This window comes from Rattus norvegicus, chromosome 4 (genome assembly GCF_021556685.1).
Source record: "Rattus norvegicus strain SHRSP/BbbUtx chromosome 4, alternate assembly SHRSP_T2T, whole genome shotgun sequence".
In the NCBI taxonomy this organism is placed as follows: domain Eukaryota; kingdom Metazoa; phylum Chordata; class Mammalia; order Rodentia; family Muridae; genus Rattus; species Rattus norvegicus.
In genome coordinates, this window is record NC_141537.1 from 168,450,957 (window position 1) to 168,523,045 (window position 72,089).

Consider the following 72,089-nt stretch of genomic DNA (forward strand, 5'->3'; position numbering starts at 1 on the left):
TAATCTTTAATACAGTCAACAGAAAAATCCAAGAGTACATATCTTAAAATATTACATGATCTGCTGAACATTATATATGGAGACTGAGTAAAATATAGAGAGCTGGTCTGATAATTGTATGTCAGTGTCTAGAGCATTAAATTTATTCTACATTTCTGTGCTTTAAATTAATTCGGACGTGTTGTTCTGCATGATGGTTCTGGTACCCACTATGTAGTAAAGCTGGCTGCTCCCAATTGCTTTATTTGCGTTGATTATGAGAAAATATTCTCAAATCTGTCCTTTTTGCCATGTTTCATTACAGTGTAAAGATAATTTTCCTAAAAACAAAACAGGCCATCTTGTTCCTCTCTTCGAGTATTTCATGGATTTCAGATAGAATATTATGGAAAAAAATTCATGTTACATGGTAAAGACATAACTATTCCAACCTTTATGACAGAAACTCTATGGATTTGTCTTTCCTCTCACCCATGTCTATCACTTGTCCCTTCCTTTTTACCTCTCCCTTCCCTCTCCTTTTCCCCCTCCTTTTTTCATCTCTTTTCCTTGAATATCTCCAGATCCCATCCTCTATTTCTTGGTACCTTCATCTGTGCTCTGAGCGGAGCTCAGGGCTAGCGAGGCTGCTGTGAACAGGACCACAAGCATCTTAATGTAGGCTCTGGACTTTCTCCCAATAGTGTGCTGACACATGCATGCCCATACTCTATAAAAGGAAGACAAACAATGGTGTCTCTGAGAATCAATTAGGTGAACTTGCTCCATTATTTCTCTTTGGGACTGTAGCCCAGCAGGGTGGAGGGTGGGAGATTGTCAACTTACCTTATCTAGAAGAGCAACATCTAATGCAGCGATGGTATTGAAGGACAACTTTCTCTTCACAGCCAGGTATTATTACACTTTTTATATGTACCACAATCTCAATCCACTCAGCAGATGTAGGAAATGTATGTTGTTTCCTCTTCCTACCTATTATGAATAGAATGACAGTGTGCATGAGCAAGTATCAGAAGAGTGGGATTTTGAGTCCTTTTGAATATGCCAATAAGTGGTGAAGCAGGGTCCTGTGGTAAATTTAGTTCAGATTTTCAGAATTAACACCATTATTTCCGTGCTAATTGTCCTACTTTTACTCCCACCAAAACTGAATGGGGGTTCACCTTTTCAACATCTCGTGCAGAATATATCATCAGCTCTTTTCTTTATCCTCACAAATCTGACTGGTATAACATGAAATCTCAAAAGACTTTTAATAAGAAATTCTCTAACTTCTAAGAATTTCGAAAACATTCTTCAATGTCTGTTTCCCATTTTTACTTCTTCCTTTTGAATCCTCTCTGTAGCTCCCTTGTCAAAGATTTAGTAGGTAAATAAACGGACCTGGAAAACGTTATTATGAGTGAAATTATCCACACACACAAAGCCAAATGTTCTGTGTTCTCTTTTGTCTGTGGATCACGACTGTGAATCTTTAGATTTTGGTATAGAACATGGAGTAAAAAGTGGAAGTAAAAAGAACCAAGCATTTGGTGAAGGGATAGAAGCTCTCGAGAAGACCATGGTGAAATAGAGATTATGAGAAAAGATGGAGAAAAACGAGAAAAATATTAGCTGGTAAGAAGGACCATTCAGTGGTAGAGGAAAAAATGAAGGGTAAATAACACTATGCTTAAAAACAGTAAGGAAACGTATATTTTAATTTTACTTAAAAACAGATAGAATACATAAATGTTGTCTTAAAAGGGAAGGTAGAGCAAAACAACATAAGATGAATCAGGCTGTGTGTCTCATACTCCTGGAGGCAGAAGTCCTGTAGAAAACCAGTCTTGACCTTGACTATGTGTCCTATAACACAGTGGAAGCTTCTGCTAAATGTCATTCAATTCAGATCTGTTTTCTGACTTCCTTTAGTGTCAACAATGAGTGAAGGATGCTATGTATCATGAAAGAAAAATATCAACTCTGATCTCAATGGAAACAGAAATCAAATTACGGAAGAGTTGATAAGCAAAGGTATTAGGGAGAAAAATGGGGATGAAGAATGGGCAAGTATCAGTTTGAGGTTTTAAACATCTTAAATATTTTGTTTCTTTAATATTATAGCATTTAATGCAATTGTTTGTTTATAGGGTGTTTATTTTTATTGTTCAAGAAGTCCGCACATGTGCATAATAAAGCTTGGTTAAGTCTACCTTTTATCCCTCCTCCATTACCATACTATCCACCCAACTGGAGAACATTTTCTTAATTTTGAGGGTTCTTTCTTTGAAAATCACTGGGTCCCCCTGCATGCGCACTGCTGTAAAGCTAGATAATTTAGCTTAGATTGGTGATGTCCCATTTCTATTCCTGAATACAACAAAATTTTATTCTCCTTCATTATGCTCTTTACTTATTAGTATTTATTCATACCAAATATATTCTTGTGATACCTTCATGCATACATATTACTATTATTTCTCATAAGCACCCCTGGAACTACTTTCTTCTATTTTTTCTAATACCAACCATCCCTTTCCTATGTTTGCATTACACAATTCTCTCTCTCTCTCTCTCTCTCTCTCTCTCTCTCTCTCTCTCTCTCTCTCTGTGTGTGTGTGTGTGTGTGTGTGTGTGTGTGTGTGTGTGTGTGTGTAGGGGTATGTGAGTGTGGGGGTGTGACTGTGCGTGTATGTTTGTATGTGATCAAGGCAACTGTGTACTGCCAAAAGGACCTCAGATGTAACCTTAATGTTGCCCCAATTGATTTGTGTACAGTTTGGAACACTAGTTTTCTGAATCCCAGCACTTGAAAATTGTTCTTTAGATTAAGGGAAATTTAAATATGTAAGTTCATGGACAATATTCTGAAGTATTTCTAGGTTTTCTGTCTGGCTGTTCAGTTAGTTTTAAGTGAAAAATTTAAATACTCAAGAAAGAAGATTCAGTTGCCAGTGCCTGCCCATAATTTTACCGAACTAACATTGCCTACTCTGCTGCTGCAAAGCTCAGCAATTGGCTGCCCTGCATCTTGTTTGTCCAGTTGGATAGCATTATCTGCCATTACAGTAAGGGCCTTTTCTTGTCCAGTGGCTATTTCACCTTATATGAAACAAACGCCACGAGGAAGTTCTCTGATGCTCATCGTCTTCCTTGAAGTGGAATAAGGGTACTGCCAAGAGCAGACTTGTCACCATGACAAAAAAGTTCTTTTAATAATAAAACATTTTATATACTTTATTCTGCTTATCTCTGAGAGCTTTGAAAACTAGCAATCTCTTTAATATTCATTTTTTTAAAAAAAGTATTTCTGTAGTAAACTAGACTAATATCTAACTAACATGAACACGAGTTTGACTATTAACTTGCATTTCTTCTCCTAAAACGTTTATAATAGCAGATTTCAAATGGACTAGAATTTAACGTTGCTTTTTAAGAATTATGTAGGTATAATGCCTTAAACAGAGTTGATAATTAGTACATTTTAACCAAATATAACCTTGATTTCACATCAATATATAAAGATCTATACCAATGTAATATTTTTTGCCTTGTTAATACTCTGTTCTAAGAGCAGATCCAATAATGTTCTTTTTCCTATTATTGCTTTATCCACCACCGATTTTCTTTTCATCTCTTCTCTCCATTTTCTCCCTATTACTAGATAGCAGAGAAAGAATATTGGGAAGGAAAAGGGAGAAATTTCTGATTCTAGCTTCTATAATTTTGTTTCCTCCCTGATCCAAGCCCACTACATTCTTTTTCCACCCCCCCCCAAATGATGACAAACACCTCATCATCCTATCACTTCAGAAAGGGGCAGAGTTTACTTATAGTTAGTTGCTTTCTGTTGATTTTGAGGGCTAGAAAATTGGGATACCTGTAGCAGTTATTGTTCAGTCTCTGCCTACTAAGAAAGTTCAGGCTTAAGTAAAGTGCTGACTGGATCAGTATGAAAGACTAGATATACTGCATAAGTGTGGTCAATAACTGTCTTTGAAGATATCCTAGAAACAAGTTCTAACGAAACAGTAATTAAGGCAGTCAGAGGTAGGATCAGGCATGGTGCTGGAATAATATGTGTCTTAGCATTTCAACATCACTAAGAGAGGATCTTGTCAGGGATGCTTTTGTTTTTGTTGTTGATATTTTATTTTCTGTCAACATATAAGCTTTTAGAGTTAATACACATTTCTTCATTAACGTATGCATGGAATACGCAATGTTCACATTTTAGCAATAGATGAATTTTTGTTCTCTGAGTAGGAAAGTTATCTGTCTTTTATATAAGTTATTTTTATGTTACTTATTTAGCTAAATATAATTTAGTATAATCAAATTGTAATTTAAATTTCTAGCTCTGCCATTTGAAATGATGGCATGAAAAGTCTTGAGGATTCTATAGCTAAGAAGATTTATTTGCTCTGCTTACCTGAAGTATTGGTCTGGAGACATTTTTATATCTCAACAAGTCTCAAAACTATTCTTGTGTATGGAGATCAGTATATAACTTCTTTTGCCTAATTTTTCCTTTATTTATTCCTTTCTGCAGCAGAGAACTTTAAAGGGTTTTCCCCTGTCATACATGATTTTTATTATTTTGGATAGAATCCATAATTGTTCTTTTTCTGTGGAAATAAACACATATTCTCTCCCACAATGCAATAGTTTTCATTTGTATCTGGGAGATTTCTTATCCCTTTTTGTTTATTTAGCATCTCTTTCTTACATCTACTCTTATATCTATCAAGCCTTTTGTGTCTGCTGAGTTATTTATTGAAGCTTCCAGGTATTGGTATCTGAGTTATTAAGGTTATATCCAGAGTAGAGTTGTTTAATTGTATAGGAGATAAGTTTTTCTGACCTTGAATTGAGATGGCAAATTTGAATTTGATATTAAGGCTTCTAGGGGGCATTTCTTGACAAAGTGTTACCTTGTTTGTCCATTGTTGTTAGTTTACATGCATTAGTCCACTGGCAGCCTTTGCTCTGCCTTTTGTATATTCCAGAAGGCTGGCCTTCTTTTTTAATTATTTCAAGAAAGAAAAACATTGATTTAAGGAAGGACTTGTTTACAAACCCTCTTTAAATGACCATGCTTAGCATGATTTAAATTTTTGACAGTTTGGTTTTTGTCAAACCTTTTTGACAAAGGGAATTATTTTTCCTATAAAAGTAGCATTCTTATAATTTTATAATCTAGCCTTTCTATTGGACACACCATCTCAATTCTTTCTGAGAGTGGTTACTGTCTGGTGGCACTTGTTCTACATGAACAGGATAAGTTAAAGTTGGTTTTCTACCAAACAGCTTTACATTTTTTTCTTTTATCTCTCAGTATCTTTCTTACTTTTTCATTAATTTTTATTAGATATTTTTTACTTACACTTCAAATGTTATTCCCCTTCCTGGTTTCCTGTCCATAAGTCCCCTCTACCCTCCCCCTCCCCCCTCTTCTATGAAGGTGTTCCTTCTCTGCAACCACTCCAGCCCTAACATTCCCCTCTACTGGGGTGTCCAGCCTTAGCAGGACCAAAGGCTTCTCCTCCTATTGGTACCCAACAAAGCCATATTAAGCTGGAGCCATTTTTCTGTCCATGCATACATTTTGGGTAGTGGTTTAGTCACTGTGAGCTCTGGTTGGTTAGTATTGTTGTTCTTATGGGATTGCAAGCCCCTTCAACCCTTTAAAACCTTTCTCTATTTCTTCCAATTGGGACCCTGCTCTCAGTACAATGGTTTGCTGCTACCATTTGCCTCTGTATTTGTCATGTTCTGGTTGAGCCTCTCAGGAGTCAGGCTCCTGTCAGCAGGGAATTGTTGGCTTCATCAATATTGTCTAGTTTTCGTGTCTGCATATATATCGGCTGGATCCCCAGTGGGGTGACTCTGAATAACCATTCCTTCAGTTCTGCTCCAAACTTTGTCTCCACATCGCATGCTATGAATATTTTTATTCCCCAATTTAAGAACGACTGAAGCATTCATGTTTTTGTCTTCCTTCTTCATGAGCTTCATGTGGTCTGTGGATTGCATCTTGGATAATTTGAGCTTTTGAGCTAATATCCACTTATCAATGAGTGCATACCATGTGTGTGTTTTTGTTATGTTACCTCACTCAGGATGACTTTTCTAGTTCCATGCATTTGCCTATGAATTTCATGAAGTCATTGTTTTTAATAGTTGAGTGGTACTACATTGTATAGCTGTACCATCTTTTCTGTATCCATTCCTCTGTTGAAGGGCATTTAGGTTGTTTCTAGCTTCTGGCTACTATAAATCAGGATGCTGTGAGCATAGTGGAGCATGTGTTCTTGTTAAATGTTGGAACATCATTTGGGTGTATGCCCAGAAGTGGTATAGCTGGATCCTCAGGTAGTAGTATATACGATTTTATGAGGAATCTGCAAACTGATTTCCAGAGTGGTTGTACCAGTTTGTAATCCCACCAAGAATGGAGGAGCATTCCTCTTTCTCCACATCCTTGCCAACATCTGTTATCACCTGAATTTTTTATCTTAGCCATTCTGAATGTTCTGGAACAATCTCAGGGTTGTTTGGATTTGCATTTCCCTGATGACTAAGGATGTTGAAGATTTCTTTAGTACTTCTCAGCCATTCAATATTCCTCAGCTGAGAATTAATTGTTTAATTCTGAACCCCATTTTTTCATAGGGTTGATTGACTCTGTGGAGTCTAACTTCTTGAGTTCTTTGTATATATTGGATATTAGCCTTCTATCAGATGTAACATTGGTTAAGATCTTTTCCCAATCTGATGATTGCCGTTTTGTCCTAACAATAGTGTCCTTTGCCTTACAGAAGCTTTGCAATTTTATGAGGCCCCATTTGTCTATTCTTTATCTTAGAGAATAAGCCATTACAGTCTGATGTTGAGGTCCTTGTTCCATTCGGATTAAGTTTTGTATATGGTGATAAGAATTCCCACATAGCTTCTTTTATTGTTGCCAATAGGCTTCTCTATCCTGGGCTTTATGCTTTTCCAAATAAATTTGCAAATTGCTTTTTTGAACTCTGAAAAATTGAGTTGGAATATTGATGGGCATTGCATGGAATCTGTAGATTGATTGCTTTCAGCAAGATGGCCATTTTTCCTATAATAATGCTGCTAATCCATGAGCATGGAAGGTCTTTCCATTTTCTGAGATCTTCTTCAATTTCTTTCTTAAGATACTTGAAGTGTTTTCCATACTATATTTCACCAAGGTATTTTACATTATTTGTGGCTATTGTGAAGGATGACATTTCCTTAATTTCTTTCTTAGTCTGCTTATCCTTTGAGTAGAGGAAGGCTACTTACTTGTTTAAGTTAATTTTATATCCAGTCAGCTTGCTGAAGTTGTTTATCAGCTGTAGGAGCTTGCTGGTGGAATTTTCATTTAACTAGACTATCATATCATCTGCAAATAGGGATATTTTGACTTCATTCTTTCCAATTTGTATTTTTGACCTCCTTTTGTTGTCTAATTGTTCCAGCTTGGACTTCAAGTACTATATTGAGTAGGTAGGGAGAGAGTGGGCAACTTTGTTTAGTACCTAATTTTAGTTGGATTGCTTCACGTTTCTCTCCATTTAGTTTGATGTTAGCTACTGGTTTGCTGTATATTGCTTTTACTATGTGTAAATACGGGCTTGAATTACTGATATTTCTAAGATTTTTAAAATGAAGGGCTGCTGAATTTTGTCAAATTCTTTCTCAGCATCAAACCAGCTGTAGTAGCCATTCTAATACAGAATAATATCAACTTTCAACCAAAAGTTATCAAAAAAGTTAAGGAAGGACATTTCGTACATACCACAGAAAAAACTACCAAGATGAACTCTCAATTCCAGACATATATTCTCCAAATGCAAAGGCTCCCACATTCATAAAAGAAACTTTACTAAAGCTCACAGACTATGTGACACATAGTATTAGAAGGAAATTCAAGACCCCACTCTCATCAATAGACAGATGGAAACAGAAACTAAACAAAGACACAGTGAAACTAACAGAAAGTATGAACCAAATCAATTTAAGAGATATCCTTAAAACATTTCATCCTTAAAAAAAGAATGTACCTTCTCAGCACATCATAGTACTCTCCCCAAAATTGACTATATAATCAGTCATAAAACAGGCCTAAACAGATACAAGAAGATTGAAATAATCCCATGCATTCTAACAGATCACCATGGACTAAGACTGGTATTTAATAACCAAAAAATAAATGAAAGGCCACATGCACATGGAAGTTGGACAATGCTCTACTCAATGATAACTTCGTCAAGGAAGAAATAAAGAAAGAAATTAAAGACATTTTATAATTTAATGAAAATGAAGGCAAATATACCCAAACTTATGGGACACATTGAAAGCACTGCTAAGAGGACAACTCACAGCTCTGAGTGCCTCCAAAACAAAATGGGAGACAGCATATACTAGCAGCTTGACAGCACACCTAAAATCTCTAGAACAAAAAGAAGCAAATATACCCAAGAAGAGTAGACAGAAGGAAATAATCAAATTCAGGGCTGAAATCAACCAAATAGAAACAAGAACTATACAAAGAATCAACAAAACCAGGAGTTTTTTTTTTTTTTTGAGAAAATCAACAAGATAAATAAACCCTTAGCCAGACTAACCAGAGGGCACAGAAAGTATATCCAAATGAACAAAATAAGAAATGAAAAGGGAGACATAAGAGGCAAATCTGGGAAAATTAAAAAAATCATCAAAAGCCTATGTTCAACAAAACTGGAAAATTTGGATGAAATGGGCAATTTTCTAGACAGATACCAGGTACCAAAGTTAAATCAGGACAAGATAAACAATCTAAACAGTCCAAAACTCCTAAAATAATAGAAGCACATATAAAAAGTCTCCCAACCAAAAAAAGCTCAGGACCAGAGGGGTTTAGTGCAGAATTCTATCAGATCTTCATAGAATATCTAATACCAATACAGTCCAAACTACTCCATAAAATAGAAACAGAAGGAACACTACCCAATTTCTTTTATGAAATCATAATGACACTTAAACATAAACTACACAAAGACCCAACAAAGAAAAAACCTCAGATCAATTTGACAAAATTCAATGCCCTTTCATGTTAAAAGTCTTGCAAAGATCAGGAATTCAAGCCCATACCTAAACACAGTAAAAGGAATATACAGCAAACAAATAACCAACATCAAACTAAATGGAGGGAAACTTGAAGCAATCCCACTAAAATCTGGGACTAGACAAGGCTGCCCACTCTCCCTACTTATTCAACATAGTACTCGAAGTCCTAGCCAGAGCAATCAGAAAACAAAAGGAGGTCAAAGGAATGAAAATTTGAAAGGAAGAAGTCAAATTACTACTATTTGTAGATGATATCATGGTATATTTAAGTGACTCAAATAATCCACTAGAGATATATTAAGCCTGATAACCAACTTCAGCAAAGTGGCTGGATTTAAAATTAACTCAGACAAATCAGTAGCCTTCCTCTACTCAAAGGACCAACAGGATGAGAAAGAAATTAGGGAATCTTTACCCTTCATAATAGTTAAAAATAATATAAAATAACTTGGTGGGTCTCTGAGCAAACAAGTGAAAGATCTGTATGACAAGAACTTCAGTCTCTGAAGAAAGAAATTGTAGAAGATCTCAGAAAATGGAAATATCTACCATGCTAATGAATTGGCATATTGTCAAAAGGACATGTTGACAAAAGCAACTGACAGATTGAATGCAATCTCGATCAAAATTCTAACTCAATTCTTCAGAGAATTAGAAAGAGCAATTTGTAAATTCATTTGGATTACAAAAAAGGGAGGATAGGGAAAACTATCCTCAACAATAAAAGGACTTCTGTGAGAAATCACCGTCCCTGACATAAAGATATATTACAGAGCAATAGTGATAAAAACTGTATGGTATTGGTACAGAGACTGGCAGGTAGATCAATGGAATAGAATTAAAGACCTAGAAATGAAACCACACACCTATGGTCACTTTATCTTTGACAAAGGAGCTAAAACTATCCAGTGGTAAAAAGATAGCATTTTCAAAAAATGGTGCTGGTTCATCTGGAGGGAAGCATGTAGAAGAATACAAGTAAATCTATTCTTATCAGCCTGTACAAAGCTCAAGTCTAAGTGGAAACAAGGACTGATCCTTGTATCATAAAACAGATATACTCAAATTAATGAAGAAAAAATGGGGAAGAGCCTTGAACACATGAGCACTGGGGAAAATTTCCTGAACAAAACACAAATCGCTTGTGCTCTACAAATGGAACCTCATTAAATTGCAAAGCTTCTGTAAGCCAAAGGACACTGTCATTAATACAAAATGGCAACTGACAAATTGAGAAAAGACTTTTAGCAAACCTACATCCAATAGAGGGTTAATATATAATATATACAAAGAACTCAAGAAGTTAGTCTCCAGAGAATCTAATAACCCTCCTAAAACATGGGGTATAGATGTAAACAAAGAATTTTCAGCTGTGGAATATCGAATTTCTGAGAAGTACCTAAAAAATATTCAACATCCATAGGCATCAGGGAAATGCAGATCGAAACAGCCCTGAGATTCCACCTCACACTAGTCAGAATGGCTAAGATAAAAAACGCATACCATAGATGCCAGTGAGGATGTGGAGAAAGGGGAAGACTCCTCCATTGTTGGTAGGATTGCAAGGTGGTACAACCACTCTGGAAATCAGTCTGAAGGTTCCTCAGAAAACTGGACATAATACTACCTGAGGACCTAGCTATACCACTCATGCTCATATACCCAAAAGATGCTCCAACATATAACAAGGACACATTCTCCACTATGTTCATAGAAGCCTTATTTATAATAGCCAGAAACTGCAAAGAACCAAGATGTATTTCAACAGAGGAATGGATATAGAAAATATGGTACATCTATTAAAAACAATGACTTCATGAAATTAATAGGCAAATGGTTGGAACTAGAATATATCATCCTGTGTGAGGTAGCACAATCACAAAAAAAAGACATATGGCATACACTCACTGATAAGTGGATATTAGCCCCAAAGCTCTGATAACCCATGATACAATCTACAGACCAAATGTAGCTCAAGAAGAAGGATGACTAAAGTGCAGATGCTTCAGTCCTTCTTAGAAGGTAGAACAAAAATATTCTTAGGAAGAGATACATGGACAAAGTTTGGAGCAGAAACTGAAGGATTGACCATTCAGAGCTGCCTCACCTGGGGATCCAGCCCATATACATACAGCCACCAAACCCAGGCAATATTGCTGATGCTAAGAAGTGCCTGCTGACAGGAGCCTGATATGGATGTCTCCTGAGAGACTTTGCCAGAGCATGACAAATACAGAGGCAAATGCTTGCAGTCAACCATTGAGCCGAGAAGGAGTTTCCATTGGAGGACGCAGAGAAAGAGAAAGTATTGAAGGAGCTGAAGGGACTTGCAACTCCATAAGGACAACAATAACAACCAACCAGAGCTCCCAGGAACTAATCCACCATCCAAAGAGTACACACGGACAGGTCCACGACTCCAGCTGCATATATAGCAGAGGATGGCCTTGTTAGGCATCAGAGGGAGGGGAAGCCCTTGGTCCTGCCCAGGCTGGATCCCCCAACCCCGTGTAGGGGAATGTCTGGGTAGTGAGTAGGAAGGGGCGGATGGTTGAGTGGGGAAAGGGATTAACAACTGAAATATTACTATTAGTATTATTTATTTTCTCTCATATATTACTTCCTGACCAAATTTCCTCTTTTCTTCTCCCATTTTCTATACAAACACACACACACGCACACACACACACACACACACACACACACACACACAGAGAGAGAGAGAGAGAGAGAGAGAGAGAGAAACAGAGAGAAACAGAGACAAAGACAGAGACAGACGGAGACAGATAGAGACAGTGAGAGTAACAGAGAGAGGGGTGGGCAGAGGAAGAGGGTAGGGTGAAGGAGAGGGAGAGGAAGAGGGAGGGGAAGAAGAAGAGGGAGAGAGATGGAGAGAGACAGAGAGAGGGGTGGGCAGAGGGGGAGTGTACAGTGAGAGAGAGGGAGGGACAGGGAGAGGGAGGGAGGTAGAAAGGGAGAGGGAGAGAGAGGGAGAGAAAGGGAAAGAGAGAGATTTCTCCATATTTGAGTTCTACCCCTCTGTTTCTCTTCCAAAAAGAGCAGACTTACTAGGGATATCAAACTAGCATAGCATAACAAGTTATAATAAAACTAGACACAAAACCTTTTATCAAGATTGAGAACACATCAGTTGATCAGGGCCAGAGAAACGTGAGCCAACCAAATATCTATATCTCTCCCTCTTCCCTTCCAAGTACAACAACCCAGTCTCACCCACAGCGCTGTAATACAATACATTCTGTAGCCTTCCCCTCTGCCCACAATTTTTGTGAAATCTCATGGATATCCTCCTCTTACCCTTTTCCCCATTGCTTCTTTATACTAACCTACAACTCCTTCAAGTATTCCCCAACAATCCACAGACCACTTATGCCAAGAAGGCAAGCTGGCTGTCTATAGATCATTCCTTTTCTTTCTCTTCTCTAGGTCCAACCTCCAATCCCATACTCCTTGCTCTAGCAGATGCCCTTTGGAGAACTCACTTCACTGTCTTCCTCCATTCCATGAAGAACAATTAATCATAGCCTTGTTGAAACCCTACTCTACTCTCCTCCTCCCGTGTATTCCCTTAGACCCATAGCCTATAACGATTTTAATGTCAGCTCCCAATTCCCAGAGACACATTTCACCACAACTATTTGGTTCAAAGGAAATTTCATGCCAGGCAACATACAGGTACCATCCTCTCCAAAATTTCAGAGAGGAATGAACAGGATAATCCACAGCAGTAACTACCAACAGAGGGGGTATAGCCTCAGCCATCCAGTCTGCATAACATCCGTCCATAGGTCCACGTCACATGGTCTGATCTATCGTCATAGTGCGCCTGCGCAGCTCTCACGATGGGGCGTGGCTTACTTTCAGGTGCTATTCGTAAGACTGGGCAGCAGTCCCGGGGGCCATCTTGGGATTGCCGCTACACCTGCTCCCCTCACATATCAAAGACCATATGAAGTTTAAGAAGAAGGAAGACAAAAATGTGGATGCCTCAGTCCTTCTTAGAGGGGGAAGCAAAATATTCATGGGAGGAAATACAGGCAAAACAGTGGAGCAGGGACTGAAGGAAAGGCCATTCAGAGACTTCTCCATCTGGGGATCCATCCCATATTCAGTCACCACACCCAGTCACTATTGCTGATGCCTAGAAATGCTTGCTGACTAGAACCTGATATGGATGTCTCCTGAGAAGCTCTGCAAGAGCCTTACTGATACAGATGATAGGATGGTTGCAGCTAACCATCTGGCTGAAAATGGGGACCCCAATGGAGGAGTTAGAGAAAGGACAGAAGGAGCTGAAAGGTTTTGCAACCCTGTAGGAATAACAACATATCAACTAACCAGATGCTCCAGAGCTCTCAGGAATGAAACCACCAACCAATGAATACACACGTGGGGTTCCATAGCTCCAGCTGCATATGTATTATCATACAGCATTATCTGGCATCAATAGGAGGAGAAGTCCTTGGTCCTGTGAAGGCTGGTTTCTCCAGTGTAGGGGAATGTCAGGGTGTTGAGGTCGTAGTGAGTGGGTGGGAGTGAGAGCATCTTTATAGTAGAAGGGTAAGGGAGAAGGGGCCATGGGAGAGGAGGGAAAGGGGATAACATTTTAAATGTAAATAGATAAAATATACAATTACAATTTTTATATAAAAATAATAGGGTTGTCTCACTATAATTGGGTGCAGCTAGGAAAGGGTGTCTTTACAAAGCAGCCAGAAAATTAAGCCCTTGCATGAAATAATTTAAGCACAAATTGAAAAGTATCTGTGCAAATAATTAAAGGGTTAAGATTTCACTGTGAAACTTGATTCTGGGTAGATTCATATGACAATGCTAATTCAATACATAGCAGCATTACAGGAGTAGAGATAATTTGTCATCATTCCCAGAGCTCGATTAACATGTCCCATAATTTGTAGTCATCAGAACAAGTGGGCATTTTCTCCCAATTTTGCAAATTAGCATGGGGACCCAGGAATTTAGTACCTCTAACAAATTTCCATTCCATTTCAGGAACCCCCTACATATAGATCAAGATACTATTGTGCTGATAATTTGGATAAAAGGCATATACTATTAAACCTGTTATATTTTTTCATCTCATTCTCTGTTATTCTCCCTCTCTTCCTCTATTATCCTTTGCTTGCCCTCCTTCCCACCTCATGCCTAATTCAGTTAAGGGGAAAAAAGCACTCTTCTGAACAGAATAATTCTCAGAACTGACTGCTTATCATTCCCCAAATCAATGACTTTGTTCTCAGCTGTGCACATAAGAAGTGGGAGCAATGGAGTGTAATGAATTACTCTATTCTGCAAACAGGGGCCAATAACTTCTCTTCACAACAAGTAGAGCAACAATGATAGCCGAGAACACACCTCACAGAATTTTTCTCACTTCATATACTTAGCACAGAGTTTGAGGTAAGGCCTCTGGCACATGAAACCGTGAGAGGAAAGTCCTAAGTCATCACAGTAAAGCAAAACTTCTCTTTAAGTTGTCACAATGGATCACAGGTGAAAAAGAGAAAGAAAGAAGAAAAGTTCTTAACTACAGTGGAGGCCATAGGTACAAACAAGATGTTTAGTGAAAATTTGGTTCTAGTTTTCAGGGGAAGCCCAGGATAGTCAATGTTCCACAGTTTAATTTGATGACATTAGCAGGTCCATCCTCCAAAATACATAAGACTGGGGAACAGGTGTCCTCTTTTCTTTGAGAAGTGATTATTATCAGTGCTGTAACCTTTCAATCATAATTATGGTCTAATGTCATGATCGCTTGATGAGTATATATCAGCATTAAACACACCACTCTCCTTAGAGCTGACTGCAATTATCATTGGCAAAATAAATCCCTTCCTCTTTTTCTTGGCAGATGCCAGTCATGAAGATCGGCAGTCTGCAAGTGAGGTCATTGGAGAAGCCCTCCTGTCTTGCTCAGCTACAATAGGTGTACTCTGGTTAGGCATTGACTCTGAGACCTCATCCCAGAATTACTTTTTGTTACCAATGTGCTTTCTCGTGTTTATCATTCCCATACTCCCCCTTTTATTTGGCTTGGTGTGATTGCACACTGGGAGAACCTCACTTTCTATAGCCTGGTGTGATGAATCCTGGGATTATGACCTACCCTATTAGGCAAATTTCCTGAAAATCAACATGAAGATGAACTTTCATGAATTAATTCTATTTAGAGAAATTAATGAATTTGTAGAATTCCTGATTTTACTCATATGATTTCAGATAGAAATTTTAAGGAGATTATTTTAGTCATTTTGTAAGAAAGATGTAATGAAGTTGGGATCAAGAATGTTCTCCCTCCTCATAGAATAGTAAGTTAAGGATGCATAATAACAAATACAGTGAGTTTTCATAAGTTGCACTGAGAAGAAAAATAGACTTTGAACAGATTTGTGATCAAGAGAAATGATGAATTCTAGGACAGGGCCAAGGGTGAAGCCACAGGTGTGCACTATGAAGAAGCAAGACCATGTGAAACTGTTGCTTTGAGTTTATAATGAGTTGATGGAATGAAACATTGCTTTGAACTTACGATCAACAAGCTTTAGTAAGTCCCTTCTTTTGTAACGTTTTATTTAAGGGCCAATTTTGTTTTCAGCAGTAAGCAACTAAAAGTAGAACATTTTTCCAATCCCTTAAATTTTGATAAACAGTTTTATTTGTTTTTATAAATTATAGACATGATGTCATCTTAAGGGATAATTTACAAATACTATGGTCTTGAACAGAGAAGTAACCTAATATGAAGCTTAGACTCTGGGATTTCTATTTTTCTGTTCCTCTTCTATACCGTCTCTCTTTCTCAGGCAAAGAAAAGAGGTTTAAAAGAAAAAAAAGTGGTTTAGAGTAATAGTATAAAAGATTAGAGAAATAGGAGTAACTTATTGAGTTCATGGCCACATTTTTACATTGTGAGAAGTCTTTATATTTTGATGCAAAATTGAAGTTATATTTTGTTACCTTGATACAGAATTACAGGTTTATGGTTTAATCAGTATAAATTTTCACACATTGATGAAAAATTTAAAATTAATTTTGTTACATTTAGATAGGCATCATGACTATGCAACTTATTTAAAAATACAAGGTTTAATCTCAGTCCTTTTAAGACCTGCCATTACAATCTGTGTAGGATAATTAAACAATGCATGTAACAGTTAATCAAGCTCATAATCATATTAGATACTAGTCTATAAGTTCTTCTAATAACAGATAATATAATCTGATTAGGATAATTAAGCAATGTAAATAACAATCAATCAAACTCATAATTATGTTAGATACTAGTCTGTATCATCAGAAAATACGCACTCTAGGTTATATAGATAATAAGTAGCTGTAGATAGTCTTTGCTTGTTCTGAGATGCTGTGAAGAGACATATGGTCTTTAAAAGAGTCAGCGATTCACAGAATATGGCACTTCCAGTTATTTCAATATTAAAAGGTCTTTTAACTAAGAGACATGTCTGTCCCTGACAGTACCTCTATTCTACTTCAAAGATGATAATGAGTATTGATAATCTCCATGTAGAGTTGTTTCAACTGTAGCAAGTAAGCCACTTGTCAAGAAATTCCCTAAGTTTATCTGCAGACAAAATGCTGTCCAAAAATAAAATGGAAACACAGGATAGTTGAGAGCTAAGTTCTGCTATATGAATATTTGCTTCACATAGGGTCAAGTCAGATTCTGGGTCAGAGTGCTGAAGGAATGTCCAACCAATATCTGGGCTAACTTGAGGCTGATCCCATTGGCAAGCACCAATCTCTGACACTGTAAATAATTGTCCTCTCACAGGATGTACCATACTTCTTAATGAAACAGATGCAGAAATCACAGCCCAACATTGGATAGGTGTCAAAAACTCTTATGGAAGTTTGATGGCAGGAGGATTATTGATTGGGATTTCTACCCCCACCATTGATCATTCCGTCCCCAGATAAAACACACACACACACACACACACACACACACACACACACACACACTTTATGTTTACGATAAGCATCAAACAACACAAGAGCTGGGCAAATATCTATCCTCCATGCTATAATGTCTATTTACCAAGCAATAATCTCAATAATTAAATTGCCCTGTTTTATCTGGGCTGTACTTCACTCCAATTAGTCAACCCACTTGGCCATATTTCATGACAGACCTAACCTCTGGTGGCTTCCTCTTCTACTCACTTTCTTCTCCTTGTCTCCCTCTACCCTCTCTCTTTGTCCCAATACGACTAAAATCCCACCAGCCTCTAATCCCTCTAATTGGCTGTAGCCAATTTTATTTAACCAATCATTTTAAATCAAGAAACAGGTTTCACAACAAAAGCATATAAGCATAAGAAAAATTCATAGGTTTAGATTCTTGGGTACAGAATTTAACATTATAGCATAACAAGAAACAATACCTTCAACAGTTGGAGGTGTCTCTAAGGTTTCACTTAGAGACAATGGATCTGAGTGTTCATCGCTTCTCGGCCTTTTGGCTAAGATCAAGTGGATCTGAGTGTTCTTAGTGGGAGTTTGGCAGCTTGTACACACTTGATATAAGAGGTCAGTGAGAGAACAGAGTAGACATCACACCAAAGGGAGGATACTTCTGCAGACAAATTCAATCTAAAGGCTAACCATTGGCTTTTTAAAAAGGATCTGTGGTACTATATTCCTCAGTGGCCCAGTACCTTGGAGATGTTGTTCAAGGTTGTCTTATAACATCAAAGTTATATCATCCGTTACCATCTGGATTCAAAGGTTTGAAATAGAGCTGAGGATAATATTATGTCAATATGCTGCCTGTTTACTAATTTTTACTCTATGGTCTGACCAAGGCAGAGGGAAGATCTTTATATTTATTGCATTTGACTCAAAAGCCATTGACATATAAATAGTTGGGATGCTTAGATTTAAAATCAGCTTACCTAAATAATTCAACACAGTCCTGAATAAATACAGAGTACAAGATTCATAGAATTCCTAATTTTCCTAATCCAAAGAAAGGATAATGTACTATTTGCCCTTTGTTGTCTCTATAAAAATCAACTCTTTCCTGAGAAGAGTGCTGCTGCTGGCTTCCTTGTTGGGCTGCTCCAGAGTTTTCAGGAGGAAAGGAATGTTGCCTTTGAACCCTTTTTACTTCTTCTTTTTGTTCATTTCTTTGTATATTCAGAGCAGTGTCAGAAGGCTCATGATTAGCTTCTGGTGGTGATGTAGGCTGTGTATCATTTTGTTCATTCATGTCAGGAGAAGACTCACTATCTGAGCTCTGACCGTGTTCCACATGATCTGCATAGAAAGGGGAAGAAGATATGAGCACATTGATAGACTTTCCTCTTATTTTCTTTCCCTAAATTGATCACACGGTCCTTCCTCTCAGGCACTGTCTGCCATGTGCTAACTCCCTCTTTAATAAATCCTCACAATTGTCTTTCCAATTATATATTCCAAGAAAACAGAGGTTTTTTTATTTGTAATCCTGGCACACTATGCCCCTTCATTTGTCAGACAAATATGGTTTGCCCTCTAATTTATGCAAGATATATCCAAAAACAGAAGAGAAATAATAGAAAGAAAGATGATATTCTCATCAGGAGTGTTGTTACCTGGAGTTCTGGCACTAAATGAACATAGGGTTCATAGGTGCATAGGGGGTTTTAGTCAGGGTTTTGAATCTCTAGAATGAAATATATGTTACCCATTTAATACTTTATATTAACATACTTAAATACTGAAAGAGAATAACAATAATGGTGTCCAACAAATTAACTAAATTTTTAGGGACAATTCATCATTTTTTAAATCAAAGACAATTACTTTGTAACTAGACAGGCAAAGAGAAAACTGGAAAATCCAAGTATTTCCCCATCTTCCTAACAAAGCTCTATAATTATATACTGGAACACCAAGGATGAATGAAACTATGAACTCTCTCACAAACAGAGGAGTCAGTATTAAAGCATATTGTCCTTCTTCATCTCCAAGTGGCGATTTTGGAAGAGAATAGACAAATTTGCTATTATGGAAGCTTGTTCTTCTTTATTTAGTTGGATAAACTCAATCATGTTCTCAGCATCAAGGTTGGGAAAGATTTATTTATCTTCATACAGAAAGTAATATTTATTCATTCTAATGACAAAAATAATGTTGCAACAACATACTATAACATGGACAATTATAGAACAAGCGAGGGTAATAGATTGGGCTTTACCTGCTTTGACAGCAGAAGGCTTACCATTATTGACATCCTGAAATAAAGCATAGGATAAAGAGAAAGTTCAGATAATGGTCATTCAGAGCTCACAGAGCTCCTACAAAACTATTTTATTAAGAGTAAAATTTCTATGCATGACTGAACTCAACAGCTAGTGTCTAAGTTGCTTTTCTAAAAGTACTGAGATGCAAGTGTATGTGGGATTTCCCTGTGCGCTTACCTCTCAGCTCAAAACATAAACATCTGTTTTATTTTCCTTGCATAATTTCAATCAAAGTACTCCCCATTTGTGATCATGCTACATTTTTCAAAATAATACTTCATAAATCAACCTGAGATTATGTTCCACTCTTTCTTTTCTTCTTTAATCCTTTGTACACTCAAGAGACAAAGTCAGAGTAAACATCTTACATGTTCAGCTTGACATTCTGAATGTGGGCTGAGTAAAATATATAGATTTGGCACTGATACTTGTAAGTCAATGTCTAGAGCTCTAAAATTATTCTGTATTTCAATGCCTTTGAATTAATCCATCTGTGTTTGTCTGTATTATGTTTCTTGCACCCACTATGCAGCAATACTGTGTTCCAAATTTTGTTCTGACTATGGGAATGTGCTCACAAATCATTCCTATTTACTTTGTTTCCTTACAGGGTTAAAAGCATATTTTAAACAAAAAACGGCCCATCTATTCCTCTGTTCTAGTATTTTTTATTCTATTTCAAAATATTAAGTGTTCTAAGAACATAACAATTGTAGCCCTTATGACGGAAATTCCATGGACCTGTCTTTCTTCTCAAAAATTTCTGTCCTTTCTCCACTTTTTTCATGAATCTCTCCAGACCTTACCATGTATTTCTTTGTATGTGCATCTGTGCTCTGCCCTAAGCTAAAGTCAGCAAGGTAGCTGTAAGTAGAACTACCAGCATCTTGACAGAGGCTCTGCAGTTTCTCACAACTGTGTGCATAGACAGGAATAACTATTCCCTTTATAAAAGGGAGACAAAAATGGCATCACCAAATGTCAGTAGGATGACCATGCTTCAGTATTTCTCTATGGGACTGTAGCCCGACGAGGTGGAGTGAAGAGATTGTTACACTCTATCCTCTACATGCTTTATGTACACGGAACAACATGGAAGTTAGCAATGTTATAGAAGGTAAATTATCTCTTTACAACCAAGTAGTATTACATTGTCTGTATGTACCATATTTTCCATCTACTCAGTAGATGTAGGATGTAGGTTGCTTCCTATTCTCGCTATTGTGACTAGAATGATAGTGAACATGAGCAAGTATCTAAAGAGTGGGCTGTTGAGTCTTTTGGTCATATGCTAAGGACTGTGATAGCTGGGTCATATGGTAAATTTCCCTTTAGTTTTTCAGAATTATCTACCCCTATTTCCATACAGATTGCTCTAACTTCTATGCCTACCAAAAGTGCATCTTCTGCAGCATGTGTTGTGAGCTCTTTTCTTCATCTTTCCCTTTCTGACTGCAGTAACATGAAATCTCCAAGAACTTTTAATTTGAAATTTTCTAACCTCTAACAATTTTGAATACTTACCTCAATATTTGTTAGACATTTTTATTTTCAACATTCTCTAAACATCCTTTTCCAGTTTTCATTTGAGACATTTGTCCCCTTTGTTGCTTCTATTTTGAGTTCTCTACTTATTCTATACATTAATCTATTATCAGAAGTATAGCTATCAATGCTTCTCTCCCACCCTGTGAGCTTTACTTTTCTTGATCTATTTCATTTGCTGTACAGATTTTTAGTTTTATGTGATCATTTTTAGGTCAGTTATCAGCTTTAAATTCTGTGTGAATGACATGTTATTCAGAAAGTCCTTGACTATGTATCTTAATCTGTACTGCATATTTTTTTCTTCTATTAGTTTCATAACTTCAGATTTCTCATTAAGATCTTTGAACCACTTGGATTTGGTATTCTGTGCAGTGTGGTGAATTTTCAGGTAACATCATTCCTTTACATGTGCACATTCACACTTTTCAGGACCATTTGTGAAGGTGCTGTCTTCCTTTCATTCTATATTTTTGGAATCTTAATCAATTATTAAATGAACTCTAGTTATGTACATTTATTTTGGGCCCCCTGTTCCATTAATCAGTATTTTGATTCATGCTAATACTATAAAATATAATACTATAACTGTAATATTGCTTCATATTTAATTTTATAATCTCCTCAGCAGTATTTTTCCTCTTTGAATAGTTTTGATGATTTAGAGTGTTTTGTGACTCTATATGAAACTGATGATTTTAGACAATATTCTGGAGGAGCTCATGGGTATTTTAGTTAGGCTTATATTGAATCTCTAAATCTTGTGAGAACAGGAGGCATTTGTATAAATTTAATTATACCAAAGCATGATCAGATGAGATAGTTCCTTATATTGCCTTCTGAAATATTTTATCTCAAGTGATCCGATATTTTCTTTTTTTAATTAACTTGAGTATTTCTTATATACATTTCAAGTGTTATTCCCTTTACAGGTTTGTAGAAAGTTTTCATATCTATAGTGATGTTTCCTCAGAGATAGATTTTGAGGCTGCTGTAACTGAGATTGTTCCTATATTTACTTTTTCAATGTAGTCTTTATTTTTATGTAGAAAGGGTACTGATTTTTTCCCAAGTTGCAGTTGTTTCTGCCACCATGATGAAATTGTAGATAATTTCTCAAATTATTAGCGGATAAACTAATGGACCTAGAAAGTATTAAACTAAATGATGTAACTGAGATCCACAGAGGCAATTGTTACATGTACTCTTTGTATGTGTATCATATCTATGAATCTTTAGATTTGAATACAAAGTCTTGAGAAACAAAAGTAACCAGGAAAGTAACAGATACTAACTGTGTGTTGGAGAAAAAGAATATCTAGGAAAGGTAATGATATAATAAAGGTGCTATGAAAAATTGAAATAAAATGAGAAGAAATTAACTGGTAAGGAGTGCCATAATAGGCAGAGGAAAGAAAGGATAAATAGCACTAACTATGTTTGTAAAACAATAAAGAAATATACACTATTCACTTCTTTAAGACATGTACAGAATACCAAAATGTGTATTGTCAAAATTGCTACAAGTATACATTAAATATAGTATATCACTTTCTCTATGAGATATAGACACTTAAAACAAAACAACAACAACAACAACAAAAAGTCACATATTGCCAGTTATGGACAACATCCCTTAAAGTTGGTGTTATAAGAGACACCAAGGGTTGGGGATTTAGCTCAGTGGTAGAGCGCTTGCCTAGCAACCGCAAGGCCCTGGGTTCGGTCCCCAGCTCTGAAAAAAAAAAAGAGACACCAAAAACTGTATCACCTATTGGTATTGGCTTTGTTTCTGATAAAGAACTGCAGTGTAAGACATTATTACAATGGCATTACATACTTGAGGCATAGGATTTGAAAAAATTAAGCTGGAATTGCTATGAAAAACTCATGCCTGAAAGTTAGCTCCCACAGCATCCCAAAGATTCTGAGAATGTTTAAGGAAGAAAAAAATCAAAAGTCTCTATAAAAAACCTACTTCAACTATCTTAAACCAGTATGATCTATAACTACATTCTAAACACCTTTTGTTTCCATATGCTATAATGAGTGTGTATTCTGAAGCAAAGATATTAGGACTTGGCCTATCTACTCCAAGTATAACTTTATAGTTCTCCCTCCACTTAAGGACTTGAAGGGAGATAGAGAAGGTGCTTATTCCGGTAGTCTCTCCTATTTGATGGAAGGGAAATGTCTCATTTCTCCAGAGAGTAAATGGAGAGAAATAATGACCTAAGAATAGTTTTGAATGGATAGTTTTGATAGCTTCAAGGGGAAAGCTAGAGAGAAACAATGTAACAAAGAAGGAGGCTGGAAGTATCATAATGTGTTCTTCTGGAAGCAGAAGACCTGGGAGGAAGCCAGTCTTCACTTTGACTACATGTCTTGCAACATAGTGGTAGCTTCTGCAAAATGTCATTCAGTTCAGATCCATTTCCTGATTACCTCCAGTATCAACAAAGACTGAGTAAAAGGTGTAATGTATCATGAAAGAAAAAATATCACCTCTGATCTCAATGGAAACAGATAAGTCAGATTATAAAAGTGTTGACAGGCAAACGTATTAGGGAAGTACATGGGGATGAAGAATGAACACGTATCAACTTGACATTCAACATCATAAATACTGTTTTATGCTTTAATTTTAGAATAGTTAATAAAATTATTTATTTATAGAATGTTCATTATATTTTTCAAGAATTCTATACCTGTGTATAATAAAATTTGATCAAATTATCCTCAGTTCCTTCCTCCAACTTCCTTACTATGCATCCAACTGGTACTATTTTCTAAATTTTATATGTTATTTCTTTGAATTTCACTGAATGCACCTGCATGTACACTGGTGTAGAGTTAAATTTTTTAAACTTACCAACCATTGTAATGAATGTAATATAATTTTATTCTCTTTTCTTAAGCATTTTATGTAGGACTATTTTATTCATACAAAAGAGTAGGCTTTTCTTGTGATATAGTCATACATACATATTACTGTACTTTTCTCATAAATACCTCTGTCATTATTTCCCTTCATGCTTTCTAATACCAGCCATCCATTACTGATACTTGAATAACTCTCTCTTTGTTTCTGTCTCTCTATCTCTCTGTGTGTGTCTCTGTGTATGTGTGTGCGTGTGTGTTTGTGTGCATACATGTGTGTGTGTGTGTGTGTGTGTGTGTGTGTGTGTGTGTGTGTGTGTGAGTGATCAAGCCAGATTTGTGCTGCCTAAATGTTTCCATATATGTAATCTTCAAAAAGATTCCAGGAGTTGAAACATTAGAGAAAACTAATAATTCCCCTAGTAGAAGTTAAAATTTTCCAATAGCTCTACAGATAGAGATAAAATTTAATGCCCACTTACCATGTTGTGGTATCATTCATTAAACCCATGATTTTCAATGGAACATGATATAGTGCCCTCTTTATTAATTTTTATTAACTCATGACTTTCTGTTTATTTTGATTTTTAGTTTCTTTTTTTTTTTCTTTTTTTTTTTTTCGGAGCTGGGGACTGAACCCCCTGGCCTTGCGCTTGCTAGGCAAGCGCTTGATTTTTAGTTTCTTGATTGATTCCTTTCTTTACTGATAAAAGGTTTTATATATTGTAGGTTTTCCTTAGACACACTCTGTATCCAAGTTTTACCTTGGACTTTTTCCTTTATTCCAACTCATCCCAACTGCTAAGATTATAGTTTAATTTAAAGGGATATTTGGTCTTTCTACTATTTTCTCCAAAATGCTTAGAATTGTCAGAAATGCTTGTGAGAAAAGTACAGTAATATCTATGCATGAATATAATCACAAAAACCCAATTTTTATATGAATAATATGTAAATAGCTATGTGACATGACTGAAAATGTGATGTCATAAAACATTGTTATTTTTTCTCAGAATTGCTTTGAATAGCCAGGCTGTTTTAAGTCCCCAAATTAGTTTTAGGTTTTTCTACTCTTTCTTAGAAGAATCTCATAGGTACTTTGGTTGGTATTATATTACATCTCTTTATGGGGGCATTTAAGTACTATGAATTTTTCTTTTAGCACCACTTTCATGGTGTCCCATAAGTTTGGGTATGATGTCTCATCATTTTCATTAAATTCCAGAAAGTCTTTAATTTTTTCTTTATTTCTTCCCTGACTAAGATATCAAGAGTAAAGAGCTGTTCATTTTCCATGGGTATGAGGATTTTCTGTTATTTTGATGTTATTGAAGTCTAGTCTTAGTCTATAGTGAACTGATATGATGCATGGGGTTATTTCTATCTTACTGTATCTGTTAAGTTTTGTTTTGTGTCTGATTATCTGGTTAATTTTTGGAAAAGTACCATGAGGTACTGATAAGAAGGTATATGCTCTTACTTTAGGGTGAAATTTTGTTACTATAGATATTTTATTATATGATATAATCTGCCTGTCTCTGTACCAATACCATGCAGTTTTTATCACCATTGCTCTATAGTACCGCTTGTGGTCAGGGATGGTGATTCCCTCAGAAGTTCTTTTATTGTTGAGAATATTTTTCACTACTATGGGATTGTTTTATTCCAAATGAATTTGCAAATTGTTTTTTCTAATTCTATGAAAAATTGAGTTGGAATTTTGATGGGGATTGCATTGAATATGTAGATTGCTTTTGACAAAATGGCCATTTCTATTATATAAATCCTGTCAATCCATGAAAGTTCCTTCCATCTTCTGAGGTCTTCAATTTCTTTCTTCAGAGACTTGAAGTTTTCATCATATAGATCTTTTACTTGCTTGGTAAGAGTCACCTCAAGATATTTTATATTATTAGTGACTATTGAAAAGGGTGTTGTTGCCCTAATTTCTTTCTCAGGCCATTTATCCTTTGAGTAGAGGAAAGCTACTGATTTGTTAGAGTTCATATTATATCTAGCCACATTGCTGAAGTTGTTTATCACATGTAGGAGTTATCTGGTAGAATTTTTGTGGTTGCTTATGTATACTATCATGTCATCTGCAAATAGTGATATCTTGACTTCCTTCTTCTCAAATTGTATCATTTTGATCTTTTGTTGTCTGACTGCTCTGGCTGGAACTTCAAGAACTAGATTGAATAGCTAGTGAGAGAGTGGGCAGCCTTGACTTGTCCCTGATTTTAATGGGATTGCCTTGTGTTTCTCCATTTAGTTTGATATTGGCTATTACCTTTCTAAATATTGCTTTTATTATATTTATGTTCAGATCTTGTTTTCCTGATCTTTCCAATACATTTAACATGAAAGTATATTCCATTTTGTCAAAGGCATTCCAGCATCAAATGAAATGATCATGTGTTTTTTTTTTATTTCTTTGAGTTTGTGTTTATAGAGGATGACAATGATGGATTTCCATATATTGAACCATCCCTGCATTCCTGCGATGAAGCCTTCTTGATCATGGTAAATGATTGTTTTGATGTGTTCTTGGATTTGGTTTGCAAGAATTTTATTTAGTATTTTTGCATCAATATTAATAAGGCAAATTGTTCTGAAGTTCTCTTTCATTGTTGGATCTTTTTGTGCCTTAGGTATCAATGTACCTGTGCCTTATTAGAAAGAATTGGGTAGTACTCTATTTTGTGAAGTAGTTTGAAGAGTATTGGTGTGAGACCTTCTATGAAGATCTGATAGAATTGTGCACTAAAACTACCTGACCTGATTGCTCCTTGGGAGTAATCACCCAACAACTGACCAATACAGATGTCGATGCTTGGAGCCAACTAACAGGGATTCTGGAGCAGGAGCTGGTGGAAGGACTGTAGGAGCTGAGGGGGTATGGCAACCCCATCAGAAGAACATCACCTGACTGGTTCACCCTCTGCCCCCACTGACTAGACCACCAAACACCGACCAAGTAGTATACATGGAGGTACCTCTGCCTCCAGATTGCAGAGGATGGCCTTGTCTGACAGCATCGGGATAAGGGGCCCTTGATCCTATGGAGGTTTTACATCCCAGAGTAGGTGAATGCTGCAGAGATGGGGTGAAAGAGGGTGGGGGATAGGGGAGCACCCTCATTGAGGCAAAGAAGAGGGAGGAGATGAAGGTTGTGTTATGGGGAACTTTGGGAGGGGTAACCAGGAAGTGGAATATCATTTGAGATGCAAACAAATGGAATGATTAATAAAAAAAAGGAAAAGAAATAAATATCAAGATATTGGTTAGGTGAGATGAAATGATAAAATGCACAGCTTTGGAATGTTTCATACTGTGACTTTGAACACTTGTATTCACTTGTAACCCTCACTCAAAATAAATATTTCCATCTTCAAAACAGTCCACTGTGACCTGGCAGCTACTAAAAGTCTAAATCTGAAAAAAGTAATATTTTTATTAGTGTATGGAAAAGCAATTGATTCTGTCATAAGTTGGTATCTTGCTACTTTGAAGAACGTGTTGATGATTTTTCAGAGTTTTAGCAAGTAAATGAATGGGCCTAGAAGAATTTATGTTGAATGAAGTAACCCAGACCTAGAAAAGCACATTCTACATGAACTATTTTGTCTATGGATCACAGCTTTGAGTCTTTACATTTGAATATGTAACTTGGAATAACCTTTGTAACAGAGAAAGATGAGAGGATCCACCATGTGGTAGAGAAGAATGAGCTCTAGAGAGGAAAATGGTAGCTTAAAGTTACTATCAGGAAAATAAGAAAAAAAATAGCAAACATAAACAGAAAAGAATGCAATACATAGGTACAGGAAAGAATGATAAATAATGGTAAATATGTTTTAAAAAGTGATAGACAAATGGATATTTTACTTAATACAATTAAAATACACAAGTACAAGTATGCTTTACATGAACTATTCCACTTGATTTCTAGTACTCCCCACCAGACGCACATACTATCTAATGAAAAGTCACAGCAACAGGTATGCGAAACTTCCCTCAGAATTTTGAGAAAATAAAACCTCCAAAACAATATCAGCTACTGTCATTGTCATTAGTCATTATGTACAACTTGAATGTAGGACCTTGTTAAATGACACTACATAATTTGGAAATAGGCCTTGGAGGAAACAAGTTTGAAGCAAGCCTGGGAACCTTCGGCCTATGAACTAGCCCTCATAACATTCCATAGGTTCTGCTAATGCTTCTAAGGAATAAAACTATCAATAGTCCTCCTAGAGAATACCAGCTACCCACTCTTTAAATAGATATTCCATGGAGACTTTAATTAGATGGCCTAAAATCCTTTGTTCTTATTAATATTATTAATGTTATTACCATGGAAGTAACAAATGAAATCACTGTGGAATTTCCAGTGTGGAGCAACATGAATATAAGTTTCCTTGAATGATTTACTGTGTTACATGTCTTTAATGCTTGGTTATGATTCCACTATATCTGTTTGTTCCCTTGGATTGTCTATAGACCTCAATTCTCCTAGGAAACAGTTTTTCACCATTTTTACCATAATTACTGACCAAAATTAAGTACTAGATGAGCTTGCTCTCATACAGTCTTTGTTGGAACTATTCTATATAGTTCTTGTACTTTGGAAACATGTTCTACACTTTCCTCTCATACTGATTTCTTGTATGACAATTTTCTTATGTAATCAGATTCATTCTCACTTTATGAAATTTGTTGTGTTTAATATTCTCTGTTCTTAAATTATATTCCTTTGTTTGCTTAATGGCCTTTATTTTCATTTGTTTTGGACAAATCTTTTTACTCGGTCTTACAATTTTTAATTGTATTTGTCTTCTATATGGTTTATTTGCATGTATGTATTGTGTATGTATGTATGTAGGCATGGATGTATACTGCATGCATGACTGGTGGTATGCAAGATACCAGAGAGTACACAAGATGCCCTGCAACTGAAGTTACAGACTTAGCTACCTCTGGGGAAATGACCATTGATCCCTGGTTCTCTTTTTTTTCTTTTTGGGTCCCTGTCCCACCTCCCATCCCAGATTTTCTATAAGAGTAGCAAGTGTTTTTAAGCACTAAGCCTTCTCTCCAAACTTTCTTTTAGTTTTCTAAACCAAATCTCTACAGTTTGACATCATATCATGACCTTATGAACTGCTCTTTTCTCTTTAAATGATGATGGACTCTGTTTTACTTATTTTATTCTTGCTTCTCTTTACCCTGGAAGATGCAAATTAGTTACTTTAAATTCCTCCTATTTCATATCTTAGTAAAGATACAGAGGCATTTATATTAGTGCTGGGCTACCAGATATGTGTATGGCTTGGATACTTGGATACAGGTAGGTGAAAAGGACACCTTATATACATACATACGTGTGTGTGTGTGTGTGTGTGTGTGTGTGTGTGTATCTGTGTGTGTGTGTGTTGTTTCACTGTGAATGATTGGGTCCTAGGCTCTGCCTTTAAGGGTTAGCTCTGTACCCTCCTTAAAGCATGCAGAGATTATTACTGGGACACAGTTTTAGCTGTTGTGTTGTTTAATTATGATTTGGCCCTTTAAGGACAGGATGGTGGCGTTTTGTTTGGCATAAACATAGTTGTACTCTAAAGAGACATTTTATGCAAATGACAATTCTGTCCTGATTATGAGGATAATTATGCTTTCTTCTTTCTACCCATGATCCTGAGAATTTCAGGAGACAGAATAAGAGCACTTAGTTCAAAATGCTATTTTGGGAAGGAATCTAGAGATAGAGAGAAGCCTGAGGGAAGAAGAGGGGAAGAGGTCCTTGTGTTTTGTGGGAAATCATCAGAGTCCATTTTCCCTTGGTGTCGCTGTGAGTCTGCAAAATGTCACTAAGCTCTAGTCCTTTTCAGATTTCTCCACTGTCAACAAAGAGTGAAGACATCTATCATGAAATACAAAAATGTCCCAAGAGGAACCTGCATGGTGGCCTCTGTATATAGGAATAAGGGAGCAGTCAGCAGCAGGAACCTCCTGGTTTTGGCCTGTGCCCAGAAACTGAACTGAACCAGTCTCATAGCTCCCTATACCCCAATCCAGTGGGGGAGAGAGCTGGACTCCCAAAAGTGCAGACAAGTGCAGCTGAGACTTCAGCTGAGACTGCCATTTCTGCCCATTTCTGCTCATATTCCTGGCCCAAAAGGATCCTGCATAATGGCCTCTGGATAGAGGAATGCAGGAACCTGCTGGTTTCTGCCTGCACCTGGAACTGAACTGAACCAGTCCCACAGGTCAGTGCACCCAAATCCTGTGGGGGAGAGAGCTGGACCCTCAGAAATGCAGACAACCCTGAGAATTCTGAGACAACTACTTTCTGCCCATATTCCTGAACCAAGACGAAATTGCCTAGTGCCATCTGTGCCCTCTGATCACAGGGACCTAGGAGCCGTCAGCTGCAGGACTATTTGGGTTTCTGCCAGTATCAAGAGCTGAAAATCAGTCAACAGGAGTGCCTACACACCTGAGAACAGAGGTAAGAACCACTCTTGTGTGTCAAGAAACCTGCCTGGAGGCTTCAGGTTAGACAAACAGAAGTGGGTCATTGTTCCCAGGTGCAGCTGAAAAAAAAGAAAAAGCAGGTCTACAGGAGTGCTGACACAGGCCTAAAGGAGGGTCAAGCCACTGTCAGAGACAGCAAGACAAACTAACACCAGAGACAACCTGATGGCAAGAGGCACATGCAGGAACCAAAGCAATAGAAACCAAGATTACTTGGCATCACCCAAGCCCAGTTCTCCCACCAAAGCAAATACTGGATATCCACACACACGGAAAAGCAAGATATTAAAATCACATTTTATGATGATAATAGAGGACTTTAAGAAGGACATAAATATCTCCCTTAAAGAAATACAGGACAACACATGTAAACAAGTAGAAGCCCTTAAAGAGGAAGCACAAAACTCCCTTAAGGAATTACAGGAAAGCACAACCAAACAGGTGAAGGAATTGAACACATATTATGTGCCCTTGATGAAGAAACACACCAATCTTCTTAGAGGTTACTTAAATTGTTATTAGCAAAAGGGATCCCTTCCTCTGTTTCTTGGCGGACACCAAGCAGGAAGAACTGCAGTACCAAGTGAGCTTACTGGCAAAGCCCTCCTGTCTTGCTCAGCTAGAATAGGAGCAGTCTGGAGAGGCATTGCCTCAGACTTCCTCCCAGAATTACTCTTCCTGTCACCAATGTGCTCTCTCAAGTTTATCATTGCCATATTCCTCCTTTATTTGGCTTAGTGTGACTGCACACTGAGAGAATCTCAGTACCTACAGCCTGGAGTTATAACACCTTTGGAGATTGCCTACACTAATGGGCAAATTTCCTGCTGATCAACATGAAGATGAACTTTCATGAATTAATTCTGTTTAATAAATTAATATCTTTGTAGAATTCCTGATTTTACTCAAATAATTTTAGGAAGAAGGTTTAAGGAGATAGTTTTAGTTGTTTTGCCAGAAAGATACAATGAAGTTAGAATAAAGAATAAATTTTTGCTCCTTGTTTGAAAAGGCAAAAAAAAAAACCTGTTTTTGTTTACAGTTAGTTTGATTAAAAAACTAGATTGTAATGTAAGTCTTCATTCATGCCATATGAAAACATGATATGATGAATTTTGAAGATTTTGTAGCCAACAAGAGTCATTGGCTATGTATAGCTGAAGTTCTGGCTAAAAATATGTTTATGTCTCAGCCAGTTTCTGAGCTATTCCCATGTAGACTGATCAGCAAATCATGTTAATTAACCTGTTTGGTCTTTTTGATGTTTTCTTTCTGTTTGCAGCCTATATATACAGAATGACTTTATCAAGTTGGATCCTTAGTTCTTTGGAAGAAGTCCAAAGGCAGTTTTTCTTTCTTATTATCACAAATATAAAGTCTCTCTCTCAAAATAGCATGTCCTTGGTTCAGCAACCTGAAGTCATCAAACGTATAGATTGATTCAATTTAGCAACCTCTTTTCTGTTTATGTTTGTTGTAATTTCACCAGCTCATAGACAATTTGTAATACCATTATTACCACTGAACTTCTAACCACCTTTCTTTAGATAATTAGAAGAATTAAAACTACTGTTTTTATTTATTGAGATAGGGGCTGTTGTAAAACCTGGGATCACCTGAATTTGTTTGTAGATTAAGTTGGCCACAAACTCACATGAAACCAAATTGTACTTGCTTTTCTGTCCTAAGCACTGATATCAAAGGCCTGGATTTATTCATTCATCTGTGCATCCTTAAAAGCATTTATATAAATATTTATTTTCCCTTATTTGGAGACCAATATCTCTGTAGATAATCATACCCATATGCCTCTTCACTCCATATAAATCAAACTAATATCCTTCTCTATATTCACTTTCATTGGAATTCTTTTCTATATACTATATAAGTATATTCCAAATTACCATATCTTTGCTGAATTTTTATGGCTTGAGTCATGTGCCATGTTTATGGCTAGCCAAGCAGTCCCAGTTCTCCCAATAATTCACACATTTTTAGGGATTATACAGAGCTAGTTGTTCATACCAGCATGACACTCACAGTCCAGGAAAACAGGCTAACTGCTCAGAGTACCATGAAACTCTACCATATGTTACTCCTCATGAGCACAGCTTTTCTTCTCTGTTGGATAAAATCAAAGCAATGTGGCCCCAAAAACAAGTCTGTGACCCCACATTGACTAGCAGAATATACCTTTCCTATGGCAACATGGTGTTTGGCAAAAGTAAAGCATTACACTTCAGTTTGAAATTATATTATAGAAATTATAAACATTCCTTCTGAATACACTCATATTCCCCTTTCTTTTTATATAAATTTAAGATTGATGTGTATGTCTTTTTAAATTGCTAAGAACCCTACACTAGAGTATCAAGCATTCACAAGACCTAATACCACTTCTCTGATCAATGCCTAACAAGGCCCATCTTCTGCCACATATGCAGCTGGAGGGATGGATCTGTCCATGTGCACTCTTCGGATGGTGTTCTAGTGCCCAGGAGCTCTTATTGGTCACTATTGTTGTTCTTATGGGGTTTTAAACCCCTTCAGTTCCCCCAATCCTCATTCCAACTCCTCAATTAGGGTCTCTGTTTTCAGTTCAATGGTTGGCTGTGAGCAACCACCTCTGTATTTGTCATACTCTGGCACATTCTCTTAGGAGACAGCCATACAAGGCTCCTATCAATGTGCACTTTCTGGAATCAGCAATATTGTTTGTGTTTGGTGGCTGTATTTCTATGGGCTGGATCACCAGGTGCGGAAGAAACTGGATGACCTTTCCTTCAGTCTCTGCTCCACACTTTGTCTCTTTATTTCTTCCTTTAAATATTTTTGTTCCCCATTCTAATAAGGACTGAAGCATCCTCACTTTGGTTGGCTTTCATCATGAGCTACATGTCTGTGGATTGTATCTTTTATAATCCAAGCTTTTGGGCTAATATTGACTTATCAATGAATACACACCGTGTGTGTTTTTGTGATTGGATTACCTCACTCAAGATGATATTTTTGAGGTCCATCCATTTGCCTAAGAATTTCATGAAGGCATTGTTTTTAATAGCTAAGTAGTACTCCATTGTGGAAGTATACCATATTTTCTGTATGCATTCCTCTGTCAAAGGAAATCTGGGTTCTTTCCAGCTTCTGGCTATTATAAGTGAGGTTGCTATGAACATAGTGGTGCATTTTTCCTTGTTATATATTGGTGTATCTTTTGGGTATATGCCCAGGATTGGTATGGCTGGGTCTTTGTGTAGAACTCTGTCCAATTTTCAGAGGAACCCCCAGACAGATTTCCAGAGTGGTTGTACCAGCTTACCATCACACCAACAATGGAAGAGTGTTCCTCTTTCTCTACAGCCTCCACAGCATCTGTTGTCACTTGAGGTTTTTATCATAGGCATTCTGACTGGTGTGAGGTAGAATCTCAGGGTTGTTTTGATTTGCATTTCCCTGATGACTAAGGATGTTGAACATTTCTTTGATGCTTTTCAGACATTCAATATTCCTCAGTTGAGAATTCTTTGTTTAGCCTTGGACCAATTTTTCATAGGGTTATTTGATTCTGTGGAGTATAACTTCTCTTTTTTTCTTTCTTGTATTGTTATCCCCCACTTAGACATGAGTTCATTCTCCAAAACAGTTAACATGTCAGTTTCAAAGAATTAATAAAACAGTCAATCAGAGTTGTGAAAATGCATGAATATTCTAGGTTTTTATTTTTAATGTTATTGGATATATGTTTTATTTACATTTCAAATGTTATTCCTTTTCCTGGTTTCCTGTCCATAAAACATTTATGCCCTCCCACTTCCTTTCTATAAAGGTGTTTCTTTCTCCAGCGACCTTCCATTCCTACCCAACATTTCCCTACACTGGGGGTCCAACCTAGGAAGAACCAAAGGATTTTTCCTTCCTTTGGTGCCAAAGAAGGCCATCTTCTGCTACATATGCAGCTGGAGCCATGGGTCAATCCATGTATAGTCTTTGGGTAGTGGTTTAGTCCCTGGGAGCTCTGGTTGGTTGGCATTGTTCTTATTGGATTGCAAATCCCTTCAGCTCTTTCAATATGTTCTCTAGTTCCTCCAATGGGGTCTCATTCTCAGTTCAAAGATTAGCTGCTAGCATTGGCCTCTGTATTTGACATGCACTGGCTGTGTCTCTCAGGAGACATCTATATCCAGTTCCTGTCAGCATGCACTTCTTAGTTTCATCAATCTTATCTAGTTTTGGAGGCTGTATATAGATGGTCCACAGGTGGGGCAGGCTCTGAATGGCCATTCCTTCAGTCTCTGCTCCAAACTTTGCCTCCATATCCCCTCCTATGATTATTTTTATTTCCCCCTTTAAGAAGAAGTAAAGCATCTACACTTTGGTCATATTTCTTCTTGAGCTTCATGAGGTCCGTGGATTGTAGCTTGGGTAATTTGGAATTTTGGGCTAACATTCACTTATCAGTGGATGCATACCATGTGTATTTTTCTGTGATTGGGTTACCTCATTCAGGATGATATTTTGTACTTCCATCCAGTTGCCTATGAATTTCATGAAGTCATTTTTGATAGCTGAATAGTACTCCATTATATAGATGTACCACATTTTCTGTATCCATTCCTCTGTTGAAGGGCATATGGGTTCTTTCCAGCTTCTAGCTAGTATAAATTAAACTGCTATAAACATAATGGATCAGGTGTCTTTGTCGTAGGTTGGAGCATCTTTTGGGTATATGCCCAGGAGAGGTATAGCTGGGTCCTCAGGTAGTACAATGTCCAATTTTCTGAGGAACCTCCAGACTGATTTCTGGAGGGGTTGTAACAGTTTGCTATTCCACCAACAATGGAAGAGTATCCCTCTTTCTCCACATCCTCGCCAGCATCTGTTGTCACCTGAGTTTTTGATCTTAGCCATTCTGAGTGGTGTGAGGTAGAATCTCAAGGTTGTTTGGATTTGCATTTCCCTGATGACTAAGAATGTTGATACAAGGGCACCTATATTCATAAAAGAAATCTTTTTAAATCTCAAAGCACACATTGCACCTCACACAATAATAGTAGGAGATTTTAACACCCCACTCTCTCCAATGGACATATCATGAATACAGATATTAAACAAAGACATAGAGAAAGTAACAGAATTTATGAACCAAATGGACTTAACAAATATTTATGGAACATTTCATCCTAAAAGAAAAGAATACACCTTCTTCTCTGCACCTCATGGTACTTTCTTCAACATTCCTCAACAGGTACAAGAAGATTGAAATAATACCATGCATTCTATTGAATCATCACGGAATAAGACTGGTCTTCAATAACAACAAAAATGACAGAAAGCTCATGTATACATGGAAGTTGAACAATATTTTACTCAGTGATAACTTGGTCAAGGAAGAAATAAAGAAAGGGATTAAAGACTTTTTAGAATTTAATGAAAATGAAGGTACAACATACTCCAACTTATGGGATAGAATGAAGACAGTGCTAAGAGGAAACTCTGAGTGTCTCCAAAAAGAAACAGGAGAGAGCATTCATTAGCACCTTGACAGCACACCTAAAAGCTCTAGAACAAAAAGAAGAAAATACACTCAAAAGGACTAAAAGGCAGGAAATAATCAAACTCCAGGCTAAAATTAACCAAGTAGAATCAAAAAGGACTATACAAAGAATAAACAAAACCAGGAGCTGGTTCCTGGAAAAAAAAATCAACAAGATAGATAAACCCTTAGACAGACTAAACAGAGGGAACAGAAAGTGTAGCCGAATTAACAAACTCAGAAAGGAAAGGGGAGACATAACAACAGATTCTGAGGAAATTCAGAAAGCCATCAGATCCTACTACAAAAACCTATATTCAACAAAACTGGAAAATCTGGAGGAAATGGACAATCTTCTAGACAAATACCAGGTACCAAAGTTAAATCAGGATCAGATAAAACAGCTAAACAACCCGATAATTCCTAAATAATTATAAGCAGTTATTAAAATTCTCCCAACCAAAACCAGCTCAGGACCAGATGGGTTAAGTGCAGAATTCTATCAGACCTTCATAGAAAACCTCATACCAGTACTGTCCAAACTATTCCACAAATTAGAAAGAGATGGAGCACCACCAAATTCCTTCTGTGAAACCACAAATTACATTTATTCCTAAACCACATAAAGACTTAACAAAGAAAAGAACATCAGGCCCATTTCCCTCATAAATATCAATGCAAAAACACTCCGTCAAATTCCTGCAAACCAAATCCAAGAACTGCCCCTGCCTGCAGGGTTTCAGGGGAGACCTGAGAGCAGCAAAAGAATGGTCAACAGGAGGTGCAAAGAAGGACAGCAAGTCTATGTTCTGATCAAGCTCTCAAACTTTAATTAAAAACAGCGGCTTATAAAGACAAGGAGGTGGAAAGGTCACCCAAGACCCAGGACCGATCATCACTGCCACCACCCTCCCTATACCCCTAAACCGTAAAATGTATGTATAGACTGATAAGAACAGACAACTGGAGACATAAGCTGAAAAGGTGATAAGAATGAACAACTGTCTAGGTGACCCAGAGGGTGTAAGTGGGCTTGACATCCCTGAAATATTCCTGAGTCAGAGATGGTGTAAACAGGCTTGACTCCTGGCAAAGAACACATCAAAATGGTCATCCACCATGATGAAGTAGGCTTCATCCCAGGGATGCAGGGATGGTTCAATATACAGAATACAATCAACATAATCCACTGTATAAACAAACTCAAAGAAAAAAATCATATGGACATTTCATTAGATGCAGAGAAAGCATTTGACAAAATTCTGCACCCCTTCATGGTAAAAGTTCTAGAAAGATCAGGAAATCAAGGCCCATACCTAAACATAGGAAAAGCCATATACAGCAAACCAGTAGCTAATATTAAACTAAATGGAGAGAAACTTGAAGCAATCCCACTAAAATCAGGGACTAGACAAGGCTGCCCACTCTCTCCCTACTTATTCAATATAGTTCTCGAAGTCCTAGCCAGAGCAATCAGACAGCAAAAGGAGAACAAAGGAATACAAATTGGAAGCAAAGAAGTCAAAATATCACTACTTGCAGATGATATGATAGTATATTTAAGTGACCCCAAAAGTTCCGGCAGGGAACTCCTACAGCTGATAAAAAATTTTAACAAATTGGCTGGGTATAAAATTAACTCAAGCAAATCAGTAGCCTTCCTCTATTCAAAGGATAAACAGGCTGAGAAGGAAATTAGCAAAATGACACCTTTCACAATAATTCTAAATAATAAGAAATACCTCTGTGTGATTCTAACCAACAAGTGAAAGATCTGTATGATAAGAACTTCAAGTCTCTGAAGAAAGAAATTTAAGAAGATCTCAGAAGATGGAAAGACCTCTCATGCTCATGGATTGACAGGATTAATATAATAAAAATGGCAATTTTGCCAAAAACAATCTAAAGATTCAATGCAATCCCCATCATAATTCCAACTCAATTCTTCATAGAGTTAGAAAGAGCAATTTGCAAATTTATTTGGAATAACAACAACAAAACCAGGATAGCAAAAACTATATGCAATAACAGAAGAACTTCTGGAAGAATCACCATCCCTTACCTCAAGAAGTATTAGAGAACCATAGTGGTAAATATCTGTATTGTGTTGGAACAGAAACAGTCAAGTAGATTAGTGGAATAGAATTGAAGACCCAGAAATGATGCCATACACCTATGGTCACTTGATATTTGACAAAGGAGCCAAAACCATCCAATGGAAAAAAGATAGAATTTTCAGCAAATGGTGCTGGTTCAACTGGAGGTCAGCATATAGATGAATGCAAATTGACCCTTTCTTATGGCCCTGTACAAAACTTAAGTCCAAGTGGATCAAGGACCTCCACATCAAACCAGATACACTCAAACTAATAGAAAAAAAATGGGGAAGAGTCTCAATCACATGGGCACTGGAGAAATTTTCCTGAAGAAAACACCAATGGCTTATGCTCTAAGATCAAGAATCAACAAATGGAATAAAACCACAAAGCTTCTGTCAGGGAAAGGACACTGTCGTTAGGACAAATTGGCAACCAACGGATTGGGAAAAGATCTTTATCAATCCTGCATCTGATAGAGGACTAATATTCAAAATATACAAAGAAGTCACAAAGGTAGACTCCAGAGAGCCAAATAACTCTATTAAAAATGGGGCACTGAGATAAACAAAGAATTCTCAGCTGAGGAATATTGAATGGCTGAAAAGAACCTAAAGGAGTCTACATTCTTGAGTTCTTTAAATATATTGGATATTAGCCCTCTATCAGACATAGGATTGGTAAAGAATTTTTTACAATGTGTTGGTTTCTGTTTTGTTCTAATGGTAGTGCCCTTTGCCTTACAGAAGCTTACTAAGTTAAGTTAGGATCAGATAAAACATCTAAACAGTCCCATAACTCCTAAAGAAATAAAAGCAGTCATTAAAAGTCTCCCAACCAAAAGCAGCCCGGGACCAGGTGGATTTAGTGCATAATTCTTCTATCAGACCTTCATACCAATACTCTCCAAAATACTCCATGACATAGAAGCAGAAGAGACACTATCCAATTCTTTCTATGAAACCATAATTACGCTTATAGCTAAAGCAATCAAGGACACAACAAAGAAAGTTTCAAACCAATTTCCTTATGAATATCGATTAAAAAATAATAAAATTCTTGCAAAACTGAGTTCAAGAACACATCAAAACAATCATCCATCCTGATCAAGTAGGCTTCATCCCAGGGATGCAAAGATGGCTTCATATATGGAAACCCATTAACCTAATCCACAATGTAAACAAACTCAAAGAAAAAAACATAGGATCATCTCCTTAGATGCTGAGAAAGCATTTGACAAAATTCAATACCTCTTCATGTTAAAAGTTTTGGAAAGACCAGGAATTCAAGGCCCATACCTAAACATAGTAAAAAGCTATATACAGCAAACCAATAGCCAACATCAAACTAAAGGAAGAGAAACTTGAAGCAATCCCTCTAAAATCGGGGATTAGACAAGGCTCCCCACTCTCTGCTTACCTATTCAATATAGTACTTGAAGTCCTAGCTAGAGAAATCAGACAACAAAAGGAGGTCAAAGGGATATGAATTGGAAAGGAAGAAGTCAAAATATTACTAGCAGATGATATGCTAGTTATACTTAAGTAACCCCAAAAATTCCACCAGAGAACTACTAAACAACTTCAGCAAAGTGGCTTGCTAAAAGATTAATGCAACCAAATCAGTAAGCTTCCTTTACTCAAAGCATAAACAGGCCAAGAAAGAACTTAGGGAAATGACACCCTTTAAAATAGTCACAAATAACATAAAATAGCTCGGTGTGACTGTAACCAAGCAAGTGAAAGATCTATATGAAAGAACTTCAAGTCTCTGAAGAAAGAAATTGAAGATCTCAGAAGATAAAAAGATCCCCCATGCTCATGAATGGGTAGGACTAATATAGTAAAAATGTCCATTTTTCCAAAAGAAATCTATAGATTCAATGCAATCCCCATCAAAATTCCAGCTCAATTCTTCATAGAGTTAGAAAATAACAATTTGCACATTCATTTGGAATAGCAAAAAACCCATAATAGCAAAAACTCTGCTCACCAGTGAAAGAACTTCTGGGGGAAATCACCATCCCTGACCTCAAGCTGTTCTACAGAGCAATAGTGATTAAAAAACTGGATGGCATTGGTACAGAGACAAGGAGATAGGTAAATGGAATAGGAATGAAGACACATAAATGGACCCACACACCTATGATCACTTGATCTTTGACAAATTATTTAATACCATCTACTGGGGAAAAGATAGCATTTTCTCCAACAGTGCTGGTTCAACTGGAAGTCAGCAAGTAAAGAATGCAAATTGATCCACTCTTATTGCCCTAAACAAAACTCAAGTCCAAGTGGATCAAGGATCTCCACACGAAACCAGATACAGTCAAACTAATAGAAAAGGAAAGTTGGAAAGGACCTTGAACACATGGACCCTGGGAAATTTTTCCTGAACAGAACACTAATGGCTTATGCACTAAGATCAAGAATCAACCCATGGAGCTAATGATTTATTATAAGTGTTAGGACCAAAGGTAAAATAATGACCAGGTTTATTTTCACAAAATGTCACTATATTATTTAGTTATGGTTTTAAACCTTCAGGAAACCTGTGGATGTGAGACAAGTGCTGGATGTTTAGCCAGTTCATTACTCCTGATGAATACATATGTAAACATTCTCTGGTGTAAACTTCTATTTCAATTTATAGTTTGATTTTTTGTGTGAACATGAGATAAACTCTTAACATATGATCATGTATTCTGAAAGATTTATAAGTACTGAGGATAAAAAGAAGAACAAGAAGAGTAGAATTTTTCACTTAGTATAATTTTTTTCTTTCCCTGCTAAGAGAGGAATTCCTCATCACCTTGCATTTCTCTACACTGGGGCATCAAGCCTTCAGAGGACCAAGGGCCTCTCCTCCCATTGATGCCAGATAAGGTAATCCTTTGCTACATATCCAGCTGGAGACTTGGGTCCCTCCTCGTGTACTCTTTATTTGGTGGTTTATTTTCTAGGAGCTTTGGGGAATCTGGTTGGTTGTTATTGTTGTTCTATGGGATTGCAAACCCCTTCAGCTCCTTCAGTCCATTCCCTAACTTCTCCCAATGCTCAGTGCAATGGTTGGCTGCAAACCTCTACTTCTCTATTTGTAAGGCTGTTACAGAACCTCTCAGGAGACAGCTATATCAGGTTCCTGTCAGCAAACTTTGCTCCACACTTTGTTTCCTTATTTTCTTTGGACAGGAGCAATACAAGGTTAAAAATTTGGAGATGAGTGGGTAATCCCATCCCTCAAACAGAAGGGCCTTGGGTAACCTGTGGATATGGTCTCTACAGTTTCTCCTATTATATTATGTATTTTAGCTAATGTCATTCCCTTGGTCCTCTTACCTTCCTAATGTCTGAGACTTTCTGGTGGCTACCCCCACTTCCACATCCAACATTGCTACACACCTCTTCAAATGTATGACCCTCTGTCTATCATCCCATTATCCTCTCATAACTGATCCCACCCCACTTTTATATAACCCCTCCCCTCTTCCTTCCAAGTCCCTTCTACCCTCTACCTTCTGTTTGTACTTTTTCTCCTTTCTTAGAAATACTGAGTCTCCAACCATTGGTCTTCCTTCTTCTTGATCTTCACATGCTCTGTGAATTGTATTGGTGGTACTCTGAGCTTTCTGGCTAATATCCACTTATCAGTGAGTACATTCCATGTGTATTCTTTTGTAACTGTGTTATGTCATTCAGGATGATGTTTTCAAGTTCCACCTATTGGCCTAAAATTTCATGAAGTTATTGTTTTTAATAGCTGAGTAGTACTCCATTGTGTAAATGTATCACATTTTCTGTATCTATTCCTCTGTTGAAGGACATCTGGATTGTTTCCACCTTCTATTACAAATAAGGTTGCTATGAACATATTGGAGAATGGGTCCGTGTTATATGTTGGAGCATCTTTTGGTTATATATCCAGAAATGGTATAGCTGGGTCCTCAGGTAGTACTATGTCCAATTCAGAGGAACCTCCAGACTGATTTCCAGGGTGGTTTACGAGCTTGCAATCCCACCAACAATGGAAGTATTCCTCATTCTCCACATCCTCCCCAGCATCTGTTGTCACCTGAGGTTTTTATCTTAGCCATTCGGACTGGTGTGAAGTGGAATCACAGTGTTCTTTTGATTTGCATGTACTGATGACTAAATATGTTGAATATTTCTTTAGGTACTTCTCAGCCATTTGATTTTCCTCAGTTGAGAATTCTTTGTTTAGCTCTGTATCCCATTTTAATAGGGATATTTGATTCACTGGATTCTAAAGACTTGAGTTTTTTTATATATTCGATATAGGTATTTTATATCTAGGATTTAGGATATAATAGGATATAGAATACTGAATAATTGTATATAACATATATCATGTAGAGACTATATCTAGTGGATAGTCACAGCTCCAGCTGAGGGATGGTGACCCACACTCACCTCAAAAATATTAAACCAGAATTCCTCCTGTCAAAAGGAAATGCAAGAACAAGAGTGGAATAGAAAGTGAATGAAAGACCACCCAGACACTGCCCCACTTTGGGATCCATCCCATCAGCTGACACCAAATCCAGACACTATTGCTTATGCCAAGAATTGCTTACTGTCTATAGAACAGTATATGTGTTCACTCACACTTTGCCAGAGCCTGAAAAATACAGTGGTAGATGCTTGCAGCCAACCACTGAACCGAGAAAGTGGTCCCCAATAGAGGAGGTAGAGAAAGGACTGAAGGAGAAGAGGGGTTTTTCAACCTCATAGGAAGAAAAACAGTATCAAGCAACCAGATCCCTCAAAGCTCCTAGGGACTAAACCACCAAACAAATAGTATTCAGGTGGTACCCATGGCTCCAGCTCGATATGTAGCAGAGGGTTGCCTTATCTGATAATGCTGGGAGGGGGCCCCTTGGTCCTGTGGAGGCTTATGACCCAGGAGAGGTGAATGCCATGCTGCTGAGATAGGAGTGGGTGGGCAGTTGGGGGAAGCACCCTCATAGAGGCATGGAGTAGGAGGAGGCAATAGGAGGCTTGTGGATAGGAAACTGGGAAGGGGAAAATATTTGAAATGTAAATAAATGAAATACCCAATAAAAAGAAATTTAGGAAAAGAAAAAGTGAAAGAGGTTTACTTTCTTTTTCTAAGCTGTACTGTCCCTCTTTGTGTTGGAATTTTCCATCTAATATCTTTGTAGGGATGGATTCGTGGGAAAATATTGTGTAAATATGGTTTTGTCTCATTTATTTGTAAGCTCGTCAGGGACCCCCATGTTGGGTACCACTTTGTTGTACAAATTTTTAATTCCAAATCAGAGCCTCTACACAACCATTGATCATTCAATTCCTAGACAAAGGATACAAACAAGCTTTATATTTACAATAAGACTTAAACAGTACAAGAGCTAAGTGGATATCTGTTTTCCATGCTCTGATGTCTATTTTCCTGCCTACAATTCCTTTAATTAATTTGTCATGTTTTATCTGGGCTGCTCTTAACAAAATTAACAAATGTACATGGCCATTATTTCATGATTCACCTAACCCATGGTAACCTCCTCCTCCATTCACCTCTCCTCATTTTCCTCCTGGTCTTTCTCTCTATCCTCTCTCTTCTCCATCCCAGGTAACTCAAAACCCACCTATATCTAATTCCTGCAGTAATTGATTGTAGCCAATTTTATTTAACCAATCATTTTAAATCAAGGAAAAGTTTCTCACAACAAAATCTTATGAACATGAGAATTCACTTATAGGTCTAGTCAGTCCCTCAGTACAGAATTTAGCATTGCAATACAAAAATAGATTAAACCTAACAAAGTGGATCTGAGCATCCTCGTGTGATTGGGTAGATTGTACACACTTGAGATGAAAGGTCAGTCAGTATAAAAACAGAAGACATGGAATAAATGGGAGTGTGCCTCTGTAATTCTATAAGGCAAATTAGTTCAAAGGGTAGTCATTGAGAAAAGGGAGCTGTGGAGCTGTGTTCCTCAGAGGCATATGTACCCTGGAGAACTTGTTCAAGATTTTCTTATACCATCAGAAATACATCACCCTGTACTATCTGAATTCAAAGATTTGTAATGGCTCTGAGGATAATGTCATGTCCACTTATTTAGGATTAACTAATTTTCACATTGTAATTTGACATATATAGTGGCAAGATCTTCATAGTTGTTTAATTTAACACATACCTATAATTGGCATATAAATGATTGGCAATTATTAGCCTCAAAATCATCTTACTTAAACAATTCCACCCAATCCTGAATAACTACTGGGTTCATTAGAGTTCTAATTTTCCTATTCAATAATCAGGACAATGTAATAGCTGCCCTCTATTTTCTCTATAAAGATTAGGTCCTTGCTGAGAGTAGTCCTGCTGCTGTCTTCCTGGTTGTATTGCTCTAGAGTTTCCAGGAGGAAAGGAATGTTGCCCTTGAATCATTTATTGTTCTACCTTCTGTTGATTTTCCTGTGCATTCCTGGCAGTGTCAGAAGGCAATTGATTATCTCCTGGAAGTGATTCTGACTGTTTTTTATTCAGCAGGAAAGTACTCTTGTCTGTACTCTGGCTTTGTTCCACAGGATCTGTAGAGAAAGGGCCAGGAAAATGCAAGCACATTGATAAAATATTTTCCTCCTGTTTTCTTTCTTTGAACTTATCACACAATTTTTTTCTCTCAGATCCTGTGCCAACTGCTAACTCCCTCTTCCACTTATCCGTGTTCTTGTCTTTCTAATTACACATACCAACAATAACAAGGTTTTTTTATCTGTAATCTTGATACAAGTCTGTCCCTATATCTGGCGAACAAGATGGGTTTGGCCTCTAATGGATCACATTACAATTACATAAGTAATTATAGAGCTTTGTTCTCAGGTTGTGGAAATAATTGGCTTTTCATATTTTCTCTTTGCCTTTTAGTTTCAAGGTAATTGGCTTTGATTAAACTGAAGAAGACAAATTGTCTCTAGGCATTTAGTGAATCTGTTGGACATTATTATTATTATCTTCTTTCACTATTCTGAATTTTAGCATTTAAGAATATGCCATTTTATAGATGGAAACCCTGACTAAAATCCTATGCAGTGGCAGAGGATTTATGTAGTTCCCTAAAGCCCACTTGGCAAACCTCCTGATGTTAATAGTTTTCCTTTCCACAACTTGCCAACAAAGCTTTATAATTACTTATGTTAAAACCAAGAAAGAATGAAATCATGAACTCTTTCACAATTAGAGGGGTCAGTATTAAAATACTTTTGTTATCTTCCTTATCTCACAGTGGTGATTTTGGAGGAGAAGCAGACAAATTTCTTCTGCTGTTATGGAAGCTTCCTGTCTCCTACATGTGGGTAACTAAATTCAATCATGTCTTCAGGATCAAGGGTGGGAGATACTTATTTATATTCATAGAGAAAATATCATCTACTCATTCTTAAGACAAAAATAATGAGACGACACACAGAAACACAGCCAATCATACATAATGCAAGGTTGATGGATTGGGTTTTACCTTTTTGGAGAGCAGAGGGCTCAACATTGATGAATTCCTGAAATAAACCATATGGTAAAAAGAAAACTCAGATCACAATATTTCATAGCTTACAGAGGTTCTGCAGTAAAATGTGACTGCCAGAGTAAACCTTTCAATCACAACTGAGCCCAACAGTTAGTGTCTGAGATGCTTCTGAAATAGTGCTGGCATGCAAAAGCATGTGAAATTTCCCTGTGTTCTTATCCTTCAGCTCAAAATGTAAAGACCTTTCTTATTCTCTCAGCATAGTTTCTATCAAATTGCTTCCTATTTGTAATTATGCTACATATTTAAAATCATGCTGTATAATTCAACCTGAGAATATGTCCCACTCATTTGTTTCTTCATTAGTCCTTAGTATACTCAAGAGACAAATCCCAGAGTATACATCTTAAACTATTACATGTTCTGCTTAACATTCTGAATTTGAGATGAGTAAACTATGTAGATTTGGCACTGATACTTGTCTGCCGGTATCTTGAGCAATAAATTTATTCTATATCTTAGTGTCTTTGAATTAATCTTGATGTGTTTGTCTGTATCATGTTTCTGGTACACACTATGCAGCAAAGTTAGCTGTTCCAATATGAGAATAGGCTCACAAATCTCTCCTTTTCTTTATGTTTCTTTGCAGTTATAAACAGCACTTTTCTAAAATCAAAATGGGGCATCTTATTCCTCTGTCCAAGAATTTTATGGAAGTCAGATAGAATATTAAAAAGACCATGTTATATGGTGAAAATATAACAATTGTAATCTTTACTATAGAAATCCTATGAGCCTGTGTCTTCTTCTTAAACATTTCCATCACTTCTCCCATATTTTTCTTGAATGTCTTTAGATCCTACCCTGTATTTCTTTGTGTGTTCATTTGTTCTCTGAGCAGAGATAAGTACCAGCAAGCCTGCAGTGAGTAGAACGACCAGCATCTTGGAGGAGGCTCTGGACTTTCAACTGTGTGCTGAGATTCACTTTATAAAAGGAAGACAAACAATGGCATCATTGAGTGTCAATCAGGTGACCTTACTCTATTTTTTTTCTCTTTGGGAATGTAGCCCAACTGGGTGGAGTTTTGGAGAATGTTACAATTCATTTTGTAGATGCTTTATGTACAAGAAGCAACACTAAACATAAAGATGTCAAAGGATCATTTTCTCTTTACAACCAAGTAGTATTCCATTTTGGGTATGTACCATATATTCCATCCATCCAGTAGATGTAGGAAATTTAGATTGTTTCCCCTTCTAACCTATTGTGAGTAGAGTAACAATAAACACGAGTTAGTATCTGAAGAATGGGATGTTGAGTTCTTAGCACATATACCAAAGAATGATGAATCTGGGTCATGTGATAAATTTACTTTATGTTTTCAGTATTCTCTACCCATATTTCCATTCTGATTACCCTAGTTTCAAACTGCCATCAAAAGTAAATCTTCTGCAGCATCTGTTGTCAAATCTTTTCTTCATCATCACTTTTCTGACTGTCGTAACATGAAATCTCAAAGCAGGTTTCATTTGAAATTCTAAAGTCCTGAAATTTTTGAACACTTTCTTCAATATTTGTTAGCCATTCTTATTTTTTCATCCTGAATGCTCCCTGTAGATCCATTGTCAGTTTTCATTTGAGTCATTTGCTCTCTGTGTTGCTTCTCTATTTGTTTTGAGTTCCCTATGTGTTTTTCACAGTAATCTACTATCAGAAATATTGCTGTCAGCGATTCTTTCTCACCCAGTAAGGATTATTTTTATTAAATTGATTGTTTCATTTGCTGTACAAATTTTTAGTTCTATGTGATCATGTTTGTCAAATATCAACTTTAAATCTTGTTTCAATGAAGTCTTATTCAGAATGTTGTTTGCTACACTTGTATCTTATTCAGTACTTAATATGTTTCTTCTCTTAGTTACATTGCTTCATATTTCACATTATGATCATGGAACCATTTGGAATTGGGATTCTGTGAATTGTGGTGAGCATGAATCATTATTCAATATAATGGTGACATATGGAAACATTCACTGTTACCAGGACCATTTGTTGAAGTTTCTGTCTTCCCTCCCTTATATATTTTTGGCGTCTATATCAAATATTACATGACTCTAGCTATGCACATTTATGTGTTGGCCTCCGTTTTTATTCCATGAGTCACATATTTATTGTTGCTAAAATTATACATTTTAATGCTATGGCTCTGTAACATAGCTTGAAATCTGATTTTATAACCTCCTCAGCATTACTTTTTTCCTTTGCATAGCTTTGATGATCCAATACCTTCTGAAATCTCTGGTTCAGGGATTTGAAGTTTTCACTGTAGAAAATTTTCACATCTTTGGTTATGTTTCCTCATGGATAGATTTGGAGGCTGCTGTAAATAAGACTGTTTTTATGTTTGCCTTTTCAGTTTAGTAAATATAAGTATAGGAAAGGGAAAAACTTATTTCTAAGTTGATTTTGTGTTCTGCCAACTTGATTAAATTGATAATAAATTCTCAAAGTATTAGCAGGTAAGTGGATGGACCTAGAAAATATTAAATTGAGTGAAGTATCCCAGACACAGAAAGGCAGTTGCTACGTGTTCTCTTTTGACTGTGTCTTGTACCTGTGAATCCTTAGATTTGAATATATAGATTTGAATATAAAGAACTAACCGTGTGGTAGAGGAAAAGAAGATCTAGAGTAGGCAATGAAAGAGTAAAAGTGCTATGAAAAAATGACAAGAAATTAACTGACAAGGAGTGCCATAAAGGTAAAGAATAAAAGGACAAATAACACTAAATATGTTTGAAAAACAATAGGGAAACATATATTATATACTTCCTCATGTTCTATATTCAGAATATATAAATGAATATATATCAAATCTACTACATGTATACTTTAAATGAGTTATATCACTTGGTTGGTAATGCTTTCTGAATTAGACATAGACTACTTAAAAGAAACCACAGTACCAGGTATAGGCAACTTAGGTGCTTAGTCCTGATATTTCCCTCTACTTAATAGATGCCAACTCTCTGGTTTCTCCAGAGACTAAATGGAGAGTAATCGTGGCCTAATAATAGTCTTTAATAGGTGGTTTAGGAAGGCTTCAGTGGAAAATGTAGGGAGAAAAACAGAGCAAAAAAAAAAAAAAAACAGGCTTGATGCCTCACACTATGTACTCCTGGAAGCAGAAGACTTGAAGGAAGCCAATCTTGACTTTGGCTACCTGTTTTGCAACATAATAGTTCCTTCTGCTAAATGGCATTCAGCTCAGACCCATTTCCAGACTTCCAGACTTCCTGGAAAAATGAGTAAAGAATATTATGTATTATGAAAGAAAAATGTCACTTTGGAAGTCAATGAATGCAGAGAAATCATATTACAAAAGAGTTGACAGGCAAAGGTATTATGAAGAAAACCAGGGATGAAGAATGGGAAGGTATCAGCTTAAAATTCTACACATCATACTTTTTCGGCTTTAATTTTAGAATATTTACTGCAAATTTTTATGTATCAAATGTTCATTTTTATGATTCAAGAAATCTGTACATGTATATAATGCAATTTGATCAAATTACCATCTTTTCCTTCAACTTCCTGACTAGCCTCCTAACTGGTAATGTTTTCTGAACTTCATATGTTCTTTCTTTAAAAGTCACTGAGTCCTCCTGCATGTACAGTGGTGTAGAGTTACATTATTTACCTTAGGATGGTGATGCCCATTTCCAACCATTGTCCTGAACATAAAATAATTTTCTCTTCTACTTTTATTTATTTATTTACATTCCATCCATTGCTCCAACTCATGGATGCCATACCCCCTTGCCACTAAGATGCTGCTTCCCTTCTCCTCCACTCCTGGGGCATCTCCCTTCCCTAAAGCCTCAAGTTTCTTGAGGATTAAGTGCATCTTCTCCCACTGAGGCTATACCAGGCAGTCCTCTTCTACATTGTGCCGGGGGCCTTGGACTAGCCTTTGTATGATATCTTTGGATGATAGTTCAGTCTCTAGGAACTTCCAGGGGTCGGGGTTAGTTGAGATTGCTGGTATTCCTATTGGGTCACCTTCCCCTTCATCTCCTTCAATTTTTCCCCTAATTCCTCTATAGGGTCCAGAGTTCATTCTAATGGATGGGTGTATTAAGCATTTTATATAAAATTCTTCTACTCATAAATAATAATAGCTTTTCTTATGTTATGTTCATACACATATATACCTGTACTTTTCTTGTAGGCATCTCTAACATTACTTTTCTCCATTCATTTTAATAGCAATCATCCCTTACTGATATTTCCATAAATCTCTCCTTGTCTCTGTCTCTGTCTGTCTGTCTGTGTCATCAGAGTAGCGTGTATAATACCGGAATAAGTATCAACAGAAACATGAGCATATTTTAAATTTTACCAGTTTTAGGTCAACTTTCTGTTATCAATGTTACATTTTTTAACCATATCCAATAACTTAAAAGCCAATAGTCTATAACCAAGGCATATAGAGAATATTTATACATTTAAAACCAATCAGAAAACAAAATTGAAGTGGCTACACATATCTTAGCTATAGGTGCAAGGCTCCAAGGGCTGATTGAAACTGCTTTTTTAAGAGAAGCACCTTGTCACTTGCTAAATCTCCTTGAGACCAGGAATCCAAGTAGGCACACTCAAGTTTATCTTTTTGTTTGATTCTCCTGAATAAATTTTCAGGCGGTCTACCTCTATCAAATCTGATCAGTATGATTCTGTGAGGTTTCCAGAGCCTAATCACATACCTAGCAATAACCTCAACTTGAGCCACAACAAAAGCTGCACTGACCCCATTTTTTATCTCTACCTTCTCTCTGTTCCTTTTATCTCCTTTTCTTTTCTTTTTTTCTTTCGAGACCTTTTCTCCCTCTGACATACTTTCTTGTTGCTCTGTAAGGACCCTCTGACCTGTCCTAACGGCTCTAAGGGCTTCCTCACATCGTTTATCCTCTAAGCAGGCAGGGACCATTTGCCAAAGAGGTTTTGGTCCGGGCTTAAGCTTGCCATCAGTGGCTTCTCTATCCCACACAAAGAAAAAAAGAAACAAAATTACCAGCCTTGCCCACAAAGGATCCATAACTTTAGGTTTCTTCACAGTGGCTCTCCACCTAGGCCCATATCTTTCTTCCTCATATATGGCTGCCTCTTCCTCTAATTCCTCCTCCTTGGACTCTGACAATTCTTGCTCAGAGTCACTGCCAGCCAGTTCTAAGGCTTCTAATTCTTTTAATGGATACAAAGTATCCTCTCCGGATGACTTGTACTTCATCTTCCGGGGTATACCTATTTTTTCCTCCAGCGGCATTTCTTCCGCCTTTTGTATCTCTTTCACTTTTGTTTTAGTAACCTTTTCCTTTTTTGCGCGCTCCTAATTTCTCACTCTGCTCCGTTTCTGACATTCTCTCTTGAATGTTCTGTCCTGCCTTGACTATGTCCTCACATTTTAACACAACTAGCAAGAAGACAACAGTCACTATAAAAACGAGCAACAATCCCTCCACGGCAAGACTAAATCCAAAAAGGGGCATGCCTCTCGGAGCTTGCCTTTTAATTTACCTTCTCGCAGTTCTGAATCCTCTTCAGCACACTGAAGGGTCCCTTCGGCACCGGCGATGTTGGTTCCCGGGTTTCAGCACCACTTCTCGTGCGCCCAATGTCCCGCCAGCAAGAATGATGCGCGGCAACAGGATTCTTCTGCGAGCAAGCCTTTACTGTGTTACAGCTCTTCTTAGTGTTACAGCTCTTCTCAGTGTTACAACTCTCTTAGTGTTACAGCTCTCTTGAACAGGGACCCCGAGCAGCAAAGTCACTCGACTTATATACACAACAGTATGCTAATTATCTCTCAGGGATTGGTGGAGCATGGATCACCCCACTACTTGTCCTCCAGGGATTGGCGGAGAATGAATCACCTCATTAGCATATTAACAGTCAACTGACACCTGGTACATAAACCGCACATGTGCAGTACCGCTGTTCACCACTAGAGGGAGCCCTAGCAAGGGGACAAGCCTGCACATGCGCAGTAAGTTGTTTATATCCAGACAAGGCTGGATGTTGGCGCCATCTTTGTTTCGCCGCGCTGCTCTCTACACTTAAGTTTTAAGTTTGTAGTATAGAAGTTTTTTCACAGCTTGGGTTAGGTTTCTTCAAAAATGATTTTGATGCAGTGTGACTCATAGTGTTTTCATGTTTGCTTTTTAAATATGTTTTTAATGATATATGAACTGATTTATTCCTAAGTTGGATTTGTATCCTGCCACTTTGGAGAAGGTTTTAATCATTTTTCAGAGTTACAGCAGATATATGAATGGACTTAGAAAATTGTATATTGAGTGCAATAACCCACATCCAGAAAAGCACAAAGTAAATGTTAGCTAGGCTATTTTCTGACTAGACCATAACTTAATATAACCCATTTATTCTCATCTACATTCTACCACATGTCTGGTTACCTATGCTCAGGTAACATGCTCTGTCTCATCAGATCTTCACAGGCAAATCTCCCAGTGCCCTGCCCTATCCCAGAATCCTTTCTGCTACCCAGAACTCTCAACTCCTAATCTACTGTTTCATATAGACCATAGGTTCTTTAAGTGAAAGGTGCTGCATCCATAAAATACAAAGATATTCTTTCTAAAATGTATGAATATGTATGTAAGGATAATAATTAAAGAACATTTCATGAATTTGAGAAAGAATGGAAGAGGACAAAAAGAGTGGAAAAAGCTTTTGAAATTATACAAATACTGTACTCATGTAAGAAACCCATGTAACAATTAATAAACAGAAATAATGTTACTATGTACTAAGCCTGGGCATTGGAATTGAATCACCTTCATTGTTGTCAGTCTAGTTGACAACGCTTGATTAATTTTGGTAATGTCCATGTGTGTTGAGGTGTACAAGAGGTTTATAGACAGAAGTATATGTATCAGTAGAGAGGATAAGCTTCAAAAAAACCCACAGTGAGCAGAGTATATCTGTTAATTACTATAGCCAGATCTCCACCAATCATAACACATGTGCTCCTTTTTGAGACATATAACTATTTTTTTTAATATGGGTGTGATTTCTGCCCTGGTCTGAAATGTGTTAAGATTCTACATTTACATTAACAGCAATAGGATTCTCAGGCACATAAAGCCTTTCCCAGTATTAAAACATTTACTTCAAGGCAAAGATGGCTTGATGATAAATATAACATGGTCAAAAACCCTCCCAGTTTTACTAAGATAACAAAAGTCGGTAAAATAGAAGTGGCCAAAATCACCCCAAAGGAATTTAAACTGTAGGTGAATCCACGTGTTTAATGCTGTGAAAGTTGTGAGAGTCTTCTCAGCCATGTTCTATGAAGCTGAGATTGTGAATTCTTCTTTTTTATTGATCATTCCTTTAACTTACATCTCAAATGATATTCTACTTCCTGGTTACCCCTCCACAAATCCCCCATCCTATATCTACCCTCTCCTGTTACAAAGCAGTTTTAAACACTTTAAATATATGTGACAATCTAATATGTGCATAGGACGCTCTAAACAGCTCTTCAATAGCAACTCTGTGGTCCATGGACTGTTTTATTGACCACTTCTATGAGGCTTTCTGATTGATTTTCAATACAGAGGATTTTTTTGCCAAATCCTGATTCTGGATATTCTCTTTTTCCTTGTGAAAATGGTTTATTGATATCCTTTTTCTGAATTAATTAAATTTCCCCAATATGTCCCATTTATTATGGAATAATTCCTATATTTAGCCCTCAAATGCAATTACTAATATTATCTTTCCCACCTTATATGCATCCTTAATTTGGAACACAAGAATTTTGTGTTTCGTGACTCCTCTTTAGTACAATGTCTGGTGTTCTTTCTCTACTGTTACTGGTCTTATTAAACCTAGTCATTACTTTCACACTTTTGTCAGATAATTCAAATGACTTGATAAAACTTGCTGCCTCTATCATTCACTATGCCATGGAGAACTTCAAGGGGAAAAGGAGAGAAAAACAGCAGAAGAAAGAAACAGATTTTATGTCCCATACTATGTGCTCCTATAAGCAGAAGTCCTGGAAAAAGTCAGCCATGAAATTGGCCATGTATCCTGCAACACAGGGGTAGCTTCTGCGAAATGTCACTCAGCTCAAGTCAATTTCCTAACTTTTTTCAATGTCAACAATGAATGAAGATGATAATGTGTTATGAAAGAAAAATATCATCTTGGTTTTCAATGGACAACATGAAATCAGATTATGAAAGGGGTGACAAAAAAGGGAATTAGGGAAGAAGATGGAGATGAAGAATGGGCTGGTATACGTTTGGTTGTACAAGTTAAACACATTTTATTCTACTTTGATTTTGTAATATTTAAGCCAATTATTTATTTATACAGTGGTTGTTTTTTTATTAACTTGAGTATTTCTTATATACATTTCGAGTGTTATTCCCTTTCTCGGTTTCCGGGCAAACATCCCCCTCCCCCCTCCCCTTGTTTATGGATGTTCCCCTCCCCATCTTCCCCCCCATTGCCGCCCTCCCCCCAACAATCTAGTTCACTGGGGGTTCAGTCTTAGCAGGACCAAGGGCTTCCCATTCAACTGGTGCTCTTACTAGGATATTCACTGCTATCTATGAGGTCAGAGTCCAGGGTCAGTCCATGTATAGTCTTTAGGTAGTGGCTTAGTCCCTGGAAACTCTGGTTGATTGGCATTATTGTACATATGGGGTCTCGAGCCCCTTCAAGCTCTTCCAGTTCTTTCTCTGATTCCTTCATCGGGGGTCCTTTTCTCAGTTCAGTGGTTTGCTGCTGGCATTCGCCTCTGTGTTTGCTGTATTCTGGCTGTGTCTCTCAGGAGCGATCTACATCCGGCTCCTGTCGGGCTGCACTTCTTTGCTTCATTCATCTTGTCTAATTGGGTGGCTGTATATGTATGGGCCACATGTGGGGCAGGCTCTGAATGGGTGTTCCTTCTGTGTTTGTTTTAATTTTTGCCTCTCTCTTCCCTGCCAAGGGTATTCTTGTTCCCCTTTTAAAGAAGGAGTGAAGCATTCACATTTTGATCATCCGTCTTGAGTTTCATTTGTTCTAGGTATCTAGGGTAATTCAATCATTTGGGCTAATAGCCACTTATCAATGAGTGCATACCATGTGTGTTTTTCTGTGATTGGGTTACCTCACTCAGGATGATATTTTCCAGTTCCAACAATTTGCCTATGAATTTCATAAAGTCATTGTTTTTGATAGCTGAGTAATATTCCATTGTGTAGATGTACCACATTTTCTGTATCCATTCCTCTGTTGAAGGGCATCTGGGTTCTTTCCAGCTTCTGGCTATTATAAATAAGGCTGCGATGAACATAGTGGAGCACGTGTCTTTTTTATATGTTGGGGCATCTTTTGGGTATATGCCCAAGAGAGGTATAGCTGGATCCTCAGGCAGTTCAATGTCCAATTTTCTGAGAAACCTCCAGAATGATTTCCAGAATGGTTGTACCAGTCTGCAATCCCACCAACAGTGGAGGAGTGTACCTCTTTCTCCACATCTTCGCCAGCATCTGCTGTCACCTGAGTTTTTTATCTTAGCCATTCTCACTGGTGTGAGGTGAAATCTCAGGGTTGTTTTGATTTGCATTTCCCTTATGACTAAAGATGTTGAACATTTCTTTAGGTGTTTCTCAGTCATTTGGCATTTCTCAACTGTGAATTCTTTAGCTCTGAACCCCATTTTTAATAGGGTTATTTGTCTCCCTGCGGTCTAACTTCTTGAGTTCTTCGTATATTTTAGATATAAGGCCTCTATCTGTTGTAAGATTGGTAAAGATCTTTTCCCAATTTGTTGGTTGCCGTTTTGTCCTAACCACAGTGTCCTTTGCCTTACAGAAGCTTTGCAGTTTTATGAGATCCCATTTGTCGATTCTTGATCTTAGAGCGTAAGCCATTGGTGTTTTGTTCAGGAAATTTTTTCCCGTGCCCATGTGTTCCAGATGCTTCCCTACTTTTTCTTCTATTAGTTTGAGTGTATCTGGTTTGATGTGGAGGTCCTTGATCCACTTGGACTTAATCTTTGTACAGGGTGATAAGCATGGATCGATCTGCACTCTTCTACATGTTGACCTCCAGTTGAACCAGCACCATTTGCTGAAAATGCTATCTTTTTTCCATTTGATGGTTTTGGCTCCTTTGTCAAAAATCAAGTGCCCATAGGTGTATGGGTTCATTTCTGGGTCTTCAATTCTGTTCCATTGGTCAATCTGTCTGTCTCTGTACCAATACCATGCAGTTTTTATCACTATTGCTCTGTAATACTTCTTGAGTTCAGGGATACTGATTCCCCCTGAAGTCCTTTTATTGTTGAGGATAGTTTTAGCTATCCTGGGTTTTTTGTTATTCCAGATGAATTTGCAAATTGTTCTGTCTAACTCTTTGAAGAATTGGATTGGTATTTTGATGGGGATTGCATTGAATCTGTAGATCGCTTTTGGTAAAATGGCCATTTTTACTATATTAATCCCGCCAATCCATAAGCATGGGAGATCTTTCCATCTTCTGAGGTCTTCTTCAATTTCTTTCTTCAGAGTCTTGAAGTTCTTATTGTACAAATATTTTACTTGCTTGGTTAAAATCACACCGAGGTACTTTATATTATTTGGGTCTATTATGAAGGATGTCGTTTCCCTAATTTCTTTCTCGACTTGTTTCTCTTTTGTGTAGAGGAAGGCTACGGATTTATTTGAGTTAATTTTATACCCAGCCACTTTGCTGAAGTTGTTTATCAGGTTTAGTAGTTCTCTGGTGGAACTTTTGGGATCACTTAAATATACTATGATATCATCTGCAAATAGTGATATTTTGACTTCTTTTTTTCCGATCTGTATCCCCTTGACCTCCTTTTGTTGTCTGATTGCACTGGCTAGAACTTCAAGAACTATATTGAATGAGTAGGGAGAGAGTGGGCAGCCTTGTCTAGTCCCTGATTTTAGTGGGATTGCTTCAAGTTTCTCTCCATTTCGTTTAATGTTAGCAGCTGGTTTGCTCTATATGGCTTTTACTATGTTTAGGTATGGGCCTTGAATTCCTATTCTTTCCAGGACTTTTATCATGAAGGGGTGTTGAATTTTGTCAAATGCTTTCTCAGCATCTAATGAAATGATCATGTAGTTTTGTTCTTTCAGTTTGTTTATATAATGGATCACGTTGATGGTTTTCCGTATATTAAACCATGCCTGCATGCCTGGGATGAAGCCTACTTGATCATGGTGGATGATTGTTTTGATTTGCTCTTGGATTCGGTTTGCCAGAATTTTATTGAGTATTTTTGTATTGATATTCATAAGGGAAATTGGTCTGAAGTTCTCTTTCTTTGTTGGGTCTTTGTGTGGTTTAGGTATAAGAGTAATTGTGGCTTCATAGAAGGAATTCGGTAGTGCTCCATCTGTTTCAATTTTGTGGAATAGTTTGGATAATATTGGTATGAGTTCTTCTATGAAGTTCTGATAGAATTCTGCATTAAACCCTTCTGGACCTGTGCTCTTTTTGGTTGGGAGACCTTTAATGACTGCTTCTATTTCCTTAGGAGTTCTGGGGTTGTTTAAATGGTTTCTCTGTTTCTGATTTAACTTCCGTACCTGGTATCTGTCTAGGAAATTGTCCATTTCCTGCAGATTTTCAAGTTTTGTTGAATATAGGCTTTTATAGTAAGATCTGATGATTTTTTGAATTTCCTCTGAATCTGTAGTTATGTCTCCCTTTTCATTTCTGATTTTGTTAATTTGGACACACTCTCTGTGTCCTCTTGTTAGTCTGGCTAAGGGTTTATCTATCTTGTTGATTTTCTCAAAGAACCAACTTTTGGTTCTGTTAATTCTTTCCATGGTCCCTTTTTGTTTCTACTTGGTTGATTTCAGCTTGGAGTTTGATTATTTCCTGCCTTCTACTCCTCCTGGGTGTATTTGCTTCTTTTTGTTCTAGAGCTTTTAGGTGTGCTGTCAAGCTTCTGACATATGCGCTTTCCTGTTTCTTTCTGCAGGCACTCAGCGCTATGAGTTTTCCTCTTAGCACAGCTTTCATTGTGTTCCATAAGTTTGGGTATATTGTACCTTCATTTTCATTAAATTCTAAAAAGTTTTTAATTTCTTTCTTTATTTTTTCCTTGACCAGGTTATCATTGAGTAGAGCATTGTTCAATTTCCACGTATATGTGAGCATTCTTCCCTTATTGTTATTGAAGACCAGTTTTAGGCCGTGGTCTGATAGCAGGCATGGGATAATTTCTATCTTTCTGTACCTGTTGAGGCCCGTTTTTTGACCAATTATATGGTCAATTTTGGAGAAAGTACCATGAGGAGCTGAGAAGAAGGTATATCCTTTTGCTTTAGGATAGAATGTTCTATAAATATCTGTTAAGTCCATTTGGCTCCTGACTTCTCTTAGTCTGTCTACGTCTCTGTTTAATTTCTGTTTCCATGATCTGTCCATTAATGAGAGTGGGGTGTTGAAATCTCCTACTATTATTGTGTGAGGTGCAATGTGTGTTTTGAGTTTTAGTAAGTTTTCTTTTATGTATGTAGGAGGCCTTGTATTTGGGGCATAGATATTTAGGACTGAGAGTTCATCTTGGTGGATTTTTCCTTTGATGAATATGAAGTGTCCTTCCTTACCTTTTTTGATGACTTTTAGTTGAAAATTGATTTTATTTGATATTAGAATGGCTACTCCAGCTTGCTTCTTCCGACCATTTGCTTGGAAAGTTGTTTTCCAGCCTTTCACTCTGAGGTAGTGTCTGTCTTTGTCTCTGAGGGGTGTTTCCTGTAGGCAGCAGAATGCAGGGTCCTCGTTGCGTATCCAATTTGTTAATCTATGTCTTTTTACTGGGGAGTTGAGGCCACTGATGTTGAGAGATATTAAGGAATAGTGATTATTGCTTCCTGTTATATTCATATTTGGATATGAGGTTATGTTTGTGTGCTTTTCTTCTCTTTGTTTTGTTGCCAAGACGATTAGTTTCTTGCTTCTTCTAGGTATAGCTTGCCTCCTTATGTTGGGCTTTACCATTTATTATCCTTTGTAGTGCTGGATTTGTAGAAAGATATTGTATAAATTTGGTTTTGTCATGGAATATCTTGGTTTCTCCATCTATGTTAATTGAGAGTATTGCAGGATACAGTAACCTGGGCTGGCATTTGTGTTCTCTTAGGGTCTGTATGATATCTGTCCAGGATCTTCTGGCTTTCATAGTTTCTGGCGAAAAGTCTGGTGTGATTCTGATAGGTCTGCCTTTATATGTTACTTGACATTTCCCCTCACTGCTTTTAATATTCCTTCATTATTTTGTGCATTTGTTGTTTTGACTATTGTGTGACGGGAGGTATTTCTTTTCTGGTCCAGACTATTTGGAGTTCTGTAGGCTTCTTGTATGTCTATGGGTATCTCTTTTTTTAGGTTAGGGAAGTTTTCTTCTATGATTTTGTTGAAGATATTTACTGGTCATTTGAGCTGGGAGTCTTCACTCTCCTCTATACCTATTATCCTTAGGTTTGGTCTTCTCATTGAGTCCTGGATTTCCTGTATGTTTTGGACCAGTAGCTTTTTCCGCTTTACATCATCTTTGGCAGTTGAGTCAATGATTTCTATGAAATCTTCTGCTCCTCAGATTCTTTCTTCCATCTCTTGTATTCTGTTGGTGAAGCTCGTATCTACAGCTCCTTGTCTCTTCTTTTGGTTTTCTATATCCAGGGTTGTTCCCATGTGTTCTTTCTTGATTGCTTCTATTTCCATTTTTAATTCCTTCAACTGTTTGATTGTGTTTTCCTGGAATTCTTTCAGGGATTTTTGTGGTTCCTCTCTGTAGGCTTCTACTTGTTTATTAATGTTTTCCTGTGTTTCTCTAAGGGAGTTCTTCACGTCTTTCTTGAAGTCTTCCAGCATCATGATCAAATATGATTTTGAAACTAGATCTTGCTTTTCTGGTGTGTTTGGATATTCCATGTTTATTTTGGTGGGAGAATTGGGCTCCGATGATGCCATGTAGTCTTGGTTTCTGTTGCTTGGGTTCCTGTGCTTGCCTCTCGCCATCAGATTATCTCTAGTGTTACTTTCTTCTGCTATTTCTGACAGCGGCTAGACTGTCCTATAAGCCTGTGTGTCAGGAGTGCTGTAGACCTGTTTTCCTGTTTTCTTTCAGCCAGTTATGGGGACAGAGTATTCTGCTTTCAGGCGTGTAGTTTTTCCTATCTAACAGGTCTTCAGCTGTACCTGTGGGCCTGTGTCTGGAGTTCACCAGGCAGGTCACTTGCAGCAGAAAAGTTGGTCTTACCTGTGGTTCCGAGGCTCAAGTTTGCTCGTGGGGTGTTGCTTATGAGCTCTCCGTGGTGGCAGCAACCAGGAAGATCTGCGCCGCCCTTTCTGGGAGCTTCTGTGCACCAGGGTTCCAGATGGCGTTTGGTGCTTTCCTCTGGCGTCAGAGATGTGTGCAGAGTGCAGTCTCTTCTGGTTTCTCAGGCGTGTCTGCCTCTCTGAAGGTTCAGCTCTCCCTCCCACGGGATTTGTGTGCAGAGAACTGTTTATCTGGTAGATCTCTCCAGGTTCTGGTGGTGTCGTTTATTTTGTAGATAATTTCCATACATTTATATAATGATCTTTGATCAAATCTACCACCTTTTCCCTATTATCTAATTTTCATATTATACAGCTAGTTTGTAATATTTTGATAATTTTGTATTTTCTTTTTTGAAACTTAATGAGTACACCAACTCTGTACTGATGTAGGGCTAAATTATTCAGGATAAGTGGTGATGACTATTTCTAACCATTTTCCTTAAAGTAATTTTATTATTTTTCTGATGCTTTCTACATAGTAGGCTTTTTTTGTTTTTTTTATTTATTTACATTTCAAATGGTATCAGTTTCCCCTCTGCAAACCCCACATACCCCCTTGCTTATATGAGGGTTATTCTCCACCGACCCAACCAATGACTGCTGCCTTACTGCCCTAGCATTCCCCTACACTGGGGCATCAAGAATTCACAGAACCTAGGGCATCCTCTCCCTTTGGTGTAAGATAAGCACCATCTACTGCATATGCAGCTGGAGCCATGGGTTCATAGCAGCCTATCTTTTATAATAGCCAGATGCTTGAAACAATGCAGATGTACCTCAACAGAGAAACAGGTACAGAAAATGTGGTACATTTACACAATAGAGTACTACTCAGCTATTAAAAACAATGACTAGGGTGTAGCTTGCCTCCTTATGTTGGGATTTACCATTTATTATCCTTTGTAGCACTGGATTTGTAGAAAGATTTTGTGTAAATTTGGTTTTGTCATGGAATATCTTGGTTTCTCCATCGATGTTAACTGAGAATTTTGCTGGATACAGTAATCTGGGCTGGCATTTGTGTTTTCTTAGGGTCTGTATGACATCTGTCCTGGATCTTCTGGCTTTTGTAGTCTCTGGGGAGAAGTCTGGTGTGATTCTGATAGGTCTACCTGTATATGTTACTTGACCTTTTTCCCTTACTGCTTTTAATATTCTTTCTTTGTTTTGTGCATTTGGTGTTTTGACTATTATGTGATGGGAGGTGTTTCTTTTCTGGTCCAATCTATTTGGAGTTCTTCTTGTATGTTTATGGGCATTTCTTTCTTTAGGTTAGGGAAGTTTCCTTCTATGGTGTTGTTGAAGATATTTACTGGTCCTTTGAGCTGGGAGTCTTCACTCTCCTCAATACCTATTATCCTTAGGTTTGATTTTCTCATTGAGTCCTGGATTTCCTTTATGTTTTAGAACAGTAGCTTTTTCCATTTTACATTATCTTTGACTATTGTGTCGATGATTTCTATGGAATCTTCTGCTCCTGGGATTTTCTCTTCTATCTCTTGTATTCTGTTAGTGATTCTACAACTCCTTGTCTCTTCCTTTGGTCTTTTATATCCAGAGTTGTTTCCCTTTGTGCTTTCTTTATTGCTTCTATTTCTATTTTATGGAATAGTTTGAGAATTATTGGTTTTAGGTCTTCTTTTTTTCTTTCATTTTTATTAAATTGGGTATTGAGTGCATACCATGTGTGTTTTTCTGTGATGAGGTTCCCTCACTCAGGATGATATTTTCCAGTTCCATCCATTTGTCTATGAATTTCATAAAGTCATTGTTTTTTTTTTATTAACTTGAGTATTTCTTATATACATTTCGAGTGTTATTCCCTTTCCCAGTTTCCGGGCAAACATCCCCCTCCCCCCTCCCCCCTCCCCCCTCCCCTTCCTTATGGGTGTTCCCCTCCCAACCCTCCCCCCATTGCCGCCCTCCCCCCATAGACTAGATCACTGGGGGTTCAGTCTTAGCAGGACCCAGGGCTTCCCCTTCCACTGGTGCTCTTACTAGGATATTCATTGCTACCTATGGGGTCAGAGTCCAGGGTCAGTCCATGTATAGTCTTTAGGTAGTGGCTTAGTCCCTGGAAGCTCTGGTTGCTTGGCATTGTTGTACTTTTGGGGTCTCGAGCCCCTTCAAGCTCTTCCAGTTCTTTCTCTGATTCCTTCAATAGGGGACCTATTCTCAGTTCAGTGGTTTGCTGCTGGCATTCGCCTCTGTATTTGCTGTATTCTGGCTGGGTCTCTCAGGAGCGATCTACATCCGGCTCCTGTCGGTCTGCACTTCTTTGCTTCATCCATCTTGTCTAATTGGGTGGCTGTATATGTATGGGCCAAATGTGGGGCAGGCTCTGAATGGGTGTTCCTTCAGTCTCTGTTTTAATCTTTGCCTCTCCCTTCCCTGCCAAGGGTATTCTTTTTCCTCATTTAAAGAAGGAGTGAAGCATTCACATTTTGATCATCTGTATTGAGTTTCATTTGTTCTAGGGATCTAGGGTAATTCAAGCATTTGGGCTAATAGCCACTTATCAATGAGTGCATACCATGTATGTCTTTCTGTGATTGGGTTAGCTCACTCAGGATGATATTTTCCAGTTCCAACAATTTTCATAAAGTCATTGTTTTTGATAGCTGAGTAATATTCCATAGTGCAAATGTACCACATTTTCTGTATCTATTCCTCGATTGAAGCACATATGGGTTCTCTCCAGCTTCTGGCTATTATAAATAAGGGTGCTATGAACATAGTGTACCATGTGTCTTTGTTATATGTTAGGGCATATTTTGAGTATATGCCAAAGAGAGGTATAGCTGGGTCCTCAGGTAGTTCAATGTCCAATTTTCTGAGGAACCTCCAGACTGATTTCCAGAATGGTTGTACCAGTCTGCAATCCCACCAATAATGGACGAGTGCTCCTCTTTCTCCACATCCTCGCCAGCATTTGCTGTCACCTGAGTTTTTGAACTTAGCCATTCTCACTGGTGTGAGGTGAAATCTCAGGGTTCTTTTGATTTTCATGTCCCTTATGGCTAAAGATGTTGAACATTTCTTTAGGTGTTTCTCAGTCATTTGGCATTCCTCAGCTGTGAATTCTTTATTTAGCTCTGAACCCCATGTTTTAATAGGGTTATTTGTCTCCCTGCAGTCGAACTTCTTGTGTTCTTTTTATATTTTGGATATAAGCCCTCTATCTGTTGTAGGATTGGTAAAGATCTTTTCCAAATCTATTGGTTGCCATTTTGTCCTAACAACAGTGTCCTTTGCCTTATAGAAGCTTTGCAGTTTTATGAGATCCCATTTATCGAAAATTGGTCTTAGAGCATAGATCATCGGTGTTTTGTTCAGGAAATTTTCTTCAGTGCCAATGTGTTCGAGATGCTTCCCCACCCTTTCTTCTATTATTTTGAGTGTATCTAGTTTGATGTGGAGGTCCTTGATCCACTTAGACTTAAGCTTTGTACAGGGTGATAAGCATCAATCGATATGCATTCTTTTACACACATACCTCTAGTTGAACCAGCACCATTCGCTGAAAATGTTATCTTTTTTCCATTTGATGGTTTGGCTCCTTTGTCAAAAATCAAGTGACCATAGGTGTGTGGGTTCATTTCTGGATCTTCAATTTTATTCCACTGGTCTATCTGTCTGTCTCTGTACCAATACCATGCAGTTTTTATCACTATTGCTCTGTAATACTGCTTGAGTTTAGGGTTAATGATTTCCCCTGAAGTCCTTTTATTGTTGAGGATAGTTTTAGCTATCCTGGGTTTTTTGTTATTCCAGATGAATTTGCAAATTGTTCTGTCTAACTCTTTGAAGAATTGGATTGGTATTTTGATGGGGATTGCATTGAATCTGTAGATCGCTTTTGGTAAAATGGCCATTTTTACTATATTAATCCCGCCAATCCATGAGCATGGGAGATCTTTCCATCTTCTGAGGTCTTCTTCAATTTCTTTCTTCAGATGCTTGAAGTTTTATTGTACAGGTCTTTTACTTGCTTGGTTAAAGTCACACCGAGGTATTTTATATTATGTGGGACTATTATGAAGGGTGTCGTTTCTCTAATTTCTTTCTCAGCTTGTTTCTCTTTTGTGTGGAGGAAGACTACTGATTTATTTGAGTTAATTTTATACCCAGCCACTTCGCTGAAGTTGTTTATCAGGTTTAGTAGTTCTCTGGTAGAACTTTTGGGATCGCTTAAATATACTATCATATCATCTGCAAATACTGATATTTTGACTTCTTCTTTTCCAATCTGTATCCCCTTGATCTCCTTTTGTTGGCTGATTGCTCGGACTAGAACTTCATGAACTATATTGAATAAGTAGGGAAAGAGTGGGCAGCCTTGTCTAGTCCCTGATTTTACTGGGATTGCTTCAAGTTTCTCTCCATTTAGTTTAATGTTAGCAACTGGTTTGCTGTATATGGCTTTTACTATGTTTAGGTATGTGCCTTGAATTCCTATTCTTTCCAGGACTTTTATCATGAAGGGGTGTTGAATTTTGTCAAATGCTTTCTCAGCATCTAATGAAATGATCATGTGGTTTTGCTCTTTCAGTTTGTTTTTGTAATGGATCACGATGATTGTTTTCCATATATTAAACCATCCTGCATGCCTGGGATGAAGCCTACTTGATCATGGTGAATGATTTTTTTAATGTGCTCTTGGATTCGTCTTGCCAGAATTTTATTGAGTATTTTTGTGTCGAAATTAATAAGGGAAATTGGTCTGAAGTTCTCTTTCTTTGTTGGGTATTTGTGTGGTTTAGGTATAAGAGTAATTGTGGCTTCATAGAAGGAATTTGGTAGTGCTCCATCTGTTTCAATTTTGTGGAATAGTTTGGATAGTATTGGTATGAGGTCTTCTATGAAGGTCTGAAAGATTGCTGCACTGATTCTGTCTGGCTCTGTGCTCTTTTTGGTTGGGAGACCTTTAATGACTGCTTCTATTTCGTTAGGAGTTATGGGGTTGTTTAAATGGTTTCTCTGTTCCTGATTTAACTTTGGTACCTGGTATCTGTCTAGGAAATTGTCCATTTCCTCCATATTTTCAAGTTTTGTTGAATATAGGCTTTTGTAGTAGGATCTGATGATTTTTTGAATTTCCTCTGAATCTGTAGTTATGTCTCCCTGTTCGTTTCTGATTTTGTTAATTTGGACACACTCTCTGTGTCCTCTCATTAGTCTGGCTAGGGGTTTATCTATCTTGTTGATTTTCTCAAAGAACCAACCTTTGGTTCTGTTGATTCTTTCTATGGTCCATTTTGTTTCTACTTCGTTGATTTCAGCTCTGAGTTTGATTATTTCCTGACCTCTACTGCTCCTGGGTATATTTGCTTATTTTTGTTCTAGAGCTTTTAGGTGTGTTGTCAAGCTGCTGACATATGCTCTCTCCTGTTTCTTTCTGCAGGCACTCAGAGCTATGAGTTTTCCTCTTGGCACAGCTTTCATTGTGTCCCATAAGTTTGGGTATGTTGTACCTTCATTTTCATTAAATTCTAAGAAGTCTTTAATTTCTTTCTTTATTTCTTCCTTGACCAGGTTATTATTGAGTAGAGCATTGTTCAACTTCCATGTATATGTGGGCGTTCTTCCTTATTGTTATTGAAGACCAGCTTTAGGCCGTAGTAGTCTGATAGGATGCATGGGATTATTTCTATTTTTCTGTGTCTGTGGAGGCCTGTTTTTTGACCAATAATAAGCTCAATTTTGGAGAAGGTACCATGATGTGCTGAGAAGAATGTATATACTTTTGCTTTAGGATAGAATGTTCTATAAATATCTATTAAGTTCATTTGGTTCATGACTTCTCTTAGTCTGTCTACATCTCTGTTTAATTTCTGTTTCCATGACCTGTCCATTGATGACAGTGGGGTGTTGTAATCTCCTACTATTATTGTGTGATGCGCAATGTGTGTTTATGTGAGTAAGGTTTCTTTTATGTATGTAGGTGCCCTTTATTTGGAGCATAGATATTTAGGATTGAGAGTTCATCTTGGTGGATTTTTCCTTTGATGAGTAAAAACTGTCCTTCTTTACCTTTTTTGATGACTTTTAGTTGAAAATTGATTTCATTCGATATTAGAATGGCTACTCCAGCTTGCTTCTTCAGACCATTTGATTGGAAATTTGTTTTCCAACCTTTCACTCTGATGTAGTGTCTGTCCTTGTCTCTGAGGTGTGTTTCCTGTAGGCAGAAGAATGCAGGGTCCTCATTGCACATCCAGTTTGTTTATCTACGTCTTTTTATTGGAGAGTTGAGACCACTGATGTTGAGAGATATTAAGGAATAGTGATTATTGCTTCCTGTTATATTCATATTTGGATGTGAGATTATGTTTGTGTGCTTTTCTTCTCTTTGTTTTGTTGCCAAGATGATTAGTTTCTTGCTTTTTCTAGGGTGTAGCTTGCCTCCTTATGTTGGGCTTTACCATTTATTATCCTTTGCAGTGCTGGTTTTGCAGAAAGATATTGTATGAATTTGGTTTTGTCAAGAAATATCTTGGTTTCTCCATCTTTGTTAATTGAGAGTTTTGCAGGATACAGTAACCTGGGCAGGCATTTGTGTTCTCTTAGGGTTTGTATGACATCTGTCCAGGATCTTCTGGCTTTCATAGTCTCTGGCGAAAACTCTGGTGTGATTCTGTTAGGTCTGCCTTTATATGTTACTTGACCTTTTTCCCTTACTGCTTTTAATATTCTTTCTTTATTTTGAGTATTTGGTGTTCTGACTATTATGTGACAGGAGGAATTTCTTTTCTGGTCCAATCTATTTTGAGTTCTGTAGGTTTCTTGTATGTTTATGGGCATCTCTTTCTTTAGGTTAGGGAAGTTTTCTTCTATGATTTTTTTTTCTTTTCTAGTATCTTTTTTTTTATTATTAACTTGAGTATTTCTTATATACATTTCGAGTGTTATTCCCTTTCCCAGTTTCCGGGCAAACATCCCCCTCCCCCCTCCCCTTTCTTATCGGTGTTCCCCTCCCCACCCTCCCCCCATTGTCCCCCTCCCCCCAACAGTCTAGTTCACTGGGGGTTCAGTCTTAGCAGGACCGAGGGCTTCCCCTTCCACTGGTGCTCTTACTAGGATATTCATTGCTACCTATGAGGTCAGAGTCCAGGGTCAGTCCATGTATAGTCTTTAGGTAGTGGCTTAGTCCCTGGAAGCTCTGGTTGCTTGCCATTGTTGTACATATGGGGTCTCGAGCCCCTTCAAGCTCTTCCAGTTCTTTCTCTGATTCCTTCAACGGGGGTCCTATTCTCAGTTCAGTGGTTTGCTGCTGGTATTCGCCTCTGTATTTGCTGTATTCTGGCTGTGTCTCTCAGGAGCGATCTACATCCGGCTTTACTAGTCCTTTGAGCTGGGAGTCTTCACTCTCTTCTATACCTATTATCCTTAGGTTGATCTTCTCACTGAGTCTTAGATTTCCTGTATGTTTTGAAGTAGCTTTTTCTGTTTTACATTTTCTTTGACCGTTGTGTCGACAATTTCTCTGGAAACTTCTGCTCCCGAGATTCTCTCTTCTATCTATTGTATTCTGTTTGTGATGCTTGTATCTATGGCTCCTTGTCTCTTCCTTTGGTTTTTCTATATCCAGGGTTGTTTCCCTGTGTCCTTTCTTGATTGCTATTATTTCCATTTTAACCTCTTCTCCTGTTTGATTTTGTTTTCCTGGAATTCTTTCAGGTATTTTTGTGATTCCTCTCTATAGGCTTCTCCTTGTTTATTTATGATTTCCTGGGTTTCTCTAAGGGAGTTCTTCATGTCTTTCTTGAAGTCCTCCAGCATCATGATCAAATGTGATTTTAAATCTAGATCATGCTTTTCTGCTGTGTTTGGATATTCGGTGTTTGCTTTGGTGGGAGAATTGGGCTTCAATGATGCCATGTAGTGTTGGTTTTTGTTGCTTGGGTTCCTGTGCTTGCCTCTCATCATCAGGTTTTCTCTGGTGTTACCTTGTTCTGCTATTTCTGACAGTGGCTAGACCTTCCTATAGGCCTGTGTGTCAGGAGTGCTGTGGACCTGTTTTCCTGTTTTCTTTCAGCCAGTTATGAGAACAGAGTGTTCTGCTTTCAGGTGTGTAGTCTTTCCTGTCTTCTGGTCTTCAGCTGTTTCTGTTGGCCTGTGTCCTGAGTCCACCAGGGAGGTTGTTTGGAGCAGAAAAGTTGGTCTTACCTGTGGTCCCTCGGCTCAATTAGCTCCTGGGGGGCTGCTTTTGAGCTCTTGGTGAGGGCAGCAACCAGGAGGGTCTGCGCTGCCTTTTCCCAGAGCCCTGTTGCACTGGGGTCCCAGATGGCATTAGGTGTTTTCCTCTGGAGACAGAAATGTGGGTAGACTGTAGTCTCTTCTGGCTTCCCAGGCATGTGTGCCCCTCTGAAGGTTTAGCTTTCCCTTCCACAGGATTTAGGTGCAGAGAACTGCTGACTGATTCCCTTCCCAGAAACTTTTTTAATTCCTTAAAGCATGGACGTGCTGTTTGCAATTAGGTGTAAGGTAAACAGAGGGAGGATCCTTTCTACCACTGATAATTGCATTCTAAGATTGATTTATTTGTTTAAGGTTTATATTTCCTGGTCAGGAAAACATGACCTTAGATCATACTTATTAAAAGGCTGCAGAAGTGACAGGGATCCAAGACAAAGAGAACACCTGATCATATGGATCGAGTATTTTGACTATGCCACTGATATTGTACTTAACTGAACCAGCTATATTGTGACATCAATTAAAATAATAAACCAGATTATATTTTAAATGCCCTGCCCATGTCACCCACCTATGCTTTTATCATGAACTTTTGCTTCTTTTTTTCTCTTCCTGAACCTGTATCCAATTCCGATAACTTATTGCTTCCTTTCTATTCACTATGAATCTATAAGTCTTCCCTCTCAGACATTCCTATGACAAAGGCCATACTTCATATCCTGTGGAACTTGGAGCTGCAGAAAGCCAAGTCTTCTGGGATTTGGCCTCTTCTGCCATTCATATGAAATTTGATGGGTTGAAGACTGTTTGCTCAATTGTTGGTCCCACTGTTTGGTGTATATATAGGAACACACTAGGATTCTGACATTCAGATTTTCACTGCTTTTTTGTTGCTGTTTTAGTTGTTGTTGTTTTTATTTAGGGCCACATGGAGGTATGAACAATGTGCCCAAGAGTTTCCAGATTTGTTTTCTCTTTGACCAGTCAATTTTATGTGATGATTTTAAAGAACCATAAAAGAGACTCAGTTGCCAGTGTCTCTCCATAATTTCATATTAAGTTTGTAGTGAATCACTGTGCTATATTTTGTGTTTTACACATTTCATCATTTGAAGTTTAAACAGAAGAATCAAAATGAATATTTCATTATAGAATGATGTCAAGTAGAACATGGATTTGAGAGGAAAGATGCTAATGACCATAGGAAAATGAAATCTTCATAGGAGAAAGAAATAACTCCAACAAATATGAAAATGTGAACTCAACAAAACAAGAAATTGGAAGTAAAAACGGGCATTTGAAATGTTTTACAACAAGGGGTGAGAGCCATTGAAGTCTATGGATAGTTATGTTTGAAAAGAACCTTACTTACTTAGCTAAAGTTACAAAGGGATTAAATGAGAAGGAATGGAAAAGGGAAAGAGAAATAATGAGAAAGAGATAGAGCATGTCAGACTTACTGGTGCATGCCTGTAAATCCAATACTCAGAAGGTCACAATTTTCTCTAGTTAAAGCGAGTGCCAGGTCAACCAGGGCTATGTAGTAAGACTCTGATTAAAACAGCAGCAGCAGCAGCAACAGCAACAGCAACAAAATTAAATTAAATTCAAAATTAGAGGGAGGTACATTTTAGTCCTTATGAGTTCTGAACCTAGTTAGAGGAAAAGATAGAATTGGCCTTTCCATTCAATTTTTAGTTGTGTGAATATGTCCTTTTGTTCTGAAGACTTCACATTTTACTACATCCATTTATTGAAGCACAAGAAATGATAAACAATGGCATGTTAGTTTATAATATTGCAATGTATCATGTATCACTGCCTCAGGGGTAGATATTATTTCTCTAGCTGAAATAAAATTTCAGGGTGAAATTTAATTTCATGGGCCATTTCAATTCCTGTTTGAATTATTTCTCACCAGGGTTTAATCTGATTCTGCCTGCTAAAGGCCTACCCTTAATGGTACACACAATTATGGTGAGGTCACATTTCAGAAAAGCACCATTTTAAAAGGTCAGCAGATATTCCTCATGTTTCCATCTCTCAATAATTTAGAGAAGTAATTAGAACCCAGAACTGGCACCCAAAAGATAAAACTTATGAAACAGCCCTGTTATTAATCTAGTCCCTCAGGGTGTCACTCATTTAATAATCCTGAGAATACAGAAGCAACACCCAAAAGAGAAAAGTTATGAGAAAATCCTGCAATTAAACTTGGTAGAACTCTATCCAAAAATCCAGAACCCCATAAAATGTGGATACAAACAGACTTCAGAAATCCTAAATAATAAAACTCAAGGGGAAGTGCAAGGATCAATCTGGAAAGGGTGAATGAAACTGAGTTGGCAGTTGTACTGAGGGCAGGTGGAGATGAGAACAGGAGGGATCAAGGGAGATAATCCTCCGAGAGAAGACTGTAATTGGGGGATTTTCAGGGGTGACATAATAGCCTAGTAAACTGGAAACTAGCTGTAATCTATAAGAGTGAGCCTAGTGAAGACTGCTAGTAACATGGGAAGGAGAACGTGAACTGGCCAACTTCTTTAACAAGTCAAAGCACCCAGAGGAGAGAATGGAACACCAACCCAACCACGAAAACCTTGATTAAATTTTTTCCTTTCTGCAAAATATGCTTGGGTAATAGTGGCACAGAACTTTCTGGACTGAATAACCAATAACTGATCCAACTTAAGACCCATACCATTAAAGAGCTCTCTTGCCTGAAAATGTCTTAAATCTCAAGAAGCAGGTGCTAGGCAGCCTATAGACCTACAATAGAAAAAGTGCACTAGAGCACCTTAAATGCTTCATTTAGCAACAGATGAGAGCAGATTAAAAGACTCAGAATCAAGCATAAGAGGGCTTCAGAGAATCTGGAAGAAGATTAAAAGGAAGAATTGAAGGAAGCAGAGCTTAAGACCAGCTTGGGTTTGACAAAAACCTATCTGAAATGCAACTACTAAAAGTCATATCATCACAAAAATAGATATCAGCCCATCCCAGAGTATGACATCAGGAAATAGAGAAGCTGTATACAATCCTTCTAGATAAATGATCAGGAATTCTCTCTATTAAATGCAGGTATTGCAAGTAACACAGAGACATGAAGAGAGATCTAGTAACTAAAGAATGCAATTCAATTATAATTTATTCAAATTCAGATTGATCAAACTAAGTTTAAATATCACATTTATCATTTATGAAAGTGTTGGATAATTGAATACTGAAATAGTTAGAAATGAATAAACACTTCTCTGTTGCCAAAAGACTGCTCTAGGAAAGGTATTTTCTCCTACCCAAGAATCTGGGGTATATCACTGGAAAAGGGAAACAGGCCAAGAGCTAGAGTAGTAGATTAGGGACTATTCCCCAGAAACTATCTATCAAGGATAATAAAATAACCATAGTCTGAGTTTCTGAGCATGGGGTACATTGTACACACTTAAGATGAAATGCGTGAGTGAATGTGAACACAGAAGACATGGGATCAAGGGAGGGTGTTCCTGTAATTCTATAAACCAAGTCTACTAAATTGAAAAGGTAGTCATTGAGAAAAGGGAACAGTGGAGCTATGCTCCTCAAAGGCATACCTGAACAAATCAACCCAGTCCTGGATAACTACAGATTAGAAAATTCATTAGAGTCCTAATCTTCCTATTCCAAAAACAGGACAATAAAATTGCTGCCTTCTACTGCTTCCAGAATGATTAGGTTCTTGCTGAGAGGAGTCCTGCTGCTGACTTGCTGTTTGGGCTGATGCAGAGTTTTCAAGAGAAAAAGGCAGTTGCTCTTGAGCCCTTTTTACTTCTTTCTGTTCATTTTCTTGTGCATTCCTGGCAGTGTCTGAAGGCAAATGATTAGCTCCTAGTGGTGATTCTGGCTGTTTATCATTCAACAGGAGATGATTCTTTTCTGAACTTTGGTTTTGTTCCACAGGATCTGCATAGAAAGGGCCAGATGGTACAAGCACACTGATAAATAACTTCTCTCTTGTTTCCTTT

At 37.5% G+C, this 72,089-nt stretch overlaps 2 protein-coding genes across 3 annotated transcripts in view; both read right to left on the reverse strand.

Moving 5' to 3' along the window:
* Positions 1-18,036: 18,036 nt before the first annotated feature.
* Positions 18,037-46,455, reverse strand: LOC147995102 (uncharacterized). Of its 2 annotated transcripts, XM_087659610.1 has the most exons (5): positions 46,359-46,455; positions 45,490-45,526; positions 44,433-44,563; positions 19,352-19,388; positions 18,037-18,429 (listed from the first exon to the last, which is right to left on the reverse strand). In XM_087659610.1, the coding sequence occupies exons 1-5, from the start codon at positions 46,437-46,439 to the stop codon at positions 18,110-18,112; spliced, it is 606 nt and encodes a 201-aa protein (XP_087515736.1). In that variant the 5' UTR covers positions 46,440-46,455; the 3' UTR covers positions 18,037-18,109. The 2 variants fall into 2 exon arrangements, with proteins under 2 accessions (XP_087515736.1, XP_087515737.1); XM_087659611.1 differs by lacking the exons at positions 18,037-18,429; positions 19,352-19,388 and adding an exon at positions 34,059-35,344.
* Positions 46,456-71,218: 24,763 nt separating this feature from the next.
* Positions 71,219-72,089, reverse strand: part of LOC108350777 (uncharacterized) — a 2,790-nt gene continuing 1,919 nt past the window's right edge. The window contains exon 3 of the mRNA XM_087659612.1: positions 71,219-72,027. Within this exon, the coding sequence (XP_087515738.1) occupies positions 71,726-72,027 (302 nt within the window). The 3' untranslated portion in view covers positions 71,219-71,725. The remainder of the gene's footprint in view (positions 72,028-72,089) is intronic.

Coding starts and splice junctions, on each gene's coding strand:
- LOC147995102 (XM_087659610.1), bottom strand. CDS start 46,439: ATGCTGGTCGTTCTACTCACTGCAGGCTTGCTGGTACTTATCTCTGCT. Junction 45,527..46,358: donor AACACACAAAGAAATACAGG/GTAGGATCTAAA, acceptor GGTTTATTTCAG/GAATTCATCAATGTTGAGCC. Junction 44,564..45,489: donor GCCCTCTGCTCTCCAAAAAG/GTAAAACCCAAT, acceptor CTTTCTCTACAG/ATCCTGTGGAACAAAGCCAG.